This window comes from Phoca vitulina, unplaced genomic scaffold (assembly GCF_004348235.1).
Source record: "Phoca vitulina isolate PV1807 unplaced genomic scaffold, GSC_HSeal_1.0 scaffold13, whole genome shotgun sequence".
Lineage (NCBI taxonomy): Eukaryota > Metazoa > Chordata > Mammalia > Carnivora > Phocidae > Phoca > Phoca vitulina.
This window is the reverse complement of record NW_022589716.1, coordinates 28,830,052-28,902,140: the sequence shown is the minus strand read 5'-3', so window position 1 is coordinate 28,902,140 and position 72,089 is coordinate 28,830,052.

The following is a 72,089-nucleotide window of genomic DNA, read 5'->3' as shown; positions in this document are numbered from 1 at the left end:
ATAAATATATAAAAATCTTTTAAAGAAAATTTTTAAAAACTATTGTGATCAATTGGATTATTGTCACTCTCCCTTTTCCATGCGATTTTCAATGCTTCCTGCCACAATAGACATATATGTTTCTGCCTGTTTGAAGTAGGCTTGGCCCGGTGACTTGCTTTGCTATGAGGCATGGTGCCATGAGAGGACTTCAATGGGCTTGCATCGTTGCCTTGGGCTCTTCTTCTGCCTTCTTCCAGGAGAACATGCCAGTGCCAGAATGATGTAGGCACAAGGAGTAGATCTGAACCCAATTGGCCTTGCATCTGGGTGAACTGCAACCAACCCACAGGCCCATGGGCAAGAAAAATAAATGTTTTCTACTGTGAGTGACTGATATTTTTGGATCGTTTAATATATGGTCTCACTGTGTATTAAACTGGCTAATTGAGTGTATTTGTTGGCGAGGGCTGCTGAAGCAAACCACAAGCTAGGTGCCACAAACTAGGTGGCTTAAATGACAGAAATTTACTGTCTCAACTGTTCTAGAGTCTATAAGTCCAAAATCAAGGGGCCAACAGGGATGGTTCCTTTTGAAGTCTGCGGGAGAAGGGTCTGTTCCAGGCCTCTCACCTTGGCCGATACACAGCTGTCCTCTCTCTTTATCTCTTCCCTCACTTCCCTCCCTGTATATTTCTATGTCCAAATCTCCCCTTTTGAGAAGGTTAACAGTCATATTGGATTAGAACCCACTCTGATGATCTCACTTCAACTTGATTACCTCTGTAAAAACCCTGTCTCCAACTAAGATCACATTCTGAGGTACTGGGGGTTAAGACCAATATATGAATTTTGAAGGGGCATAATTCAACTCGTAGCATTTCGGTACTATTTTTAATATCTAGTGTATAGACGTAGAAAATGAATTTCAGAACAAGCAACTTTCCCAAGATCACAGAACAAACAAATGATGAACTAAGCCTGAGCCTAGACTTCTGACAGGGCCTTAGCTATTAAACCTTCCACTTTACTGCCTATCTACCACTTTGCACAGAATGCTCAGAGTGAATTTTTTTAAACCGATGGGTTTATCAATGATGGCCAGGCAAACACATATACACACTACTTATATACATGCTTTCCCATTTCATTTTTTTTTACAGAAATACAGGGACTCTCCCCAAACACCTAAAATGGAAGAACTTCTAGAATGCAAACCACTTCATTCATTAAGTATTTCCAGAACACCAACTATGAGTCAGCTCCTCCAGTGTGCAACAATGAGCAAAAGCATCTCATTTCCTGCCCATAGGAGCTCACAGTCAAATGAGGGTGATCGATGGATCAAAACAATGCATACCTTACTCTGAAATCACAGCTGTGATCACTATTGCAATAGGAAGTTACGGGGTTCCATTAGAGTGTAAAAGTCAACAATTATGACCTAGTCCGAGATGCCAAGAGCGGCTAAGAAAACAAGAAATGAGCAGTGATCTCAAGCAAGGAGGAACCCCATAGGAAAAAGCATGGGAGAAAAACATTCTGAAGAGTGGGAAAAACAGCACATGCAGAGACGCAGTGGCAGAAGGTATCCCAGAACACCCAAAGTAAAAAGAAGTCCAGAGCATGCAGAGTAAGTTGCAAACGGGCGTGGTGGGAGATGCATCTGGCAAGGTAGATATTATCCATTGTGATCTGCTCAGCAATCCCAGACAGTAGCTACTATTATCAGCCTCATTTTCAGATCTTTTTCCAAGGCCAACCAGCTGATACATGGTCAAGTAGAGGATCAAACCCAAGCGTCTGGCCATTGAGGCCAAGCACTAACCACCACACTGCACTGTCTCTCAAAGCAAAAGAAAATGAAGACCACTATTCAGTGGAAAAGTTACTAGTCTTATCACCAATGCCTGGATTACAGAACTGCTTTTTCTGGCTTAAGTACATCTTGTGACTACTGATCTATTTGATGGTATTTACACTACCTTATTTTATAATTTCCTTGCGTAAAGTGTACCGAAACTTACAAAATTGCCATTTCTGTATGTTGAAAAATGGCCAACTCCTAGCCATTTCACATGTTAACTCATACGCTAATGCAAGTAAAAGATGAGAGCTGCTAAATAAATAATCATAAAATGAACAGGTATGGCATCGCCATCTAGATGAGGAGATGGAATATTCACAGTTGCCCTGGAAGACCTCCAAGTTTCCCTTCCCAATGTTGTGTGTCCAGGGACGTGCCGGGGGGTGAAGGAGATGGGAGTGCCCCCCTCCCCGAGCTGCAGACAGACAAGAAGGGGGCATTTCCTTTTCAAAACGACACACTTTAACTACACCAGGCACACTGCGCAGGTGTCTGATCTGACAGAGCAATTCTCAACTCAAGGACAGGAAGAGAGCCAGACAAAATATTTCAACAACTCCCACAGTGCTTAGCTCCCAGATCATTTAGAGCAATTTATCACAGCTTTTCCACAAGACAGTTCCGAGTCTTAATGAACTATAGGGAGGAACTGCTGACCACTGCCCTCCTTCCTCAGAGCAAACCCCAACTTCCAGCCCCACCAGCAGAGTGAATCGCCTCGTTGTCCATTGTCCCTGAGCCCATGACAGCCAAGCGGGGAGGCCCTGGATTAGCCTTTCCTGCAGTCACTAGTCTTTGTGCGGATGCACTTTCTCTGGGTCAGGTAGACTCTTGGCCATGGACCCAGCTTGACAGCCATGTACCCGATGGCTGAGCGTGGTTCTCAGCTAAGGCACACTGGAGGCTGCTTTCCAAGACAGCTCAAACACAATTAACTTTCCATTTGACGCAGCCTGCTTCTCTCTGCTCCTAATGTTCCCTTAGGACCTGAGATCCAATAAAGTCCAGCCTGTGACTAAGAAAGCCAGTCAGAGAAAGTGACCAAATATTGTTCAACGCTACATTACAAACCTATGGGAAAGGAGTTTAATTAAAGACCACAACAATTCTTTGGGGAAATGTTTCTTTTATTAACCATTCCTGCCGAACAAAGCAGCTTTAAACAAACCCTGACGGCTTGAAAATTGTGTATGCCTGAGATTTCTTTTTTTTTTTTTTTCTTAATCTGTTCTGCTTTTTGGTTATTTGATCATTAGGAAAATCAGAAGTGTCTTGGACCCAAGAAATCCAATTTAAGTGAGCTCATTCCACATTTATAAATATGAGCAGATGACATTTAAAAAACACAAACCAGTAGGGACAGTTCTAAGTGTGAAATTGTTGTTCAGCATAAAGTATTACCATAAATATATAGAGGAGCTATTTGTGGATCAACTAAGAAGTTCAAGGCATTTCAGTGAAATCTATGCACAGCCTGAATGTGGATACGACATTTATAAATGTAGAAGAAATGCAATTCTTTTATGCTCTGGTGTAATAAAACCACTAGTTAGTATCACTGATATGATAGCCCCAATTGCAAAAGAGTGAAAAAGCAGAAATCAAAATGGAAGAACCACATCTAATGGAACAATGAAATTAGATATTAAAGTATTATTGGAAAAGAGGAAATACCACTGAGGAGCGAAGACATGAGTGTATGAATTTTTTAAAACTCAAGGAAAGTCAGAGGACATCTACATTTAAACCTGACCCATGAGGACATATGAACATTCTAAGGCCACGCAATAAGTTGGAGGCACATCTTATGTGGAGACTTGCTCTTGAAGAAGATGTGTAGGACAAAGAGAACAACCCTTGAGAAAGTGAGTTCACTTTTCTCAACAATGCTGTGAAAATATACAACAAAACGAACATTCTGTAAACACGGAAGTTATTTAGCATGGGCTATAAAATTCTACCACCAACATTTTCATTCCCAATAAATGCATTTGTTTCTAAATTCTGCATATAATAGGACCCTCTACATAGGCATATATTCTCTGGGAGACCTTTCTTTTGCTTCCACCTGAGTGATACACATGTGGCAAATTTTGTTTTCCAAATATGGTTTCCCCAACATCCCTCATCCCACATGTACTTTTTGCAGTGAAACCATGCAATACCCTATCAGGTGGTGGAATCTATTTCTATGTCCCCTTGAATCTGGGCAAGCCCCAGGAATGCACAGACCAGCGTTATACAGCAGAAGTGACTCTTGGCCAAGTACCCACGTAGCCTTTAAGTGAGCCCATGGCTTCCGGTTCCTGCCTCTTAAAAGTTAGCTGCCATAAAAAAGTACAGTTACACGGACACCACCAGGCTGTGAGTAGCCAAGCCATATGGAAAGGCCTAGGAGGGTGTAGACAGAAAGGCCAAGGAGCATTTTTGGCAGCAGACGTATAATTAAAAAGGCCATCCTGGAAGTGGGTCCTCCATAGACGCAGCTGGTGGCCTGCAGGTCAGACTCCCACTGCCCCCACCAAGTCCTTCCCAAACTCCTGACCCCAAAAGTCAAAAGTCAAATAAAATGGTTCTTTTCAGCTACAAACTGGGTCATTTTCTACACAGTAGTAGGTCACGGGAACTTTAACTTTCCCTATGTAAACTTTACCCGAATTCCTAAGCTGAATTCTAAGGTTTTTACCCTTCTCTGAAATTTGGAGTCATGCAACTTTTCAGGACTTCAGAAATCAGATTGCTGCCAATAACTTGACCGTTCAGTGTTTTGTTCATGAATTAGGATAAAATAGCTGTGTTTCTCAAACTGCATTCTGAGGATGCACCTTTATCGAAACAACTGGGGTTGTTTGTTAAATATGCAGATTCCTGGGCCTCACCTCAAACACAGTGAATACTGATCTCTGAGGGGAGAGCCTAGAAACATGTATTTTTATTTTTTATTTTTTTAAAGATTTTATTTATTTATTTGTCAGAGAGAGAGGGAGACAGAGAGCAAGCACAAGCAGGAGCACCATCAGGCAGAGGGAGAAGCAGGCTCCCCGCGGAGCAAGGAGCCCGACGCGGGACTCAATCTCAGGACCCTGGGATCATGACCTGAGCAGAAGGTGGACACTTAACTGACTGAGCCACTCAGGCATCCCAAAACATGTATTTTTAAATATTCCCCTCATACGTCCATTCTGGTTTCATGACCCTCTCACGTTTTGAGCCTGATAATAAGCTTATTTCCAAGGCAACGTCCAAAATAACTTTAGAGGCATTTTGGCAGATGTCGTAGTAAGCCATCTTGGGCTGTGGATGCCATGGTCTTGTCTACTATGGCATACTCTCTGATATAATAGCACATGGCATAAAGAGTGTTCTTTGTATTCACCCTCTGCAGCTAAACAAGACCAATTTATCTGCAAAATAAACTTGCTGTATGAATAACAACAGCTTCTCACAAGTCCACTAGCCATTCTTTCTGGAGAAGGCAAATTAGTAGTAAAATTCAATTCAAACGAACTTTACTGGGTAATTACACAAAATACCTTGCTAGATGGTGCTGGTGATACCATCCAGAATTGGGGGGCTGGGGGCGCTGATCCCTGGCGACTCAGCCTGGTAAAGGAAACAATCGGTTCCCTGAACAAGGATTCCCATTATGCAGATGGTAACAGAGCACCACAAAGGCAGCCTTCTGCTCTACTTGGCACCTAAGACCTACAGATCTTGAGCAAGGGCTGTGTTTGCAAAGCAGATGTGAGAGGAGTCTTTTATTTTCAATCAGGAGAACTTCTTCCTCCAGGATAGAACTGTCACAGAACACAGTCAACCCCTTTCATAATACACTAGGGAGGAACAATGGTTAATTGAGATGCCCAGGGCCACACATCAGCAAAGCAAGCAGGTTGCTAACAAACTATTAATGATACGGGTTAATTGTTCAGTGACTTCTGTCAACATGACGGCATCCCAAACTTCTGTGTGGGAGTGTCAAATCCCAAGGAGGCAAGAGACAGTCCAGGGTCACACAAAAAAATAATAATAATAAGCAAATCAATGCGTCCGATGTCCCTGTAGTGATTCCGGGACTGTCTGGGGAGACTTTCAGGACTTGGAGTCGGAAGCAAGTCAAGGCCACAGGATCACGATTGTTTTTGCTGTACCCTTTGTGGTGCTTCGAATTCACTAAAGGCTGCCAACATTTTCCTCTGATCCATATTTGTGAGGTTGACTGAGCCAGTATTTTAGATTTTGAAAATTTGAGGTCACGGGAGGTCAAACAACTTGTCTAAGATCATACAACCATAGCAGCTTGAAGCCCAGAATTCCCAGATGCTCGAAGTCCACGGCTCTGCCCAGAGAACATTAGAAGTCAGTGGCTGTGCTGACAACAGAGGCGCATCGTCTATTTGAACAGGTCCTATTGGATGAACCTCTCTGCTGGCTCCAGCCAATGGAGAGGTGTCCAGACATGCGGGGCTTGGACTCACGGAACATAGGCCTCGCTCAGCTTCCTAACAGTGTGATTTTATCCAAACCCCTTCATCTCCCTAGGCCTTGGTTTCCTCATCTATAAAATCAACACGATACATCAGAATCCTCAACACACAAGGTTACTGAAGAGGGAACAGAGGGCAAGCTGAGGACAAAGCAGAAGCTGACACCCCACAAACCCTCCCCCCCCCATGGGATCTATGTGACATTCCCCAGGCACTCCTGGCTGCCCTAAAGAAAAAACAAATAGGTAACTTATAGAGATCACAGTCCTACAAGACATGAGTCTCCCTCAGTTTACTTACAAAAGCCTTAGCAATAGCTTCCAGAAGGGAATGTAAATACAATTAAATGTCTTTATAACCTGCAGCCCATCGACAGATTCTTGAAGTGGGCAGAGTGTAATGTTCCTCCAGGAAGTTCCCAACTATCTTAATCTTAATGCCTTAATAGAGGGAAAAACAACCTTAACCTGACAATGGCAAGGCCTCCGATATCCTGTGAGTCTTCTTTAGCATATGAAAGTTTTTTGGGAAACCTCCCTTTTTCCTTACCTCCCCCAACCCCATAGTATATAATCAGCCACCCCTCACAACCCCGGGACAGCAGCTCTCTCTGCCCACGGGTCCTGTCCCCGTGCCTTAATAAACCACCATTTTAAACCAAAGCTGTCCAAAGAATTCTTTCTTGGTCGTCAGCTCTGGACTCTACCCCCACTGAACCTCACCTATATTCCAAAACCCCATCAGTTATGTTTTTGCAAAATATATTTATAGGTTTCTTCCTCTCTGTCTTCCCCTCCTGGAAGCAGAAGCAGGCTGATATCCCCACCTTCCCTGGGTTGTAGAAAGGCCCACATTCATGAAAGCTAGAATCCTAGATGGGGCAGGGAAGGAAACAGCTTCAGAAAGAAAAGAAAGAAAGAAAGAGAAATTCCCCCAGACTGGAAAGGGGACAGGGTTGCTTTGGGTCCCGGGAATAGTCTTAGTGTAGACCCTGCTTCTTGATGGTGCCCTGGGACATTGGCCAGATCTCAGAAGGAATGGCTGTATCGAGCATGGGAGGACAAGAGACCACAGACCTCAGGACTCCTGGCTTGGTCAAAGATGCCACCCCTTCAGGGCGACTGGGTGCCTCAGACAGTTAAGTGTCTGACTCTTGATTTCATCTCAGGTCATCTCAGGTCACGATGAGATCCACATCGAGCCCATGCTGGGCATGGATCCTGCTTAAGATTCTCTCTCCCTCTCCCTCTACCCCTCCCGCTGAATCTCCTGCTCTTAAAAAAAAAAAAAAAAAAAAAAAAAAAAAAGGATGCCACCACCGCCTTAAATGGCAGGGAAGGAAACCAACAGAACCAAGAGTTCTAACAATGGACACACTAGGAAACAGGAAGAAATCAGGGTGGGCAAATGAAACGCCGCATCACTCCAGATAACTCCAGTTATGGTCAGTGCAGTTCAGGCGAGAGGGGGACACACCCTACGAATGACAAAGGCACTATGCGGCAGCTAAAGTGCCTTATGAATTCCTCCGCAGCCAGTGTTGACTCTGGCATGGAACATGTCACCCTCCGTTCTGTTGAGTCCAGAAGAAATACCTCACTGGCCTGAGGGACCATGGTCGCTGAAAGAAAAAACAACATCTCAGACCCACCAAGGGAAAAGCAAACCCCGCCCCCTCATCCCCAATCCCTCCAAGCATCTTCTCTTTGACTACAATGACAAAGTCGATCTCTCTGTGGTAAAGACCACCATTAAAACAACTTATCCCTGTGTTGTCTCCAACTCCAAAAGACAAGTGAGTTGAGTTGCTTTGATCTGGTTGCCCTTTGTTCCACCAGACCACAATCAATGTTAACCACCAAAAATCCTAATACAGCTTTCCTTTTTGCCTAACAAGGAAGGAGATTGGGTGTACAAAGCTGTTTCATTAGGACCACCAAAGAATTTTTATTAGCAGTTCCATCACATTTAACTAGCTCTTTTAGGAACATAAAGAAAATCTATGTCAGAGGTTTGTCAGGCTTTGATGGATGTTTTCATTCTTGGAGTGTTATTACTGCTCTCCTTATGTGGCCAGGCTGCAATGGGGAGTTGGGACTTATTAGACGCCATACTCCATCTGCCGCCATGCCCTGCAGCTAGGATACTGCCGTTCGAGCCCAAAGCCAGGCTTCACAATTACACAGTTTGGCTGAACAGAAAGGACTGGCTGTTGTTTCAAAGAGGTTTTTCTCTACCTCTTTGACTTAGAAAATCCTGAGCTTTTCACTTACTGCTGGTCTGTAATATCAAGAAGAATTCAGAAGAAATCAATTTGTTTGTCATTTGGCCGGCTCAATTACCAATGCCTCATTCTGTGTCGAAGGCACTTGATTCGGTCATAATCGGTGATTGGAGTGGCTAGGAGATTAGGGCAGACAAGCACACCACGTATTGGCCAAGGTTTTTGTGCTAAGATCCTATACAAAGTCCTTTTTATCACAGTCACTTCGTTGCATTTTTGGGGGGGATATTAAAGCTATGTATTCTCCTTGAAAACATCAGAAAGGTATGTATTTTTACAAGGCTAGCATGTAACCCATAGTCTCTGTGGCAGTTTATAGTTTCTAAAGATGGCTACACACACACACCATCCCTCAGGTTCCTCTTACACTGCAGTACTGACACTTCACAGGAAGAGTCCATGTTCCCTCCCCTTGAAACTTTGTGGATCTTTGTAACTGCACTGACCAATCAGAATTCAATGGAAGTGATGCTATGTGATTTCCAAGGACAGGTCATAAAAGGATATGTGGCTTCAGCTTCGTCCTCCCCCCTCCACCTGCCAACCCTGTCTTTCACCTTCTCTCTTTTCCGCTCACCTCCCCCCAATGCCCCAGCTCTTTCAACATGTGCTTTGGGAGCCCTGCATTAACATGAAGGAAGTGTCCATGTTGGAGAGATCACACAGAGAAACTAGAGGAGAGACACCTAAAAGTCCAGCTGTGCCAGCCCTCAGCTGTATGAGTCTCCCTAGGTCAGGAACCAGATATAGAGTGACCCTACAAATGATTCCAGACTTTTATCCACCCAACTAACACCAAGGAGAACGGAGATGGGCTTTGCCCCATCAAATCCTGACCAGATTACTTATTCATGAGTCAAATAAAAGGCTGTTGGGGGAGGTGGGGCATCTAATACTGCATTAGATAACCAGAACTACCTCATCAACTCCAGATAAACCACTGTTACCACGTTGGCATACAGTACTCTCAAATATTAATGGCCTTCTCACTTATTCTCAAGTAAAGAAAAAATTTGTTCAACCAAGCAGTTTTTGTTCCGGCTGACTGGTTTTATAAGTTATCAGTTCGGAAGGTAGAACCAATTTCCTCCAATGAAGCAAGTTATCTTGGTGGGCCAGACCACAGAACCCCACTCAATATCAGTCTCCCTACAGAGTGGATGGCCCTACAGCAGGAGCTCTACAGAACAGTGCTCCCACATGGGAAAAAGCTTTCTTCCTTCCTTCTAGTTTTGTTTTTTTTAAGATTTTATTTATTTATTTATTTGACACAGAGAGAGAACACAAGTAGGCAGAGTGAGAGGGAGAAGCAGGCTCCTCACTGGGCAAGGAGCCCAATGCGGGACTCGATCCCAGGACCCTGGAATCATGACCTGAGCGGAAGGCAGATGCTTAACCGACTGAGCCGCCCAGGCATCCCACCTTTTAGTTTTTTTTTAAGAATGAATTTAGCCTCAAGAATTTTTTCATGCCAGGAAGTCTCACTATCATCAACAATTTGATTAATTTCATGCAGTAAATGTTAAGGAATTCAATTCACAGGTCACTGTGAATTGTAGTTGTTGAGGTAAGTTTCATGGGAAATTTAAGGCTTGTGTTCACTGAGTAGAAGTGATGAAAAATGGGTTGACAGAAAGGGATCATGGCAGCCCTCTCTGGTTTCTTTCCCTGCCCGGCATCATTGCCCCTCGAGTAACCACATCCAAATGTTCCTTCAGACCTTGTTACTCAAGATGTGGTGCCCAGACCAGCTGCATCAGCATCAGCTGAGAGCTCATTAGAAATGCAGAGTCTCGGGTCCCACCCTGGAGCCTAGTGAATCTGAATCTACATTTATCAATATCCCCAGGTTATCGGTACGTACATTACAGTTGGAGAAGCATTGTCTATAGACATCCACCCTTCCTCCTTTCAGTCTGTGTGGCCTGTAGACCTGAGGGTGCTTTGTGACCCTCGGTGTGGCCAGTCAGGAAGAGACAGAGCTCAAGATTAGGCATGTGACTCAGGCCTAACACACGAGGGTCATATGGAAACTTCTGCTAACACAGTACAAAGAAAAGAAACTTTTCTTTGGGATTGCTAAACTCTTCAGATGAAAAACACAAATTGTGGTCACAGATGGGGTTTGGAGGTTGACATTTAAATACCAATCTTTCTCAACTCCTGTATACAAGCCTAATTAAGAGAGACTGACAGAGGAGTCAGAATGACAGAGAGAAACAATATCAGCTTTATGCTGGAGAGTGAAGCTTGACTTCAAGTCACAATTATACTCTCTAATGTAACCTCTGGGAACTGTGGACATCAGCCTCTCCTGGGTAGATCCTGTCCTAGTAAGCTTACCACACACATGACCAATAATAGGAGCATCCTGAAGACCCTCATACCAAAAAACAAAAGGTTGCTGGAGTTGCACGGGCCCAGTTCCTTCTTCCAAATATCAATGGATGTTTCTCCTTCTCCCCATGAAAAATGAGATGGGGGGTAGGAGTTCCCTGCCTCCATGAAGAAAAACTAGCTTCAGAGTGAAGGCCCCCTGAGAGAAGAGATGGAGAAATCCTTGACAAGATCATTTGAAGAACTGCAACCAGTTAAGCCAGAAGTTATGTGACCCAATAAATTCCCTTTCTAACGCAGACACGGCAACTCCAGTTGCACCAAAGGAGACGTTGCAAGGGACGTTTGAGGATTACAGAGAAGAGAGCTTCTCTCTTATTTTTGTTCCCTAACAGTTTAACAGCTTCGGCCCTGAAGTCAGAAAATTACTGTAAAAACTCTAAGGGAACTGATGACAATACTAATTACTAGTCACTAGTACAGTGATAGTGACTAAGACAAAGAGGAAAAGCCCAATATCTCCACAGATCTCATTAGGTATGGCTGGAGACAGGGTTGTGTGGTAAAGACCTAGTTGCTAAGCAGGAAGGTGGTTTTTAGAGAAAAGGTGTCAGGGTAAGCTCCACAGGCCTACTCCTCCCAAAGAGTGGTATCACCATGCTCCTTCAATCCCCTAACCCTAATTCCAAGCTTTCCAGTGACTCCTCATCATGGAGTCCAAATGGAATGGCTGGAAGGCTTAATCTTTCTGAGCAACCAGTGTGTACTGAAAACTCACACATATGTTTCTAAAGGTCTTACTTATAAAAACAGGCCAACATAGTATTAAAACATCACGCCTAATTTTTATTTTTTTCACATACACATCACATGGGAGAAATTACAGACTCTGAAGGGTGAGCTTGTTGCATACAAATAGTGACTGAGCCTCATCTCTGCACAGGCCTGGAGAAGGCAATGGAGAAGCAAGGTGCATGAGGGAGACCTGTTCTCATGGAGGGAGAGGCTAGCCAGGGAGGCAGCACCATGGCAGGAAGGCTGAGTTGGGGAAGGCCAAGCAACGGGGAGGTGAAACATGTACCAAGACCAAAGGGAAACGTGAATGTAGCATGTTTGAGAAACTGAGAGAGAAGTAGACAACAAACGGGGAGAATGTACATGGAGAGAGAGGAGGCTGGACAGGACAGCCGGGATCAGGAAGGAAGCTTAGGGCCACAAGGCAGGCTTGGGGGCCAGGCTGCGTGGGGCTGGGCCGAGACCAGTGCCCACAGAGGGAAAACAGGAATCTGCTGCTCGTAGGCAGCCCCTCGCTAGTTCTAGTATAGCCACTGTTGGTCCCTGGGCCTTGAAGTGAGAGGAGAAGGAGAGACAGAGTGTGAGGGTGCGTGTGCTCTGAGGAAACCAGGAGCTAAAGGCCATGGGAGCGTGGACAGAAGGCTCATCTCCAACAGTGGGGAGGCCAGTGCTTGTGGACCTTCAACCCAAAGCATCCTCCCCAAAGAGTGACCAGAAGTTGTCCACACACCGGCCTCGACATAACAAATGGTCATCTCCTTTTACTATTCTGAGAGAAAGCAACAAATATCCAACCAACAGACAAATGGCCTTAATCCATAGGATGCCCTTACCTTTATATAAAGGAGATATGAAAAAGAAAATAATTTATAATGAACTATGTATTTTGATATATCACCACTTAGTAGTACTGCTGTAGATCAGCAATCAGCACACTTTTTCTGTGAAGGATCATTTAGTCAATATTTTAGGCTTTGTGGGCCACAGAGGGTCTCTGTTGCATATTCTTTTTTACAACCCCAATATTGGTGAGGCTTGTTAGCAATATAGAAAGAGACCACAGGATAGATTTGGCCCTCGTTTGCTGATCCCTGCACTAAAGTAGATCTTAAAGCAGATGTGAGATGCCTGGACCTACTTATAATGAAGTTTGGACTTCGTATGTCAAAACGAGACCGAAATAAGTACAGTTGTGTATATGTGCACTGAACCACCCTGAATGCCACACCCAGTGTAGACACTACAGCCAGCGTGCTTCGGCAGGGGTCAAGGACCACCCACACTTTTGTCCTCATTGACAACATTCCAAAAATACTGAATAAATAGTTCACAGTCAAGTTCTGGATGAAACAAACTATAACCTTCTTTCTTTTGACTGCAGTTGCATTGCTGCATGATTCAGGGTATATTAAAATCGTGTAAAGGGGTGCCTGGGTGGCTCAGTCGGTGAAGCGTCTGCCTTCGGCTCAGGTCATGATCCCAGGGTCCCGGGATCGAGTCCTGCATCGGGCTCCCTGGTCAGTGGGGAGTCTGCTTCTCCCTCTGCCTGCCGCTCCCCCTGCTTGTGCGCATGCTCTCTTTCTCTGACAAATAAATAAATAAAATCTTTTTTAAAAAAATTAACCATGTAAAAAGTAGAGTGTACTTGTGTGGAAAATGACATTAAGTTCCTACCTTCCATGAATGGAAACCAGTTTTCACTACAAGAATGACTGGTTAGGTCATGTGAACGGCACGTGGGATGTCGTGTGGAATGCAAGAAAAGTACCTACGACTTGGGGCTGTCCGTGTGTGGCAGGAAATCTAGCTTCCTCAAGGAATGTCAACAAGGGCCAGCGTTGCCCCCCCACCCCGTTCCAACTATTATGACAACCATCAACACCGCCATCCCTTTCCAAACAGCACTCCCTAACAGCAGAGGTAGATCCAAAGGTGAAGTCGAACGTCATAAAATTTTGCATAAATATAATTTCAGCATTTCTCCAAGTCTTGAAGGTGGACCTATAAAGGAGGGTCCCTGTGGCTTCGGTAGGAGTGGCTTCCCAGGTGATGTGCCTCTGCCTTGCACAGGAGAGCTCCAGGCGTGAGAACCTCTACCCGCGACTGTAACCATGTGAGGCTCCAGACAGACCCGGGACAGAACAATCACACCCACCTGGCGCAGGGCCCTGTCATACTTGCTGAGTGAACCAATCCAGCCATCCAAACCAACTGCGGGTCCACCATCAGAACGGGGACCCAGTTCAGGATGAAAATGTGAGGACCCTTATTTGGAAATTATTAAGAATTTCAAGATGGCAACAATAAAACATTACACCAAGCACAGGGCCCTTCAGAGCTCAGGGCCCGGGTGGTTGCACAGATCACACTCCCATGACACTGGTCCTGCCACAAATCAAGCCAAACAGCAATTGTAACAAATTTGTGTTATTGATAAGTGTTTTCATGTCCGTTATTTGGTCTGGTTTCGCAACCGTGCCTTCTCCTAATCAAAGGGAAGCTCTGAGGGTACGTAAGGTCGCATCCAGGCAGGAGGGAGGGGAGTTAGAACCAGGTCTCCCAACTGTTTGCCTACCTCTGGATATCATTCTGCAGCCGTGAAGCCTTCGTCCCTTGTCCTGCTTGCCAGGCCCAGAACTAATGGAAGGGGACATAAATCAACACAGATAGCTTGGGGCCTCAACCCCACTAGAGATACTGTTAGCTTCACATAAACATGAATATTCACATCATTCACACACGTTGATGTGGTTCTTGTTTGTTTGTTGCCAAGCCCCTTTTCACTGGAATACCTGCATTTAATTTTAGGAAACCTCCAGTCACAAAATGGTACCAGTGATTTGCCATGAATTTTAAAATTCTGACCTGGCTGAAAAGGGAGACTTAGCTAATTCTTGCCCAAAGCCCTGTGGATATTGTTGTGGAAATGTGAGGCCAAGCAAATGGCTGACTAGCACAAAGGTACCAACCCTTGGTGATTTTTGGCTCCTGCAAATGACTTTGCCAAACCCCACTCCTATTTTTGCTTTGAAAGACAGGGCAGCGCCACGTTTAGAATGCACTACAAAGCAGGCAGGAGAAAACAGGAAGAAGGGAAGACTTTTGTGACCTGCCCTCCCCGAATGAAAAAGTGCTGAGTATGTCCTCTTAGGATTTGTGGAGCTTTCCAGACACTGAGCATTTAGACTTTGGACAGGTGGAAGGTAGGGACTGGGCATTTCTCTATCCCTGATGATCTAAGTCAACTTATTTAAGTTTCCCTGAATAGATTACAACCTCTACTCATCAATGAATTACCATGTTTGCAAAAAACACTAACAGAAATCCAAAAGAAAACTTGCTATAATAGTTCCCAAAAGCAGCCAAGTTTTATTTAGAGTTTCTATACCTTAGACTACACTCACACACACACACTTTAAAAGACGGTAAGGAATAAAGTTTATTCTGGGATGAAAACAAGAGCAGAAAGCAAACAAGGCAAAACCGATTGAGAGAAGGCAGCGGGCAGGAGCGGGGAGGGACCTGGAAAGAGAGCTGTCAGCATAGGTCGGCATGAATTACAGCTTACGGAACAAAGAGAGGAAGAAGGAAGCACCAGAGATATTTCATCATAATCTACATAGACCACTGAGTTTATTTGGTAGTTAAGGAGGTAATGACTTTCTTTCAAACTCATTTTAAAAGTTCTTTTTTTAATGATGGCAATAAATGTTTTTTAGTGCTGGGACTATATTCACTAGAGTGGCCACATGGCCACATTCAACCCTTGCAAAGGATGCTTAATGAGGTGACGCTAGTTTCGCTAAAATATTCCGTGCTCTTTCAACAAGCTTGGAGTTAAGAGAACTCTCAAGGTAGGAAGACAATATGGGGGAGAAAAGAGGTATTTTACCCTATATGTGAGGCCCTCCGAGGTTCGTCTCAAGTATGTTGCCGACTCTTTCTTCCCCAGGAGGTACGAAGTGGCAGGGATATTTAACAGGGGCATAAAAACAAATTAACAGAAGTAATGTATGAAATAAGCTTTTGCTGGTATCCATTATAACATCACATTATGCTAAAAGGTTGAGTGATGTATTTTAACACTGAATAGCATGGAGTTTAGGGGCTGTGTGTGTTACAGAGTCTTGTCCATCCATCAACCCCCAAATTTAAAACCAACCACTAAGATAAAAAGGAATTTGCCTGCTGTCTCTCTAGTTTGAGGGGAGCAGGTTGCCTCCCTGGGACTGCAAAATCAGCTCAAGTTTTCTTTATTAACCAATCATCTTATTAAGAAGTATCATTTTTTAAAAACTCCTTCTCATCAGATACCTACACTACCAAGTCAAGCTGTATTCAAAAATTCATTATAATTGTGCGTGAAGCGTGTCATATTTTTGAGGCCCCACAGCTCCTATGAGCATTTAGAAATCTGAGTTTTCAAGAAAAATAAAAAAGATGTATCAAGTGAAGGAAACGCCTGAAAATTCTACTTAAAAATCCCTGACTGCAATTGCAGCTCATCACATGGATACATATACGTATTTTAGGTTTTTATTTACCACAACTGAATCTTCATATATAGTCATATAACACAATAAACACAAAGACAATGCATGGAGGTGAAAAACAAAGTCAAGTCTTGAAAATCAAACTGTATCCAAAATTTAACAAATACACCTAACATTGAAGAAGTGGAAGTATGGCAGGTTGATGAATAATTAAACAACTCAAATCAAACCAAGGGGAGGGGGGGAAACAGGCTGTTTAAAAAAAAAAAAATACCACAGACTTAAAGGCATAAATCATGATTTATAACCCATCCCAACTTTGACCTCATAGAAAGCAAGAAAGATCAAAGGTGATGCTTCATTATGTATTTATTCCTCGACCAAACCATTATTCAACGGTCTTCATTTCGAAAGATATGTACAGAATATGTACAAATTCTCATAGATAGAACCATTACTGGGAAGTTTTTATGTGCAGAATTTATCATGAAATCTGCAGCTAATAGCACAATATGCCTAATTTGTAATTTGCCTGTCTCTTTCCAGATTTATAACATCACAGCTTTGCAGCCAAAAGACGCAAGCTGCAGTGCATCATGGGAAGATGGCTGACAGTTCAAATATAGTCACTGTAATTCTACAGAGACCTTATTATTTAGTTCTCTAATGAGGATACCATGAAACAGCCACCACTGCCACCACCATTAACACACACGCACACGCAAAACCCAGAAAATTCCACTCGGAAAGACTGCTGTGTTGTTCATTTCTAAAACAAGGTCAGGTATAAAAGATTTGAGGTGGGATTGTTTTTTTAATTGAGAATGTTTCCATTAAATTGTAGAATTCTCTTCTCTCTTGCCTTTGTTAGGAAAAGACTAAATAGCGTCAGGAGTTTGCCTCTAAACCCAGGATATAATAATCCACGAGTTAGTTAACTGAACACTGAAATTAGTACTGACCCCAAACACAGTTTTTAAAGACCTAGGAGATCTCTAGTTACTATAACTGGTGTCATAACAGTCCCAAATCTATTTAAATCCATGTTAATGTTTCTAGAAAGTGACATACCAAGGTGGTGTGCCTGTGTGTTTGGGGAGAAAAAGAAGGGGAAAGTCGCTCATAAACATAAGCTGTGTCTTGCAATGTGGGCAGGTCTGAAGAAGGTCCAGGATTCCTGGACTGGTACCAAAACTGCGTGGCATAGACCCCACCAGTGTGGTGTGGCACGCCTGGGCTACCAGCGTATTTTCCTCCGTCCCTCAAAGCAGCTACAGCCTCGGCCATGAGGCCACATCCTCATCAGTTTACCTAGATGGGCAGATAATAGGATAGTAAAAGTTCCCTAATTGATGTTTATCAGATGACCTGTTGTGATGGTTCATTTCATGTGTGAACTTGACTGGCCACAGAGTGTCCAGACTAGACGTTATTTTTGGGTGTGTCTGCAAGGGTGTTTCCAGATGAGATTAGCATTTGAATTAGTCAACTCAATAAAATCCAGTGTGAGTGGGCATCATCCCATCTGTTAAGGGCCTGACAGAACAAAAGGCAAGGAAGAAGGTATTCACTCCTTTTTCTTCTGGCCTACTAGAGCTGAGACATCTCCTATTATCTTCTCCTGCACCTGGACTGGGACCTACACTTCCGGCTCCCCAGTTCTCAGGCTTTGTGACTCATACTAGAATTACATCACTGACTTTCCTGAGTCTCCCGCTTAGAATAGGTATCCTATTGGGTCTGTTTTTCTGGAGAACCCTGCCTAATACAAATGTTAATGAGTATTCCATGTTCCGAGGTCAAATTAGGTGCATAAATTTTGAGTGAAACAAAGCCCAAAAGCTCTACAGGGCTTATTATTTTAGGGCTTTTCAGAGCCTTGAATACACTGTATACTGTGGGTTCCTGAAGGGAGATAATCCTACATAGCTTTTTCCAATCCAACCACAGGTTTTTTTGTTCATCTCTTTTTTGCTTCACAAGACCAGAGTTCTCAGTGAAACACCTCAGGGAGTGAGAAAATAAAGGAAAGTCTTTGGAACGGAATACAGCCCCTAATACTATTTCCCACCATGTATGTTCTTGAGCAAGTGACTTGGTGCCTGAATCAACCCAGACATAAGATGGTCCTCTGGGGAGGGTGAATGGTGAACAAAAGTAGCTCCTCTGGAAAAAGCCTTCCTGACATCATGGTTGCCATTCTAGGCCGTGGGGGCAGACACACCTGAATTAAAACCCAGCTGTGCTCCATTTCCAGGAATGTGACCTTTGACATTTACTTCAGCATCTTGGGCCACGGTTTTCTCATCTGTAAACTGACTTAAATGAGAAGATGCTCTTAAGTGAGTGTCAAAAAATAGTAGTTACTATCAGACCTTCACCAGAGAGGCTGGATTAGGAATGGTAACCAAGAAGAACTATGATTCATTGAACATGTGGTGAATATTTGTCACTCTGTGGCTGCCCAGCCTCCATATTCCCTTTCCAACAGTGACCCAATTCCCTCTAGGGAACCACCTCTTCTACACTGTGTGTGGTCTTAGCAGGGTGGTTACTGCAGAGACTCATATCCATTGCAAGTTGAAGTATAGAGCTCCTTCTTCCCCATTCCCATATCCTCTAATATAGGCAGAGGGAGCCACGTGACTTACACTTAGCCAATGGCATTTTCTCTGCCAGGATTCAAAATCTTGGACCTCATGAGGATGGAAGGTCAGGTTAGAAGTCAACCATGGTGGGGGCAATAAGAACATTTTTATGACCATGAAGGTGCCTGGCTTCCTACCTAATCCCAACCCTGAGGCTCCAGCATTCAGTCAATTTACTGAGCCCCCCAAATCCATCCAATCAATTAACCTTATATGTATGAAACCAGTATTCTTTTCCAATGATGTTCAGGTCAGCAGAGATACCAGTCTAGAACAATTTAGGTCTGGTCCTTAACAGAATCCCAGAAGGAAGACGGGAAGGACAAGAACATTAGTAAGTGAATAATAAACCAAACGTCTGCCTCATATATAGTTTTCATTGGGCCACTTCTAAAAACAGAAATATTCAGAATGTATCCTTCATAAGCCTATCAGAAAAAATGGAAACTTCTCTGTCACAAAAGCAGAGGGAACTTAAATCAGGCAATTGGTTACCTAAGGGAGGAAAGAGCTGAGAAGCCAATGTAGGACAGAGAGGCAGCCCCAGAGAGCTGCAACAGCAGGAAACTATTACCACCCTGAATAAACAGAGTCAAAAAGTGGCCTTGTCCCAGCCCAGGGGTTGGGGCCACCACCAAATCTAGAATCACTGCATGCCTGAGGCCACAGAGGAACCACAGCGACTGAGGGAGACATGATTCAAGACAAAAAGGTAGGGATGGGAGGAAGAATTACCTGGTTTGTCCCTCCCTCTGCCCTTTGACTCCCATCCACAAATCCCATTGGCCCAATCCAGCCAGGTGATTCAGAAACTTGAGAAGTTTCTGAATGAAGCAGCCCGCAGGGGCCAACCCTCCTGCCCCAGGGTGGATCCCAGACAATAGACCCAGGACTGGCAAACAAACCTTCATACATAATGTTATGCCTAACAGGCTTTGGTTTCCATGATTCATGTCTCCTTGGCCTCCTGGCCTAAACATGTTTCATCTTTCATATGAGACAAAATGCTTTCAGACCCCTACCTCCAGCAACCCAAGGCCCATTTGTTTCCCCCCCAAAAACCTGCAAAAACATTTTCTTTACCTCTCATCCAGATGTTCTATGGACTTATTAACAGAGGCTCCCAATGTTGCTCGTTTCAATAAGTATTTTACCTCACAATGAAAACCAAATGGAATACACTTGCTGTATTTATCATTTCTATAGTAAAAATAAAATCTCTAAGAAGTGAGCACTAGCAAGATAAGAATGAATGCATAGATCTTTCTGGTCTCATTGGGAGAGGGATATGTTTTAGAGAGGATGTATTGAATGGAATTAGGAGTCCCTCTGACAAATTTAATACTAGTTTTTTTCTCCAGGGGAATTTCTGATGAGATTGTCCCGGAAAGGGACCATCTCCTAATGGGATTAGCTGACCAAGATTACAGTGTGCTGTTAAGCAGCCACTTTAGAAGAAGATGCAACTGGGGAAGGGAATAAACACAGCTAGTAAGAACAACTTGCTGGCATAGCCTAGAGAGCTAGGTTGGCACTACTTCTGCCTCTGGTAGAAAGAGGGAGGGTTGGTATGTGGGAGCACCCCCTAAAGAACTCAAGTTAGAAAGAGATCCAAACTCTTTCCAATCCATTTACCAGGGTCACAAGGCGTTCTGACTGTGGTGAGACACCTGACCAGTGATTTCCCTGGGGACTGGGAGTGAGCATGCCAATGGCTGAGGCAAATTCACTCCCCCTGGGGAGTAACACCAAGCTCCTATTTTCATCACAGTGGGGCAGTGGGCTCATAGGCTCAGACTGGGGGTGTCCTTCATCAGGCTTCATTTCCAAAGAATCCCAACCCTCGCCCAGGTTGCCCTCCAGGATCCTTCATTTGAGAAATATATCAGAAATAGCTGAAAACACCTGAATCCAAAGCAATCCTTTAAGCAGGGATATGGCAAAGCCCAAAGGGAGGGGTGGGAGCGGGTGATCCTCCCCAAGTTCAGGCAATAAGAAAGTGCACTGACTGTAGAGAATTTTGAAAAAGGGGCACTTGGGAGGCTCAAGTCAGTTAAACATCTGACTCTTGGATTTTGGCTCAGGTCACAATCTCAGGGTCCTGAGATGGAGCCCCGCAACCTCGTCGGGCTCCCCGCTCAGTAGGAAGCCTGCTTGTCTCCCTCTCTCTCTGCCCTTCCCCCTGCATGTGCGTTCTTTCTCTCTCTAAAATAAATAAATCTTAAAAAAAAAAAAAAACAGTGGAACTGCCTAGTCTTCATTTTATTATCACCATAAGCTAGCACTTCTAAAGAATATCAAAGAAAAAAATACTCTTCCCTTAAAAACACTAACAAAAACATCACTTCCATTGGTCTAAGTTCTAAACAATTGCTAAACTAACGGGTTTACTAAACTGAACTGAGTAACCAGTTACTCAATTCACTTTTAGTAACATGTATGTAAGCTTCAAATTAGCATGATTTTGCTACTTATATTTTCATAATCATACTCTATGTGAAAGTAAACTCTGAGAATTAATTATACAGTCATTCCCAATAAACAGGAACTCGGGATTGCATGTGTTGGTTTCAAGATCAAGTTCCTAATGGTTTGAGCTTGTGCACAGTTTCTATTTCCAACCCCTTGTGGTGCAACAAAACTCTGTGTTTGAACAGGAGCTTCAAATTCAATAAAGACAACATAACAGATGCAAAGAACAAGAAAGAATTTGAGTTACTCCAACTGTCATTTGGTATGACCCCTTGGGTGTCTGTGTTTAAATTTTTTCAACTGCAAAAATATTTGAGAGCTACCAGAATCCAACCTGAATAAAAACAGACATGGGTGATGTTGTGACCTTCTGGAAGCTGTGATATAAAAATTGTATGGATCCCCGTGAAATTTAGCCTTATGTTTAAGATTTCTCCCAACTATTTGAGAATCTGTTGCTTCATGTGAAAGAAATGTTTTAAAATTAAAATAGAAAACATTCTCTGATCAACTGCGAATAAAGCTAGATTGGCAAAACTGGATCTACCATCTACTGACCCCAAAGCCATGAAGATCAACTTCATTAAAGTCATTGTCAAAGTTGTAGGAGCCTTGAAAACAAAAACTGTATTTATTGCTGCAAAGGAACATAAGGATTCTCTTTTTTTGTCAAAAAACACAATATGATTTAAAGTTTTAATCCATTGTTTTGTTTTGTTTTTTTCCTTTTTGATGCAGTAATATTTTGTTTTATTTTTCAAGGGCATCATTATACATTAAGTCAAAAAAGAACATTTGGGGCACCTGGGTGGCTCAGTTGGTTAAGCGTCTGACTCTTGATTTAGGCTCAGGTCAAGCTCTCAGAGTCATGATATGGAGCCCCATGTCAGGTTCTGTGCTGGGCATGGAGCCTGCTTAAGATTCTCTCCCTCTCCCCTTCCCTACTCCTCTCTCCCTCTCCCCTTCCCTACTCCTCTCTCCCTCTCTTAAAAAAAAAAGGAACATTTGGACTGTCTGCATCTCTTTTCTGTTACTATTACTTGTTTTATTTCATACTTGTTACTGAAAATCATTTTGTTGTATAGAGAAAGGACGTCTCAGATATAGCGGGTGGCTACTACATCTAAGTCTTTATTGAAAAGGAAAACTTTATTTCCCTCTACCATCAGTCTCAAAAAAAAAAAAAAGATCAAGAGCTTGGATTCTTGATTTCTTTTTCTCAAGAAACTATCTCCTAAATTTGCTTAAAAGCAAATTCAAGTTTCTTGGCATTTCGGGATTGCCTAATGGAGCTTATTCTGAGGTCCCATCGGTATCTACATCCTTTCTTCTAGGACAGACTTCCCAGACTCACACCAGATCTCCACCTTCCCTTTGCCTAAAGATTTACCATCTTTACATGAGAGAGACCAGATCTCATTTCACCAGCACTCATTCCATGACCCACCCCGGCTAAGCAAACAGAGTGTTTTCATAACCTACCATGTTTTGTCTGCTTTATGACTAACTCAGTTAGACAACAGTTCCTGGTAAGACTTCCTATGGATGTGACATGAAGCACATCACTGTCTGAGTCCTCCAAAGGCTTTGTTCAAAATGCCAAACTAGAGCCTTGGGCATTACCGAATGTAGACAGAGCCTCAGGAGTAAACCTCAAGTTTGGAATTCCCTGACTTGAGAGACTTGGTGAGTAGGACTTGAGAACAAGTCCATTAGAGCTTGGGCCTTGAGAGAGTTCACAGGATTCTTTTCATTTCCCTGAACTTCCTAGGGAAATAAACCTATTCTGTTCTATGAGGTCACTCATCTGGCAGACATCTTAATGCCATTCTATAAAGTTCCTTCAATTGTTGGGGGAACATTTGATTAATTCACTGACTTTAGCATCCAAGAAACTAGGATTGGAATCCCAGCTCCACCATTTATCATCTCTACCATGTTAAGGCAAATTCCTTAACCCTCTGAGCCTCACTGCCTCCTCACCTGTCAAATCATGATGCCACCATTGACCTCTAAGGGGTGTGCAAGGATTAGGTGAGTAAATATACTTAAAGCATTCACACCAAGCACCTGGCACACTGTAATGCTCAGTAACTGATGGATACATGGTACTGTTATTATTTGAACAAAGATTGTCGCTGAAAGACTGAAAGAAGATAAATGGACTGCATAGAATAAAGATTACTCATGTGACAAAGGATGTCAAATAAATGTCATTTAACTAAAAGAAACATGTGGTGGCTATTGGCATGGCAAATATCAAATTACAGCAGTCACAACTGAGAAAAATCTACATCTCTAGTGTGTCATGTGGGTATTGATTGGTAAGATCCCCATGGGAAGGCCTGTGTTTTTACCCATCAAGGGCCAGCTGAGGAAAGAAATGAGAAGGGCAGAAAGAGAGAGAGGAGGAGGAGGAAGAATGGGAAGGAAGGTAGGTAGAGGACAAGAAGGAAGGAAAAAGGAAGAAATTTCTTTCACTGGTCCCCAAATTGAATCTCACAAAATTTCTTAATGATTAGGAGGACAACAAGTTTGGAATGGAGCTGACAACAGAATTGCTACAAAGACTCTGAGGCGCCCCCAACAACCACACAGTGCTTTCTCCTCTTAGGAGCTGGTCCCAAAGGAAGACAAAATGTGGTCATATAAACTAGATATTCTTAATAACTTCCTAAGAGGAAGTACTGTAAAACTTTTTTAGCATAATCTAGATTTGGAAGATGGAAAGTCAACTGTGCCAAAATATTAACAAAATTATGTCAGAGTAGCAGAAATGAGCAATTTTCATTTTCTCCTTTGTACTAATCTAATCTTTCAAGAATTGAAAATATATTACTTTTTGAATCAAAACTTAAGCCTCAATTTTTAAACTGAGAAGTAAAATATAAGAAGTATGTAGGATAACAGGGAAGGTGGTTCAAGATGGCAGCATAGGAAGACCCTGAAATCACCTCCTCCCATAGACACACCACATCCATACTTACATAGAGAGCAATTCCTCCTGAAGAACTGAGGGCTGATTAAATAGCTTCTGCACAACAAAGGGCAGAGAGACCTCTCAGAAAAGGGTGGGACAGATGGAGACATGGAAATGATGAGAATCCCAACCCCCATAAGGCAACCCGTATTAAGGAGGGATATAACTAAGTAGTTCATGTGCAGACCCACCTGCCCTGGGGCAAAGCGAATAAAAAGTGGTTTAAAAGGCAACTAGACTATAAGTGAAGGAAATCCATTTACTAACCCTAGATCAACTGCCAAATGGACAGGGAACTGCTGGAACTCTCTCTGGGGTAAGAGGCACTGGTGAGTGCCATTTTTCCTGTTCCACCTCCACTACGATGGCATAAATGGAAGCAGGGTTCAGGCACCCTAGCCAGCCAGCCAGACTGGGGCCCATGCCTGCTTCAGTTCCAACAACCCCACCAAGGTGGCCCAGGTGAAATACACCCTGAGACCCCGGTCCACGCCCACTGCAACTCCAGCATCCAGCCAGGGTGGCCCTGACATGACAGGCCTTGGGACCTGCCTGGCCCAAATCTGTTCTAGCTCCAGCTGGTCTGCCAAAGCTGTCAGGAATATGCAGTCCACATCAGCTGCTCCTACACAAGGCCACTCCTTCAGGGAGAGGTAGATGTTCTACTGAATTCACAGACACAAACACAGAAAATCAAACAAAATTAGAGGACAGAAGAATATGTTTCACAAAAGAATAAGATAAAACTCCAGGGGAAAAAACTCTAATGAATTAGAAGTAATTGACGTGATAAAGAGTCCAAAGTATTGATCATAAAGATGCTCACCAAACTTGGGAGAAGAATGGAGGAACACAATGAGAGCTTCAACAAATTGTCAGAAAATCTAAGAAAAGAACAACTGAGAACTGAAGAATGCAATACGATGTCAAAAACATAAAACATGGGATGGAGGAGTACAAACATAGTACATTCAGAATGTATTCAAACTGAAGCAACTACCAGCTTGAAACAGATTGCCATATATATAGGTTGATTATATGAACCTCATGGTAATCACAAACCAAAAACCTAATAATACACACACAAAAATAATGAGAAAAGGAACCCAAACATAACACTAAGAGAACCATCAAACCAGGGTGCCTGGGTGGCTCAGTCAGTTAAGCATCTGCCTTCAGCTCAGGTCATGATCTTAGGGTCCTGGGATAGAGCCCCACATTGGGCTCCCCACTCAGCAGGGAGTCTGCTTCTCCTGCTCCCTCTCTCTCTCTCTCTCTCAAATAAATAAATAAAATTTTTAAAAAGAAAAGAAAACCAGGGCACCTGGGTGGCTCAGTCAGTTAAGCGTCTGCTTTCGGCTCAGGTCATGATATCAGGGTCCTGGGATTGAGCTCCATGTCAGGCTCCTTGCTCAGCAGGGAGTCTACTTCTCCCTCCACCCCCACTCATGCTCACTGTCTCTCTCTCTCTCTCTCTCTCTCAAATAAATAAAATCTTAAAAAAAAAAAAAAGAAGAAGAAGAAAAAGAAAACCATCAAACCACAAGACCAAGAGAAGAAGAAAGGAACAGAGAAGAACTATAAAAACAACCAGGAAACTATAAAATAGCAGTAAGTACACACCCATCAATGAGTACTTTATTTTTTTTTAAAGATTTATTTATTTATTTGACAGAGAGAGACACAGTGAGAGAGGGAACACAAGCAGGGGAGTGGGAGAGGGAGAAGCAGGCTTCCTGTGGAGCAGGGAGCCCGATGTGGGGCTCTATCCCAAGACCCTGGCCGAAGGCAAACGCTTAACGACTGAGACACCCAGGCACCCCCAATGAGTACTTTAAATGTAAATGGATTCATGCTCCAATCAAAAGACAGAGGGTTGCTGAATGGATGAAAAAACAAGACCCAACTACATGCTGCTTATAAAAGACTCATTTCAGATCTAAACACACACACACAGACTGAAAGTGAAAGGACAGAAAAAGATATTCCATGCAAATTGAAAAGAAAGCTGGTAGCAATACTCCTATCAGACAAATACACTCTGAAACAAAGACTATAACAGAAGACAAAGAAGGGCATTATATAATGATAAAGAGGTGAATCCAAGAAGAGGATATAACATTCATTAAATATTTATGACCCAACATAGAAACACCTAAATATATAAGGCAAATATTAAAAGATATAAAAGAAGAAACTGACAGCAATACAATAATAGCAAGTGACTTTAACACCCCACTGACATGAATGAATAGATCATCCTGACAGAAAATCATTAAGGAAACATTGGTCTTAAGCAACACATTAGACCAAATGGACTTAAAAGACATACAGAACTTCCCATCCAAAAACTACTGAATACACATTCTTCTCAAATATACCTGGAACATTCTCTGGGATAGGTGCTAAGCCACAAAACAGATCTCAATAAATTTAAGAAGACTGAAATCATATCATGCATCTTTTCCAACTACAACTGTATGAAACTAGAAATCAATTACAAGAAGAAAACTAGAAAAAAACCCACAAACACGTAGATTAAACAACCAATCAGTTAAAAAAGAAATCAGAGCGGAAAATAAAAAAACAAAACACCCTGAGGCAAATGAGAAGGGAAACACAACTTTCCAAAATCTACAGGATGCAGCAAAAGCAGTTTTAAGAGGGAGGTTCATAGCAATACAGGTCTACCTCAAGAAACAAGAAAAATCCCAAATAAACAATCTAACTTTATACCTAAAGGAACTATAAAAACAAAGCCCAAAGTTCATGGAAAGAAATAATAAAGATCAGAATGAATATAAATGAAAAAGAGACTAAAAAGTCAATGAAACTAAAAGCTGGTTCTTTAAAAAGATGAACAAAATCAATACACCTCTAGCCAGACTCATCAAGAAAAAGAGAGAAGGTCCAAATAAGTAAAATCATAAATGAAAGAGAAGTTACAACTGAAAGCACAGAAAGACAAAGGATCCTAAGAGATTACTATGAATAATCAGTCAACAGATTGGGAAACCTGCAAGAAATGGGTAAATTCCTAGAAACACACAATCTTCTGAGACTGGATCACAAAGGAAAAGAAAATCTGAATGTTTTCTAGGGCAATTACAAGTTATGAAATTCAATCAGTAACTTAAAAACTACCTCCCTCAAAAAAAAAAAAAAAAAAAAGTTCCAGGACAGATGGCTTCATAGTTGAATTCTACCAAATATTTAAAGAATTAGTACCTATCCTTCTCAAATTGTTCCAAAAAACTGAAGAGGGATTACTGCTTCTAAACTCATTTTATAAGGCCCTCATTACCCTGATACCAAAACCAAAGACACCACAAAAAGAAAAAAAATGACACTCCAATATCCCTGATGAATATGGATGCAAAAATATTCAACAAAATGTTATCAAATTGAATTCAACAATACATTAAAAAGGATCAAACACCACTATCAAGTGGGATTTATTACAGGGATGCAAGAATGATTCAACATCCATAAAACAATCAATGTGATACATCACATCAACAAAACAAAGTATAAAAATCATATGATCATCTCAATAGATGTAGAAAAAGCATCTCACAAAATTTAATGTCTATTTATGATTAAAAACTCTCAAAAAATAAAGGCCAGAATAAAAGGCTGTGACAAACCCACAGCTAACATCATAGTCAATGGTGAAAAGCTAAAAGTTTTTGTCTAAGATCAAGAACAAGGTAAGGATGCCCACTCTCACCACTTTTATTCCAACATAGTATTGGAAATCCTAGCCCTGGCAATCAGGTAAAAAAAAAAAAAAAAGTAGTAAATTATATCCTAAAAGGAAGATGTAAAACTGTCACTATGCACAGATGACATGATACTATATAGGAAAAACCCTAATGACTCCACCAAAACACTATTAGAACAAATGAATTCAGTAAAGTTGCAGGATACAAAATTAATATACAGAAATTGGTCATGCTTCTATACACAAATAACAAACTATTAGAAAGAGAAATTAAGAAAATATCCCATTTACAATTGCATTTAAAAGAATAAACCACCTGGAAATATATTTAACCAAGGAGGTAAACGATCTGTATCCTGCAAACTATAAGACAATGATGAAAGAAATTAAAAACACCACAAATAAATAGAAAGATATTCTGTGTTCATGGAATAAAAGAATACTGTTAAAATGTCCATACTATCCAAAGCTATCTACAGATTCAGTGCAATCCCCATTAAAATACCAATGGCATTTTTCAGAGAACTAAAACAAAGAATCCTAAAATTTGTGTGGAACCACAAAAGATCCTGAATAGCCAAAGCAACCTCGAGAAAGAACAAAGCCGGAGGCATCACACTCCATGATTTCAAACTATAACACAGAGCTAAAGTGATCAAAACAGTATGGTACTGGCATGAAAACAGACACATAGATCAATAGAATAGAAATAAACCCACACATACATAGTCCATCTATGGCAAAAGAGGCAAGAGTATACAATGGGGAAAAGACAGTCTTTTCAATAAATGGTGCTAGGAGAACAGGACAGCTACATGCAAAAGAATGAAACTAGACCACTCTCTTACACCATATACAAAAACAAATTCAAAATGAATTAAAGACGTGAATTTAAGACCTGAAACCCTAAATCTCCTGGAAGAAAAAATGAGTAGTAATCTCTTTGACATCAGTCTTAGGATCTTAGGAATATTTTTTTGAACCAGGCTCCACAGACAAGGGCAAGAAAAGCTAAAATAAACAAATGGGACTACATCCAAGTAAAAAGCTTTTGCACAGCAAAGGAAACCAACAAAATGAAAAAGCAACCCACTGAATGGGAAAAGATATTTGCAAATCATACATCTGGTAAGGGGTTAATATCCCAAAGATATAAAGAACTTAAACAATTTTATATAAAAAAATAAATAAACAATATGATTTTTTTTTAAATGGGTAGGAAACTTGAAAAGACTTTTTTCCAAGGAAGACATACAGATGGCCAACAGGCACATGAAAAGATGCTCAGGGGGCGCCTGGGTGGCTCAGTCGTTAAGCGTCTGCCTTCAGCTCAGGTCATGATCTCAGGGTCCTGGGATCGAGCCCCACATCAGGCTCCCTGCTCCGCAGGAGGCCTGCTTCTCCCTCTCCCACTCCCCCTGCTTGTGTTCCCTCTCTCGCTGTGTCTCTCTCTGTCAAATAAATAAATAAAATCTTTAAAACAAACAAACAAAAAAAGATGCTCAGCATCACTCATTGTCAGGGAAATGCAAATCAAAACTACAATGGGATATCGCCTCACACTTAGTAGTTGACTATTATCAAAAGGAAAAAAGTAACAAGTGTTGGCAAGAACACTGAGAAAAGGGAATCCTCATGCACTATTGGGAGGACTGTAAATTGGTGCAGCTACAATAAAAAAACAGTGTGGAGGTTCCCCCAAAAAATTCAAAACAGAACTACCATATGATCCAGCAATCTCACTTCTGGGTATTTATCCAAAGAAAACAAAAACAGCAATTCAAAGAGATGTGTACCTCTATGTTTATTACATCATTGTTTACAATAGCCAAGATAAGGAAGCAATGTAAATGTCCATCAATAGTTCAATGGATTAAAAAGATGTGGTAAATATACACACACATGCACGTACACATGCACAATGGAATATTATTCAGCCATGAAAAAAATGAGATCTTGCCATTTGCAACAATGTGGATGGGCCTCGAGGATATTATGCTAAGTGAAATAAGTCAGAAAAAGACAAATATTGTATGATTTCACTCATACGTGGAATCCAAAACAAAACAAAACAAAACAAAACAGAAACAAAGTCAGATACAGGAAATAAACAGTTGGTCAGCAGAGGGGAGGGAGGAATTGAGGGGATGGGAGAAATAGGTGAAGGGGATTAAGAAGTACAAACTTTCAATGATAAAAAATAAGTCATGGGGATGGAATGTACAGCATAAGGAACCTAGTCAATAATATTGTAATAACTTTGTATGGTGATAGATAGTAACTAGACTTACCTTGGAGATCATTTTGTAATAAATGAAAATATTGAGTCACTATGATGTACACTTGAAACTAATAGGATATTGTATGTCAATTATACTTTCATAAAATTAAGTAATTTTAGTTTAAAAAGAAAGAATTGCATAGGACCCCAGTAACCCTCTTGGATTAGAAATGGTGGACTCATTCTTTTGATAAGAAAAATGAGGCAGTTTCATAGATCCTTGAATTGAAGTAGAATAAGAAAATGTTTTAGTTTTATAACCAGATCATTCAAAAATAAAACATTATGGAATATTGAGAATATTGTTCCAAAGGGAAACAAAGTATAGGGCAAAGGAAATGCTTTATGCTATTGGAAATAAATGCTATATCTCAATCAAAGCAATAAATCTTTAATCAAATATCATTGTAGAGACAGATCCAACCAAGATCTCATTATAAGAAGTCTATAAAATATGTTTCTGGAGCTGGAGATACACTCTTTCTGCAGATTTAGACTCTGGATTCTCCAGGGCCCTACCTTTATTCAAACCAGAGCTATACAGAAAGGTAGAGATAGAGTTATGTAATCATGTGCCACTTTTTGAAAATAATTGCCATTTTCTAGAATGATCTCTGTATATAAGTGGAGATCATCTCTCTTCTGTGTATGAGCAGGCTTTAAGATTTTTAACTTGAAATTTGGGCCCATTTGATTAGGAGTGAGTAAAATTAAATACTCTAAATGTAATGGGGGAAGAAAATAAAAGTAAAAGGAACAATTTCAAGGGACATGTTTAAACTACCCAAAGAAACTAACGTTTTCAAAACGTGGGCTGTACATGTAGTCCTTTTCAATAAAAAAGTCTCTGGACTCTAGACAAACCTGCTGAATCACTGTCTTGGAATACAGCCCCCAGATCTTCATTTGATCTAGTTTCCTAGATGGTTCTTGGAGACAGTCTGGTTTGAAACCCTCTGATTAGGAAATTAAGAGTGTGATAATTCAGTAGTTCATTCAAGACCTACTCAACAGCTCTTCATTTTCTTACTTGAAGTACTGAAACTACTACCTCTCTGAAATTGTTTTCTGATTGGCCTTTTGCTCAACTGGCAAAGGCCAATCTGTATTAGCAATCTGTGAGTTTCTAAAACCAACTGAATATCTTAAAGCCACACACACATTATGAGACTCCAGACCACTCTTCCTGGTACATTACAGTCCACTTGCATAGAGTCATACATACATTTCTCTCTGGGCAACGTCCTAAATTCAAGGACCTTTTATGATGAGGAATTAAATGTCTCCAGCATACAGAGAGGAATTAATTAGTGCTCACCAAATGAACAACGATTTCATTGCCTGCATGAATATATATTTTGCTTTTGTCACAGCCCAAAAAACACAGAGAAAATCTCTGTAAAAATTAGTTATGCTCTATGGTTTCTGGTGGAGCTGCAGTGTCTACCCCTTGGGCTGTTATTTGCAGTATTTACATTTTTTTTTTACTGAATTATCAAGTGAAAATCCAATTGTTCCTAATGGTGCTCACTCTGTGTGTTTCCCCATTCTCACATATGAGAAAGGGTTTATTATCCATTTGTAGTAATTAAGACACTGATGTTATATAGACCCATAAAAATCCTTCATTAAGCCAGTAAAGGGCTTTTCATCAAAATCACTGTAGCTAAATATTTATTTAAAAATAAAAACTAAATTAAAGAATTCCCCGAGCACCCCTCCTCCCCCCGCCAAATGCTTTTAAAGTTTTGAAAGTGGTGTTGGGCATCCTTAACAGTTTCAGAGCACGCAACTATATTTTCTTACAGAGTGGAAACCACACTAACCAGCAATCCATCATGGCTAGCTATAAAGAAATAAAGTAATTAACCACAAGGAAATAATTCAGCAAGATGCTAACAGTTTAATAACATTTAAGTGTTTGCATTTAAGCATTATTGTTTTTAAATGGTTTCATAATTGTTTTAGATTTGCAAAAGGTGCTAACACATGAACAAAATAAAGAGCAACACAAGATTCTGTGATTGATATGGTCAGCCGGAGAGGTTATTAGGTACAGAAATAAGGTTTGCATTTTCCAGGCAGAATTTAGAATACAAGCCCTCCGCAAAGCTGGGCTGCACCGCACACTATTCAATAGCCCTCAGAAGCCGGCACACTTCCCCAGCCAGGGGAAAAAGGAGGAAATCCAACAAATCTCTTCCATGAAGAGAAAAACCTCAAGTTGCGATCCTCATGTCACAGGGGAATTTCATTTAGAAAGCCAGAGCTGAGAAAGCAAAACATGTTGATTGGAAAGTATGAGAACCTCCCACTGTGTAGCTTGGGGATAAGGTTTTATTAGAAAGGCCTTTCTTTATCTTTGAGGCATCACAGAAAGAGCCAAGGAGAAAGCTGTGTGTCTGTTCACAAAACCTTCTGCCCTCAGTGGAAGCTTCCTGCATTTCCATCATCAAGGAAGGATTTGAGGTCTATTCGAAATTTCCATCCAATACCAGAAGAGCGTCGCCTCACAGGACAGCAAGGATAGATTGTCAAGGTCCCATGAGTTCTCTGTGAAACATTTTATTTCAGTCTCCTGCCTTAATCTCTATGAAATCCTTAAAAATAACTGAAGGACCAGGGCACCTGGGTGGCACAGTCAGTTAAGTGTCTGACTATTGGTTCTGGCTCCGGTCATGATCTGGGGTCATGACCTTGGGTGGTGAGGTTAAGCCCCACGACTGGCTCCCTGCTCAGTATGGAGTCTGCTTGGGACTCTCTCTCTCCCTCTCCCTCTGTCCCTCCTCCTCCATGCTAGCTCACACACTCTCTCCTTCTCAAATAAATAAATAAATCTTTAAAAAAGTGTATCTGAAGGACTGAGTATTGCTATAGGGTTCTCCTTTGCAAATATGTTCATGAACATACTGTCAGCAATTAGCAAAGCATCAGTTGACACAGGTTTATGAGAGAAATAATAATGGTAGACTTCAGATGAAAATTATACTGGTGCCAAACAAAAGCCAACAAGACCCCAATGTGTGCCCTAAGAGCAAAGGTCCCCTAGTAGCCTGAGAGGAGAGACATACTGAGGGGAGGGAGTTATGGGCTTAGGCGCCCAGACGCACCCCCATACAGGACCTAGGCAGTCGGGACCACATCATATTTTGAGCAGCAGTTCATTTCAGCTAAACAACTGCATCCTTAACTTTCAATTAACGTTGTTAATTAAAATTTCATTGGTTCTATAGTCTTCATATGTGGTTTATGAATTTGTGTTGCATTTATAGTTGTAGAGCAGACACGAGCATTACCCCAGGGAGCAGCATCTCCCAGCCTCACCACTGCTGATATCTGGGACCTGCTAAGTCTGTTGTGAGGCTGTCCTGGGCATTGCAGGCCATTTGGTGGCCTCCCTGGCCTCTACCCGCTAATACCAATAGCAACCCCTCCCCCAATTTGTGACAACCAGAAAGGTCTCCACACATTCCCAAATGTCCCCTGAGAGACAAAAAAAATAGTCCCCAGATGAGAACCACTGGCCCAAAGTATGAGTCAGGGTCCAGGCAGGAAAGAGATGAGATGATGAGTAATGAATGTCAAGAGAACTGAACATGCAAACTGTTCTCAAAGGTGTGGGGAGGGGTAGAGGAAGGCCATTACCAAAGGCCTAACGGGGCAAAGTAGGGGAGGAGCACACTGTGGGGTCAGCCGGGGAGAGACAGGGAGAGGGAGAGAGACAGGGGGTGCACAAAGCCTGCAGAGAGGGTGCCCTGTTAGAAGCTGAGAGCCGCAGGTACAAGGCACAGTCAGAAGTAAGGAGCCTGACATTCCTGCCAGCGCTCCTCATGGGCTGAACCCAACCAGAAGCCATAAGTAAGGAGACCACTGCTGTGGCTCAAATAGGTCCCACGGGATACAGACAGGGCGGAGAGAAGGAATGCAGTATATGCACACAGGGAAGATCCACCACACCTAGTTCTCTAATGCCAAGAATTTAAAAACATAATAAAAATGTTAAATCAACTCCAGAAGTCCGTAAGTTACCTTTCATTTAAAAGGCGCTACCAACCTGGATGAACCTGGAAGACATTATGCTAGGTGACATAAGACAGACACAGGAAGAAAAAAACCGGCATGATCTCCTAGAGGTAGAATCTATAAAAGTCGAATCCACAGAAGCAGGGAGTAGAATGGTAGTCACCCAGGGCTGAGGGATGGGGACGCGGGGGCAAATGGAGAGATGTTGGTCAAAGGTACAAAGTTGGAGTTATGTAGGATAGATAAATCTAGAGATGTCATGTACAGCATGATGAGTACACTTCATACTCTACTCCATACTAGACATTTGCTAGGAGAGATTGTAGGTGCACTCATCATGCACAAAAAAATATGTGAGAAGATATGTTAATTGGCTTGACTACAGTAATCATTTTACTATGTGTGTGTCTCTATCAAATCATCATGTTATACACCTTAAATATGCTTAATTTTACTTTATAAATAATTAAACATGTAAGGACCTTGCCTATCAGTACATTATTAAAGTTTGAAAATGATGCACTGGAACCTTCCAAATGTTCATGCCAGACCTACCACAGTGACCCTGGGCTCCTATTGCTGAACTCCGTAACTCAACAAATACTGTGGTTGACAACAAATACAGTACAGAGCACTGTCCTGGTGTTAAGTGGCTGAAGAAAGGGCAGTTCATAAGAAATAGGACATGAACCTCATGTCTGCTTAGGGAGACAACTAATGCACATGGATAAAATAAGGCTCTCGCCAACCATCACCAGCTTGAGAATGGTGTCCCAATAATAACATCAACGTCAGTGGGTGATGGCCACACTGTTCATACAGGACCCCATCACTCTTTCTGTAGTGGTGTCTGGGATTAGCAGGAGTCATCTTCAATACCTGGGTTGGGATATCCCTTTCTCCATATTTATTTCCACAAGAAGACTTCTCCCTTGTTCCCTGAAAGGGACAATAGTAGAGTAAGCTTTGTAGCCCTCTCTAGCTCCTGGCCTTGGAATGAGGAGTCATGAATATGATTGGTGAGATGGGGCCAGCTGACACCCAGGGGGCCACCTGTGCCTTGGGGTAGGGCACTGAACAAGGACAGAGAGAGCCACAGTCTTTTGAAAGCATGATTGCTTGTGTCACTCGCTCCTTCCAGTAAGCTGATGAAGCAGGGTCAGATGCTGGCCAGCCTAGCCAGGTTTGCAATTTCTTAGTCCTTTAGCCTGCAACTAAATAGGCAAACCAAAGTCACATGAATCCCAGGGTCCTTGTTTAGAGAGGGAGAGAAAAAGTTCATGGGGCAAACAAACCTAAGCCCATTTAGCCATTCAACACGGACAGACATGGGGGAGCCAGTATTGGCCACAGCCAACAGTTAGAGGTAGGTGGGAGCTATGCAGCTCTTCCAAGGTTCACTGCTGCATAGCATGTTATAACAAAAGTAAGCCTTGGACCAAATTTTTCATTTGTATAATCACTTCTTTTTTTTTTATTTGAATTCAATTAGCCAACCTATAGTACATCATTAGTTTTTGGTGTAGTGTTCAATGACTCATTAGTTGCATATAACACCCAGTGCTCATCACATCATGTCCCCTCCTTAATGTCTATCACCAAGTTACCCCATCTTCCCACCCACCTGCCTTTCCACAACCCTCAGTTTTTTTTCCCCAGAGTCAAGTGTCTCTCATGGTTTGGCTCTCTCTCTGATTTCTTCCCATTCGGTTTTCCCTCCCTTCCCCTGTGATCCTCTGTGCTACTTCTTATATTCCACATATGAGTGAAACCATATGATAATTGTCTTTCTCTGATTGACTTATTTTACTTAGCATAATATCCTCCAGTTCCAACCATGTTGATGTAAATGGTAGGTATTCATCCTTTCTGATGGCTGAATAATATTCCATTGTATATATGTACCACATCTTCTTTATCCATTCATCTGTTGAAGGACATCTCGGTTCCTTCCACAGTTCGGCTATTGTGGGTATTGCTGCTATGAACATCAGGGTGCAGGTGCCCCTTCTTTTCATTACATCTGTATCTTTGGGGTAAAAACCCAGTAGTGCAATTGCTGGGTCATAGGGTAGCTCTATTTTTAACTTCCTGAGGAACCTCCATACTGTTTTCCAGAGTGGCTGTACCAGCTTGCATTCCCACCGACAGTGCAAGAGGGTTCCCCTCTCCAGATCCTCACCAACACTTGTTTCCTGTCTTGTTAATTTTAGCCATTCTAACTTGTGTAAGGTGGTATCTCATTGTGGTTTTGATTTGTATTTCCCTGATGGCAAGTGATATGGAGCATTTTTTCATGTGTCTGTTGGCCATTTGTATGTCTTCTTTGGAGAAGTGTCTGTTCATATCTTCTGCCCATTTCTTGACTGGATTATTGGCTTTTTGGGTGTTGAGTTTGAGAAGTTCTTTACAGATCTTGGATACCAGCCCTTTACCTGTTATGTCATTTCCAAATCTCCTTTCCCATTCTGTAGGTTGCCTTTTAGTTTTGCTGACTGTTTCCCTTGCCATGCAGAAGCTTTTGCTCTTGAGGAGGTCCTAATAGTTCATTTTTGCTTTTGTTTCCCTTGCTTTTAGAGGTGTGTCTTGCAAGAAGTTGCTGCGGCCAAGGTCGAAACACTTCTTAAAGTAGGCTGGCTCAAAGTAATCATACAACCTATCCTGTGAGCTCAGGCACATTTGGTTCACTACCCTTGAGCTTTACAACAAGCAGCTCAACAGAGAATTTCATTCCCTTGTAATCCCTCTGTTTAGATCAAGCAACAGGTGCTCTGATAAGTGGGGGACACAGGGATAAATAACTTTCCAGACCAAGAGCAGGTACTGTCATATTAGGCCTGTCAGGTTTTTAAATCTTCTTGGCTCAAAGAGTATGGTGCCTGTAGAGTGTTTCTACCCAACAAATATCTTTAACACCACTCATTCAACCAATGAGAAATTGTGACTTCTACACAACTAACCAACCCCAGAGTGAGAATTTCAGATGAGAACTGTGATGAATTAAAGATGACTGGACATTTTCTTGGATGCCCCTCCCATTGTGATTTTAAGCCCCCTGCCTCTGAAACTGGTACACCCTTAGTCAAGGGTGAAAAGGAAAAGTAAAGAGAAACAGAGCTACAGAGCTTTCAGGGAACTGGCTCAAAATTTTCATTTTTTTCTTTCTTTCTGTCATGACTGGCCAATCCATAATCTGCAAGGTAGACCATCAGGCTGGATACCCAGGGAAGAGCTGATGGTGGATGAGTCCAAAGACCATTTGCTAGCAGAATTCCCTCTTCTTCAGAGGAGGTCAGTCTTTTTCTAGTAAGACCTTCAACTTCATGTCTATCATGAGGCCCCCCACATTGGGAAGGGCACTCTGCTTTCCTCAAAGTCTACTGATTTAAATGTTACAATCATCTAAAAAATACCTTCATAGAAACATCCAAAATACTAGTTGAGCAAATATCTGGTTACCAAGGTCTAGCTACGTTGACACTTAAAAGTAACCATCCCAGGTGGCCTTGGTGACAGGAGAAGTGATGGAGCGTGGCTTCCCAGGCTAAATGGTAAGAACCCTTGCAGCCTCACCATGCTCTCTGGGAAGTCTGGCTGCCCTGAGACTGCCATGCTGTAAGGAAGCCCCAGCTAGCCAGGTGGAGAGACCACATCGAGTCGGAGATGCCCAGCGAGACCCCAGCTGTGACAGCCATCCCAGCCCAAGTGCCAGCCACATGAGGAAAGACACCGCCCTGGACATCCAGCCCCACTGAGGACTCAGATGCCTGCAGTCCCAGCTGTCATCAGGCTGCAACCCTATCAAAGACTCCAAGTAGGAACTGCCAGCTAAGCCATCCAACCACAGAACCAGGGGAGATAGCAATATGTCACTTTCTAACCCACTACATTGTGGGGTGAGTTATTGCAGCAACAGGTAACCAGACTAAGAATTCTTGAAATGTTGGCCAACAGCTCCTAGGGTATATATTAGATTTAACACACACATGCACAGACACCACTATCTACACTCAAATATTTGGAGAACATTACAAGCAATGTAACTACCCTGCCATGCTCTCAGTTTCTGGATTTGAACCCATTTGGCTCCTTATGTCTGTTTGCAACAGTTTAAGGACCCGGAAGGGGGTGGGAGTGATTAGCTAGGACCCCAAACTGCCAAGATGGGCCCACATGTCTTCTCCTGCAGAGCACTAAAGGGTCTGCAGGTCCCTGCCAATAAACTACAGGTGTGTGAATAGAGGAGAAAGTGCCCTGGGGAAGAAATGGGAGAATGTCTCTTTGTCCCCTTTCTGTGCTATCTCTGTTAGGGGGATACCCAAGAGTCTGGAGAGAAACACTGTTGCATCTTTTTACTTGTTGCTCTGCTCTCTCTAAGACTCCAGAGAGGAGCCAGTGAAGGTTAGATGCAGAGAGAAATCGGGATGTCAGACTTCATGCCATTATCTGACAAGTGAGTTCCTCTAACAAGGTCAGGTTCCAGTACCTGGCTTCTCATTTCATCAGGATGAATTGTCCTCCAGGAGGGGCCTCCGCCTTCATGCAAATTGGCTTCCCAGGGCCCCCACTCCATCAGTATAGACATGGCCAGACGTTCTGAATCCCTCTTAGATTTCATCTCGAAGCTCTGCTCCCAATAAATGAAATAGCAGAGGATCCTGACAATCTAACAGATTAATCCCTGTAACAGAGTGACCCTGGAGTCAGAATTTAAATTTGTTTTTTAGCAAGAAGCTGACAGCTGCTTCTCTCCCGAGCAGGGTTAGCAACTCAAATGGCTCTAGGCAAGGGTGAGAGTCGAAATATTTAACACCTGGTCCCAGCTGGGCACCGGTAGGTTCTGCGCAGTCCCCACCAGTACTGCCCACACAGACCAGGCAGGTGAGGGAAGCAGTGGGCACGCAGGAGCAGTGAGAGATGAAAGCTAGTGCTTCGTGTCTGGCGGGAGCTGCTAGCCTCTCTGCCGATAGCAGATGTGGGAATGTAAACCCAGTGTTTCCGATACATTGGTTTTTCCCAGAGAGCCTGAATTTGGACTTGTTTGGGAAATTTCCTGATTTAAATGTTGGCAACTAGTTTGAAATTTAAAAAATAATAATAATCATTTGTGCAGGCCAAACCAAATAAGGACATAAATATATGTGGCCTTTATGCTTGAATTCTTCACTGCTAGTCCAACAGCCAACCCAGAAAGAAAGACCCGTGGAGCACCTATCACTGCTCCGTAGAGGGGCACCTACGCAGCCTCTTCATATGCACCCAAGGGGGTCTCTACGCTTTCACACTCTGAAGGCAGGAATTTATTGTTCCTTTAGGTTAGCAAAGCGGTCCCACCCCCTTACCATGTAGACCTCTGGGATGAGAAAAGGAAAATTAGCGTCAAGATCTAGGAACTTCCAGGGTGCAAATATTAGGGACATCTACTCCCCCAAAACTGAAAGTTGTAGAAACCCATCAGGGTAGATTGGGACAGGCTAGGTGAGTTCTGCCAACTAAGTCCTGAAAGGGAGCTTCAAAAAGGTAGGAGAAACCTGGGCTGGCATGCCACACTCTCCCAAGAGCTGGCTACCCTCCCATCATGTTTGTGCTATAGGGATGGTAACGAATCGCGTAATGGTTGTAATGGGAACTCTAGGAATAGGAACATGGCAGCCTGGGCAGGGACTCGACCAGCAAGGCCATCACACAGTAGTGGACGAGCAGCGCCCCTGAATCATGCAGCCCGACCTTCAACTATGACACCATTGGCCACCCAAAGCAATGATCGTGGTGAGCTCATCAGATTCTTCTCTCCCAGCCTGGTATTTAGAGGAGTCTTTTAGCTTGAATACATCTATGGACAGAGCCTGCTACATGGGCATGTGATGTGTGCCATCACAGAAGGCCCCATATACTTGGTTTGATACTCATCTTGGAATCTTACATTTTGTTTTGGGTTGTTTTTTTTTTTTAAGATTTTATTTATTTGACAAAGACAGAGAGAGCACAAGCAGGGGGAGTGGCAGGCAAAGGGAGAGGGAGAAGCAGGCTCCCTACTGAGCAAGGAGCCAACACAGGGCTCGATCCCAGGACCCCAGGATCATGACCTGAGCCAAAGGCAGACGCTTAACCGACTGAGCCACCCAGGTGCCCCGGAAATCTTACATCTTGAACAAGAGGTCCTGCATTTTCATTTTGCACTGAGCCCCACAAATTATGTAGCTGGTCCTGGCCCTGAGGTTCTTAAATAATTGCAAAGGAACATTATCAAAAAGGGGGCCTCAAGAAGGAGATACAGTCATTTCTGATTATTTGTGGTAGTATGTTCTATAAACAGAATATGGAGTTAGTGAATACCAAACCATTGCTCCTATGAGAAATACAAAGTTATATTCCTGTTAGATATGGTCAACCCATCAATGCAGCTAACAGAATCGCTACCCCGAATCTCACAGAAGCATAAGACTGACAGCCCAACCTGGCTAAGGAGACAGCCAGGGCTTTGTCCAAAAACACCATGGATGAGGAAAACAATCCTCTTCGCAGTTACGAGTGGTGCTGATGGAATCCCAAATCTCACCGCCAGTTTGGAAAAATCCTCTAATAACAAGATAAAGGTGATTTTGTCAATGTGTGGAAAGGACAAAGTTTCAAATTACTTTCCTATGACAATTTTTGAGGCGTCTAATTTACAAGGTTGGTGAGACTTAGCTCTCTTGCTATTTTAAGCTCCTCAGGCACACTCAAAAAAAATTGTCTGGGACTGGTTATACATAATTCATTCTCTGGAGCAGAAATAAACTGAAGAAACTAAGGGATGGAGCTTAGTTTCCTGAAATAAAGGCTAATTGAAGGGGAGAAAACTTGAATTTGAAGTAAATGAGGAAGGCAACTGAGGACCTTCCCAGCAGACTGAATGAAAACAGTGGGTCCTTCCTTCAGGATGTGTTTACTGAGGGCCCACTATGTGACCATGAGGTAGTTTTAAAGCATGGCCACGGATTTTCCTGACACTTGTCTTATGTATTCAAGCTATGATAACAACATGCCACAGGCTGCACGCCTTAGAAATTTATGTCTCCCAGTTCTGGAGACTGGAAGTCCCAGGTCAAAGTGACATCATGGTCACACACATTCTGGGCAGAGCCCACTTCCTGGTTCATAGCTGACCCCTCTGTGTCCTCACATGATGGAAGTGGGAAGGGAACCCTGCAGGTCTCTGTTATGACAGCACTGATCCCATTCATGAGAGCCCCCCAGCCTCGTGACCTAAGCAACTCCCAGAGGCCTCACCTACTATTACCATTATCTGGGGGTTAGGACTTCAACATATGAATTAGGGTTTACCCAAATGTTCAGAACCTAGGAACATCTCTTTCTTTAAAAGGCGGTAAAATCTAATTCTTGTGAATGTGTGCCACACTTGGTGAGGAACTTATAACACATAGAATTCCACAGAAGTGACTTTCAGGGCTAAGTCATAAAAGACATTATCCTTCCGTCTTACTCCCCCTTGGATCACTGGCATCACCGCCATGTTGTGAGGCCACATGGAGAAGAGCTGAGACTTCTCACAAAGACTTCCCACCAACTTTCCAGCTGTAAGGAACCTTGGACGCAGATCCTTCAGGCCGAGGCAAGCCTTCAGATGACTGGAGCGCCAACTGACATCTTGACCGTGACCTCATAAATGACTCCGAGCCAGAACTACCCAGCCAAATGGCCCCCAAATTCCTGACCTGCAGAACCATGAGGATTAAAAATGTTTATTGTTGTTCTAAGCCACTACTTTTTGAGGTAATTTGTTATGCAGCAATAGGTAAGTACTGTAACTTGTTTCTTTGCAAAGTTGTGGCAAGACAGGAGCAAAAACAACTCAGTCTACCAGGAAGAAGCCCACAGCCTACGGAGGAGATTCAGTTGGGTAAAACCAACAATAACAATACCACAGGATAAATGTTAGAATAGAGGGGTCATTCAGTCAGTCTGAGCATGGCCATGCTGTAGTAACCAACAACCTACACATTTCAGAGACTTAGAACCCCACAGCTTATGTTTTGTTCATGTTACATACATACATACTGACAAAGAGCTCTGCTTCTTGTCATCCTTCTTCCAGGACCTAGGGTCAGAGCAGCTACTGTCCACCTTGCTCCTGGCTGCCACAGCAGAAAGAAAGAGAAATTGGCAGAACGTGACTACCTCTTAAAGCTTCCACCTGGAATTTAGGCAAATCAATTCTGCTCATACTTCATTGGCCAAAGCAAGTCATTTGACTGTGCTTAATGTAAGGAGAGGCAGAGAAATAGAATCCTACCATATTCCCCGAGAAGAAATCATGTATTTATGACATCCCCGGTGATACCAGAGGTCTGCTGGGTGCTGTGGAACACAGGGGACAGAACAGCTAACTCTCCCTCTGAGCAGAAATGGTCAGAGATGGCTTTGCGGAACAGTGAATGCTCCAAAGGAAGATTTTAACTAGTCAAGGATAGAACAGCATTCCAGATAGAGGAAACAACAGATAAAGGTTCATTTGCATGAGAGGTTATCACGTGCTGGAGAAGAGCAGGATGCAGAAGTAGAGGGGGTGTGTGTTTCACTGAAAACACAGTCAGCGTGACACCGGTGTGATGAGGTACCACACGCAGTGCTGAAGTTTGTGCTTTGATGACCAACAGTGTAATGAGGACATTTGGCTTTGGACAATTCTCTTTGTGTGGAACAGTCCTATGCAATGCAGGACAGTAGCACCCAGAGGAGTCAGGACATTCCCAACTCTCATTCCCATTCCAAACGTCCTCAGGGCTGGAAAGAATACTGTCCCCTGTTGAGAACCACTGGTAAATAGGATCATCTCTTTTTCTTCTAAAACACTCGAAGTCTAATCAGATTTTGACAGAACTCAAGAAATAGCAAGAAGAAATAAATCACTGCAATAAACAGCAATTGCCACAAAACGTAAACTGTCCAACAGTAGCAATTGGTTCCTACGGTACAGAGACATTAGACTGTGGATTACATGGAATTGGTATCATACCCCTCTAACCACCCCTCAGGAAAGTACTGTTTTATCTCCTTTCAAGAAGAACGCAAGTGATTGAAAGTAAAGGATCAGAGATAACTTTGAATCTGCTCTAATGTATTTTTTAAAGGAGACATCACTAACAAATAACCAAATTAAAAAATGAGAAGACATGAACAGACATTTTTCCAAAGAAGACAGATGGTCAACAGACACATGAAAAGATGCTCAACATCACTCGGCAGCAGGGAAATGCAAATCAAAACCACAGTGAGATACCACTTCATACCTGCCAGGATGGCTAACACCAAAAACAAGAAATAACAAGGATGTGGAACCCTTGTGCACTGCTGGTGGGAATGCAAGCTGGTGTAGTCATTATGGAAAAGAGTATGGACATTCCTCACAAAATTAAAAATAGAATTACCATATGATCCAGTAATTCTACTACTGGGTATTTACCCAAAAAAATCCAAAAACATTAATTTGAAAGGATATATACACCCCTATGTTTATAACAGCATTAATTACAATAGCCAAATTATGGAAGCCACCCAAGTATCCCTCTATAGATGGATGGATAGAGAAGAAATGGTATATATATACAGTGGAACATTACTCAGCCATTAAAACAATAAAATCTTGCCATTTCCAATAACATAGATGGATCTAGAAGGTATAATATTAAGTGAAATAAGTCAAAGGAAAATACCATACAATTTCACTCATGTGGAATTTAAGAAACAAAGCAAGCGAACAAAGAAAAATGACCACTGACACATGAACAGATAAACAAAATGTGGTCTGTACACACAATGGAATATTATTCAGCCATAAAAAGGAAATACTGATGCAGGCCATGATATGGACCAACTGGAGACATTATACCAAGTGAAATAAGACAGTAACAAAAAGACAAATCCTATATAATTCCACTTATATGAGGTAGCTAGAATAATCAAATTCACAGAGACAGTAAGTGAAATGGTGATTGCCAAGATTTGGGAGTAAGGGAGAGATAGGAAAGTATTTAGTATTTATGGGCATAGAATTTCAGTTCTGCAAGACCATTCTGAAGACTGGCTACATGACAACTTGAATATACTTAAAATGACCACACTGTACACTTAAAATGCTTACTATGGTAAATTCTATGTTGTGTCTATTTTACCACAGTTAAAAACAAACAGTGGTTAAAATGGTTACTTTTATGCTATGTACATATACACACACAATACAGGTTATATAGAAAGAGAGAAAAAAAAGGTTTTCATTGTTGTAATCCACGCAGGACGAATGCAGAGAGGCCAGCTTCCAGGGTCAAGATGAACTGAAAACCATGTGGTAGGCCAGGTCAGCTCGCTTTGGAAATTTCATCTCAGTGACAGCTATGAACTGACTTAAGCCCACTGGGTCACTGACGATCACCGTGTTCTTTCTGGCAAACAGTGGCAGTCTCGGATTAAAAGGAGGAGAAGGCTATGGGAATCCTCACCATTTCCCTGCCATGACATGGTGTGTTACAAGGACCAACAGCCATTACCACCATCCTACAATGGCTATTTTACTTGGTATAATGTCTCCAGTTGGTCCATATCATGGCCTGCATCAGTATTTCCTTTTTATGGCTGAATAATATTCCATTGTGTGTACAGACCACATTTTGTTTATCTGTTCATGTGTCAGTGGTCATTTTTCTTTGTTTGTTTGTTTTGTTTCTTAAATTCCACATGAGTGAAATTGTATGGTATTTTTCTTTGACTTATTTCACTTAACATTATACTTTCTAGATCCATCTATGTTACTAGAAATGGCAAGATTTTATTGTTTTAATGGCTGAGTAATATTCTACTGCATATATACACCATTTCTTCTCTACCTATCCATCAGACAGATACTTGGGTTGCCCAGTGAGGTCCCAGCTCTCTGTCCTCACACAGAAGTTACCCCCTAGGAAAATCCAACAATGTTCTAGCAGCTCTCCTTCAAGGTGTCTGAGATCCGGACAGAATCCCCTGCTTAAGGCAATGCACAGGGATAGAAGAATCAGGGGCCTCCATTGTTCCAGAAGAAACAAGATCCTGAACTTGCTAGATTCTTACACACATAACTAAAAGGTTATTACAACAAAGCCATTTAGATATATGGTCTGTGGTGACTTTCATGCCACCATAGCTGAGCTGAATAGTTGGAATATCAACTATATGGCCTTAAAATCCTAAAACATTTTTATCTGACCCTTTGCATAAAAAGTTTGTGACCCTGTCATGTGAAGCAGGAGTGCCTACGGAATATTCCTAACCCATCTGTATTTCTCAAACATCACTCATTTCACCAATGAAAAATAGGTGCTGTTGGAACTAATTTACCAATGGAGAAATGAGTTACAGGTCAATTAGATGATTGGCTAGAAATATTTTTATGGGGTCTCAACCTTGATGAGAATGAGAAGAATATCATAGGTACAGCAGCCTAACAGCTTGGAGTCACTCTTAGGGTCTAAAACCACAGGTTCCTGTGCCTCCCCCAAAACACACTTAATGGGTGCTCTGTTGCCCGACCAAACTATAAGCTTGGCTGGTCTCGCCCTTGGATTATCACTACATTGACCTCAGAGCCAGCCAGGAAAGGGTTCATTGGAGTGCCCAAGTGTAGCTGGTACACTTTACCCAGTGTATAGGAATGGGGTTGTGACCACCCACTTTTGTGCCTTCTTACTCTCATGTGTTAGATTTCAGGGTAACATATCATCTTGGGTGAGACTGGGAGGAAGAGACATGTAACACCTACCTACCTATGATCCCTAGGGGCTCCAATATTTGTCAGAAGAGCCATCATCAGTCAAGCTGACTTAGGTCAGGTCACAAGTCCAGGTTTTTCTTCCCAGAAACTAACAGACCCCCGAAAAAAACAGGACTGGTACGTTTATGCAGTAACTATATAGGCACTGTGATCTTTTCACTGGGGACTTCAGGAAATAAGGTAGAACCTAAGAGTGGTTTTCTCGGTAGAGCTCAGTCATAGAGTCTCAATCATGTGGTGAAATGAGCAGGAGCCTGCTGAGACCCCTTCAGTTTGAACCCTAGGTGAATAGTTGACTACTTTGGAATTCTGGTTGATTTGTGTCTCCAGATCCACCCTAGGATGGTCCTCATTGTACAGGTACGAACCCAGAGCCAGAGGGGTTATAGTTGCACCAGTTGGCTTAGCAAGTAAAATGTAAATATGGGATTCGCACCAGTCACCTTCCCTAGGGTGACTGCCCTGGGGAAAAAAAAAAAAAGCCTCCTGTGGTTCTGAAGACAACCAGCTGACCCTGGGCTGACACCTTCACACTCACCAGCACACTGATAGCCGTCTTGTAGCAGGTCCCACTACAACCCAAGGCCATGACTTTAGAGGTGGAAGGAACTGACTTGGGTCAGCGGGGAAAGATGTCTACAGGAATGCCTCCCACAAGCCTCTCGGTCACCCTGCAGCAGACAAGCTCAGAAATGAAAGAATTACATAAATCTTAGTCTTTCTACTACCACCACTTGCAATTTAACGACCAAGACTCAGTGCTTTGATTTGGAATCCCTTGCTTAAATCTCACCGCTTTGTCCAAAAGGAGAATGTCACACAATGATTTACTTTTCCATGCATGACTCTTAAAACGAGGAATGGGGTGGACAGAAATGTCTTGAAAGTTGCTATGAACAGAAGTAGATCCTCGCTCCCGGAGGAAGTCCACCTTTGCTTAACCACCACAGGGAGGAAGCAGTTGACATTATATTCTTAGTCCCTACAGCACATCTTTTATTAAAAAGCTCTGGATCAGGGCACCTGGGTGGCTCAGTTGGTTAAACGACTGCCCTCAGCTCAGGTCATGATCCCAGGGTCCTGGGATTGAGTCCCACATTAAGCTCCCTGCTCGGCGGGAAGCCTGCTTCTCCGTCTCCCACTCCCCCTGCTTGTGTTACCTCTCTCACTGTCTCTCTCTCTCTCTCTGTCAATTAAATAAATAAAATCTTAAATAAATAAATAAATAAAGCAAGCAAGCAAGCAAGCAAGCAAGCAAGCTCTGGATCAGAGAGCTGCCTGTATGCTGTTGGTTTTTATCATCAAGGCAAAGATAGAAAAAATGAAAAACATACCTTCTGAATTTGCCATCTTATTGATTTTAAGTATTCGTCTCATTGCCTTATTTTAACTTATACATTCGATCTTTATTTTTATAAAATCCTACTCTTTAAACACTCTAATTTGCATTAAAACAGTTTAGACACATGATTAAAAAAAAGTCATAGTACAGAAGGGCATCTAATAAAAGGAATACTTTTATGTCACATCTCCTTTACTCCCAAAGCAACCATTTGAAACCATTTTATTTCTAGTTCTTCTAGTGATTACTACCACATAATTTGCTAATTTTTCTTCATTCCCTTTATACAGCCATTTTTTTCCTCATCTTGAGGCATAAAAAGAAATCCACATATTCGAACAGAACATGTCCTTAAATTTTTTTAAGAATACCATTTCTGGAATATGAGTAAAATTCTCTCAGCACTTAAAATTTAAAGGCACACATGAAAGTACCTTAGTTATCCTTTCTTGTGATTTTTAAAGTAAAATATTTAAAAGGCAGCATTTAGGCACTCAAAACATATTTTCCTATGTTTCCTGTGGCAGAGTAAGTACCTGTCCAATATCCATTCTCCCCTCCTTCCTTCGATCATTTTAGCTCACCATATGGCCACCTGCCCCAAGACTATTATTTCCCAGCATCTCTTGCAGTTTTATGTAGTCATGTGACTTTCTGTCAAATGTGAAGGGAAATTATGTATGCCAATGCAAATCAGATTTTTAAAATACGTGAATGAAGCTTTCATAGTTATTTCCTTCTTCCTGTTGGTTAGGATGCCAATGAGATGGCAGGAACAAGAGCAGCCGTTCTGAATCATAGACGGAAGAGTATATTAAGTGTGATGGAGCCTCCCTACTTGCCTTGAGACATCCAGAGACTGCCCCTTGAAAGACAAACTTTATCCTGGTTAGGCCTCTTTGATACAATAACTTAAGCACAGCCTAGTAGACATTCTCAAATTAAAACCAAAATAAAAGCGCTCAGATCCTCTTCATTCATTCAGCAGGTGTCTACTATGGTGTCTACTATGGGTCAAACCTTGTTCTAGGTAGTTGGGAGCAGAGAGAAAGAGAAAGAGGCAGCAGGCTGTGGGGAGAGGGAGAGAATAGGAATCCTTGCCCCAAGATAGGAAATAGTTTGCCGGGTAGGGTGGGCTTAAGTCAGCCAGGGCCGCCATAACAAACACCACAGACTGGGATGCTTAAACAACAGAAAATTCCCACAGTCCCGAAGGCTGGAATTCAAGATCAAAGTGTCAGCCACGCTGATTTCTTTGGAAGCCTCTCTCATTGGTTTGCAGATAGACACCTTCTCACTGTGCCCTCCCACCACCACCACTGGGTCTGTGCAGCATCTCATCTTCTCTTAAGGGTCTCACTCATCAGGGATGAAGCCCACCCTAATGACCTCATTTTACTTGAATTATCTCTTTGTTTTTTTAAGATTTTACTTATTTATTTGACAGAGAGAGACACAGCAAGAGGGAACACAGCAGGGGGAGTGGGAGAGGGAGAAGCAGGCTTCCCGCGGAGCAGGGAGCCCGACACAGGGCTCAATCCCAGGACCCTGGGATCATGACCTGAGCCGAAGGCAGACACTTAACAACTGAGCCACCTAGGCACCCCTGAATTATCTCTTTAAAAGCCCTCTCTCCAAATACAACCACATTCTGAGGTCCTGGGGGTTCGGGCTTCCACAAAGGAATTGGGGGTCCACACAATTCAGCCCATAACGGGACAAGGGGGAGGGGCAGTTAGACAAATGGACAGTGCCAATTTAAAATAGAGAAAAGTCAAAAACTAATGATGTAATGTATGGTGACTAACATAATAAAATAAAATTTAAAAAAAATAATAAATAAAATAAAATAGAGAAAAGTTGCACTCTGATAAATATACTAAAGTTCCCGGTGGAAAATCAGTAAGCCTCAGTATGATAAGAAACCATAAAAACAAAACCAGGATTAAAAGGCAAAAACTGGCTCAGAAAGCAACGCTTGCAAGCTCTGTGATCAACAAAATCTGCGCTCTTTCATGTGGTGAGAGCCTTTGAAACCAATTAAAAGGCCAAATGACCTTGTAAGAAAATGCTAAAAGATATGAACAGGCAAACCCAGAAGAACACAAAAGACAAATATAATAGTGCATAATTATGATTATTAAAGAAAAACGAATTCATACAAAGTATTTTACTTCTCAGACTGACATGTATTAAAGACTGGTCTGTATGGCGGGATTATGGACGATATGCAGAAAACACAGATGATCACATAACTTGGTTCAAACAGATGAATCTGTTTTGAGTCAATGAATTACCCATTGTTAAATGTATATAATCTATTAGCCAGCAATTCCACGTCTGGTGTACATATAAATTCATTGCAGAATTGCTTATAGTTACCCCAAATTTGAAACAACTTAAATATTTTTTGTTATGGACTAAATTGTGTCCTCCCCCCATAAGTTAACATGCTGGAACTTAACCCCCCATGTGACTATTTAGAGACAGAGCCTCTCCCCCTCTCCCACGGGTTTTTGTTTTTGTTTGTTTGTGGATATTGATTTAGTTCCTGTCAAATGTAGTTTACAAAGGGAAAGTACAAGTACCTTTGTATAGACATCACACCTGGGGGCCCAGGGAGGGGTGGAGGAGGAGATGCATTTCCATGGGAACAGGGGCTCTAATCTCAGGAATGGTGGCAGAAGGCTGGGCAGCCAGAAGTACCTCATCCAGAGCCAGCCTCAAGCCCTGTTTTAGCTAAGTTCCCATTTCCTGTTCCTCCTCCTTCTCCCAGCTCCTTATACAGAGCCCCAGGAGTTAGGAATGTGCTGAGGACCATGTCCCTTGAGACATGTGCTCCATATCTGGGAAAACAAATATACACCATTGAACACCAAGCCCATGAAAGAGAGAGAGGCAGGCACCCCAAGGGGTGGATGAGCCGAGCCCCCAGCCAGCCCTAAGGAGGCACTGCTTCCCAGTGTTCTTTTAAGAAGGAGAAAGCCATACAACCAAAGTGGAGGAGATAAGATGGAGGCCAAGGATTTGTCGCATTTATACACCAAAAGGTAATAAAGTTTAAGTGAGGTCAAAAAGTGGTCATAAGAGGTCAATCCTACAGGCTGGGGTCCTTAGAGGGAGATAAAGAGACACCAGAGATCTCTCCCTCCACCTAAGCACAGAGGGAAGGCCACCAGAGGACCCCAAGAAGGCAGTCGTTCACAAGCCAGGAGGAGAACCCTCACCAGAAACTCAATCTGGTGGTCCCTTGATCTTGGGCTTCCAGAACTCTGAGAAAATAAATGTCTGTTGTTTAACCACCCAGTCCATGGTATTTTGTTGGATAGCCCCAGCAGTTAATACCTGGCTAACTAAAACACCAATAAAAACTTGGTTTCATAAATTATAGCATATTCACCCAAATGGAGTACCACACAGCCTTTAAGGAGACACAGAAGCCAGTTTTTCAAGGATGCAGCCTTGAGAAAGCAATGTGCTGTCGAGACCATCCAAACAGTCTACGTGGGGACTAAACCCAGTTAAAGAAGTGATCACTGGGGAGGAGCAAGATGGCGGAGGAGTAGGAGACCTAAATTTCGTCTGGTCCCAGGAATTCAGCTAGATAGGGATCAAACCATTCTGAACACCTACAAACTCAACAGGAGATCAAAGAAAAGAACAAAAGCAAGTCTCTGAACAGAAAAGCGACCACTCTCTGGAAGCAGGGACCCAAAAAGCAGCAGATCCGGGAGACTCCCCTTCCTCCCCCAGGAGGAGGGGCATGGGGTGCACACCTCAGGGATCTGCTGGGTTTGGAGATTCCACACAGGGTCGGGTGCCAGAGATAGAAACACCTGAGTCACAGGTTGCGTGAGCATGGAGTGCCGCCAGAGACCGGGGAGATGGGAGTGACTGACTGCTTTTCTCTGGGGGTTCACTGAGGAGTGGGGCCCCAAGTTCTCGGCTCCTCCAGGGCAGAGATTGGGAGGCCGCCATTTTCGCTCTCATCCTCCAAAGCTGTACGGAAAGCTTGCAGGGAACAAAAGCTCCCGAGAGCAAACCTGAGCAGATTACTTAGACCGGACTGGCAAGGGCGGGGCAATTCTGCCTCCGGCAAAGACATTTGGGAACCACGGCAGCAGGCCCCTCCCCCAGAAGATCAGCGAGAACAGCCAGCCAAGACCAAGTTTACTGATCAATGAGAACGGCAGAACTCCAGCGCTAGGGGAATACTGCACATAGATTTCATGGTTTTACCATGATTCTTTCGTCTTTCAAAGTTAATTTTTTTTTCTATTTTTTTTATTTTTCTTTTTCCCTTTTTCAACCAACATCTTAGCAATCCCTTTTTTAAAACTCTTTTTTATTTTTCATTTTTAGAGTCATATTCTATCCCTTCATTGTAGTTAACCTTATTTTTTGTATATATATAAGTTGTACTCTCTTTAAAATTTTGGGATACAGTTTCTTCTAACAGACCAAAATATACCCTAAATCTCTAGTGTATGGCTTTGTTCTAGTCTCCTGCCTGATCACATTCTCTCCCCTTTTTTTTTTTAAATCCTCTTCTGTCTTTTTTCAACTTCTTATCTTATCAATTCCTTTTTTTTTTTTTAAAGATTTTATTTATTTATTTGAGAGAGAGAATGAGATACAGAGAGCATGAGAGGGGGGAGGGTCAGAGGGAGAAGCAGACTCCCCGCTGAGCAGGGAGCCCGATGCGGGACTCGATCCCGGGACTCCAGGATCATGACCTGAGCCGAAGGCAGTCGCTTAACCAACTGAGCCACCCAGGCGCCCTTATCAATTCCTTTTATAAAATCTTTTATAATTTTCATCTTTACAGTCATATTCCATCCCTTCATCGTATTTACCCTTATTTTTGTACATATATAAGTTTTTCTTTCTTTAAAATTTTGGGAGGCAGTTTCTTCTAACAGACCAAAATACACCCAAAATCTAGTGTGTGGCACTGATCTATTCACCTGCCTGATCATATTTGATCATATTCTTTTTTTTTTCTTTTCTTTTTTTTTTTCTCTTTTCTTTTTTTCCATTTCTTTTCCCCCAGTTTCAGGTCGCTTCTGATTTGTTTAGTGTATATTTTTCTGCGGTCATTGTTACCCTTTTAGCATTTTGTTCTCTCATTCATCTATTCTCCTCTGGACAAAATGACAAGATGGAAAAACTCACCTCAAAAAAAAAAGAACAAGAGGCAGTACTGACTGACCTAATCAATACAGACATTAGTAAGATGTCAGAACTAGAGTTCACAATGATGATTATAAAGATACCAGCTGGGCTTAAAAAAAAGCATGGAAGATACTAGAGAAACTCTTTCTGGAGAAATAAAAGAACTAAAATCTAATCAAGTCGAAATCAAAAAGGCTATTAATGAGGTGCAATCAAAACTGGAGGCTCTAACTGCTAGGATAAATGAGGCAGAAGAGAGAATTAGTGATATGGAAGACCAAATGATGGAAAATAAAGAAGCTGAGAAAAAGAGAGATAAACAACTACTGGATCACAAGGGCGGAATTCGAGAGATAAGTGATACAATAAGATGAAACAATATTAGAATAAGTAGGATCCCAGAAGAAGAAGAGAGAGAGAGGCAGAAGGTATATTGGAGCAAACTATAGCAGAGAACTTCCCTAACTGGGGGAAGGAAACAGGCATCAAAATCCAGGAGGCACAGAGAACCCCCCTCAAAATCAATAAAAATAGGTCAACACCCTGACATCTAATAGTAAAATTTACAATTCTCAGAGACAAAGAGAAAATCCTGAAAGCAACTCGGGACAAGTGGTCTGTAACCTACAATGTTAGAAACATTAGATTGGCAACAGACCTATCCACAGAGACCTAGGAGGCCAGAAGGACTGGCATGATATATTCAGAGCACTAAACAAGAAAAATATGCAGCCAAGAATACTATATCCAGCTAGGCTGTCATTGAAAATAGAAGGAGAGATTAAAAATCTTCCAGGACAAATGAAAACTAAAAGAATTTGCAAACACGAAACCAGCCCTACAAGAAATACTGAAAGGGGTCCTCTAAGCAAAGAGAGAGCCTAAAAGTAACACAGACCAGAAAGGAACAGAGACAATATACAGTAACAGTCACCTTACAGGCAATACAATGGCACTAAATTCCTATCTTTCAATCATTACCCTGAATGTAAATGGGCTAAATGCCCCAATCAAAAGACACAGTCTATCAGATTGGATAAAAAAAACAAGACCTATCGATATGCTGTCTGCAAGAGATTCATTTTAGACCCAAAGACACCCCCAGATTGAAAGTGAGGGGATGGAAAACCATTTACCATGCTAATGGACATCAAAAGAAATTTGGGGTGGCAATCCTTATATCAGACAAATTAGATTTTAAACCAAAGACTAGAATAAGAGATGAGGAAGGACACTATATCCTACTTAAAGGGTCTATCCAACAAAAGGATCTAACAATTGTAAATATCTATGCCCCTAACATGGGAGCAGCCAATTATATAAGCCAGTTAATAACAAAATCAAAGAAACACATTGACAACAATACAATAATAGTAGGGGACTTTAACACCCCCCTCACTGAAATGGACAGATCATCTAAGCAAAAGATCAACAAGGAAATAAAGACTTTAAATGACACACTGGACCAAATGGACTTCACAGATATACTCAGAACATTCCATCCCAAAGCAACAGAATACACATTCTCCTCTAGTGCCCATGGAACATTCTCCAGAATAGATCACATCCTAGGTTACAAATCAGGTCTCAACTGGTACCAAAAGATTGGGATCATTCCCTGAATATTTAGGACCACAATGCTTTGAAACTAGAACTCAATCACAAGAGGAAAGTTGGAAAGAACTCAAATACATGGAGGCTAAAGAGCATCCTACTAAAGAATGAACGGGTCAACCAGGAAATTAAAGAAGAATTTTAAAAATTCATGGAAACAAATGAAAATGAAAACACAACTGTTCAAAATCTTTGGGATGCAGCAAAGGCGGTCCCAAGAGGAAAGTATATAGCAATACCAGTCCTTCTCAAGAAACAAGAAAGGTCTCAAATACACAACCTATCCCTACACCTAAAGGAGCTAGAGAAAGAACAGCAAATAAAGCCTAAACCCAGCACGAGAAGAGAAATAGTAAAGATCAGAGCAGAAATCAATGAAATAGAAACTAAAAGAACAGTAGAACAGATCAACGAAACTAGTAGTTGGTTCTTTGAAAGAATTAATAAGATTGATAAACCCCTGACCAGACTTACCAAAAAGAAAAGAGAAATAACCCAAATAAATAAAATCATGAATGAAAGAGGAGAGATCACAACCAACACCAAAGAAATACAATTATAAGAACATATTATGAGTAACTCTATGCCAGCAAATTAGATAATCTGGAAGAAATGGATGCATTCCTAGAGACGTATCAACCACCAAAACTGAACCAGGAGGAAATAGAAAACCTGAACAGACCTATAACCACTAAGGAAATTGAAGCAGTCATCAAAAATCTCCCAACAAACAAGAGCCCAGGGCCAGATGACTTCCCAGGGGAATTCTACCAAACATTTAAAGAAGAATTAATACCTATTCTTCTGAAACTGTTCCAAAAAAATAGAAATGGAAGGAAAACTTCCAAACTCATTTTATGAGGCCAGCATTACCTTGATCCCAAAACCAGACAAAGACCCCATCAAAAAGGAGAATTACAGACCAATATCCCTGATGAACATGGATGCAACAATTCTCACCAAAATACTAGCCAATAGGATCCAACAGTACATTAAAAGGATTATTCACCACGACCAAGTGGGATTTATTCCTGGGCTGCAAAGTTGGTTCAACATCCGCAAATCAATCAATGTGATAGAATACATTAATAAAAGAAAGAACAAGAACCTCTAATGATCCTCTCAATAGATGCAGAAAAAGCATTTGACAAAGTACAGCATCCTTTCTTGATTATAACTCTTCAGAGTATAGGGATGGAGGGTACATACCTCAATATCATAAAAGCCATCTCTGAAAAGCCCACAGCGAATATCATTCTCAATGGGGAAAAAATGAGAGCTTTCCCACTAAGGTCAGAAACGCGGCAGGGATGTCCACTATCACCACTGCTATTCAACATAGTACTAGAAGTCCTAGCCACAGCAATCAGACAACAAAAAGAAATAAAAGGCATCCAAATTGGCAAAGAAGAAGTCAAACTCTCACTCTTTGCAGATGATATGATACTTTATGTGGAAAACCCAAAAGACTCCACCCCAAAACTGCTAGAACTCATACAGGAATTCAGTCAAGTGGCAGGATATAAAATCAATGCACAGAAATCAGTGGCATTCCTATACACCAACAACAAGACAGAAGAAAGAGAAATTAAGGAGTTGATCCCATTTACAGTTGCACCCAAAACCATAAAATACCTAGGAATAAATCTAACCAAAGAGGCAAAGAATCTGTACTTAGAAAACTATAAAATACTCATGAAAGAAATTGAGGAAGACACAAAGAAATGGAAAAACATTCCATGCTCATGGATTGGAAGAACAAATATTGTGAAGATATCAATGCTACCTAGAGCAATCTACACATTCAATGCAATCCCTATCAAAATACCATCCACTTTTTTCAAAGAAATGGAACAAATAATCCTAAAATTTGTATGGAACCAGAAAAGACCCCAAATAGCCAGAGGAATGTTGAAAAAGAAAAGAAAAGCTGGTGGCATCACAATTCCGGACTTCAAGCTCTATTACAAAGCTTTAATCATCAAGACCATATGGTATGGGCACAAAAACAGACACACAGATCAATGGAACAGAATAGAGAGCCCAGAAATGGACCCTCAACTCTATGGTCAACTAATCTTCGACAAAGCAGGAAAGAATGTCCAATGGAAAAAAGACAGTCTCTTCAACAAATGGTGTTGGGAAAATTGGACAGCCACATGCAGAAGAATGAAACTGGACCATTTCCTTACACCACACACAAAAATAGACTCAAAATGGATTAAAGACCTAAATGTGAGACAGGAGTCTATCAAAATCCTAGAGAACACAGGCAGCAACCTCTTCGACCTCAGCCGCAGCAACTTCTTCCTAGAAACATCACCAAAGGCAAGGGAAGCAAGGGCAAAAATGAACTATTGGGACTTCATCAAGATAAAAAGCTCTTGCACAGTGAAAGAAACAGTCAACAAAACCAAAAGACAACCGACAGAATGGGAGAAGATATTTGCAAATGACATATCAGATAAAGGGCTCGTATCTAAAATCTATAAAGAACTTATCAAACTCAACACCCAAAGAACAAATGATCCAATCAAGAAATGGGCAGAAGACATGAACAGACATTTTTCCAAAGAAGACATCCAAATGGCCAACAGACACATGAAAAAGTGCTCAACATCGCTCGGCATCAGGGAAATCCAAATCAAAACCTCAATGAGATACCACCTCACACCAGTCAGAATGGCTAAAATTAACAAGTCAGGAAACTACAGATGTTGGCAAGGATGTGGAGAAAGGGGAACCCTCCTACACTGTTGGTGGGAATGCAAGCTGGTGCAGCCACTCTGGAAAACAGTATGGAGGTTCCTCAAAAAGTTGAAAATAGAGCTACCATATGACCCAGCAATTGCACTACTGGGTATTTACCCAAAGATACAAATGTAGTGATCCAAAAGGGTACGTGTACCCCAATGTTTATAGCAGCAATGTCCACAATAGCCGAACTATGGAAAGAGGCAAGATGGCCATCAACAGATGAATGGATAAAGAAGAAGTGGTATATATATACAATGGAATATTATGCAGCCATCAAAAAAAAATGAAATCTTGTCATTTGCAACGACGTGGTTGGAACTACAGGGTATTATGCTAAGCGAAATAAGTCAATCAGAGAAAGACATGTATCATATGACCTCACTGATATGAGGAATTCTTAATCTCAGGAAACAAACTGAGGGTTGCTGGAGTGGTGGGGGGTCGGAGGGATGGGGTGGCTGGGTGATAGACACTGGGGAGGGTATGTGCTATGGTGAATGCTGTGAATTGTGTAAGACTGATGAATCACAGACCTGTACCTCTGAAACAAATAATACATTATATGTTAAAAAAAGAAAAAAAAGAAGAAGATAGTAGGAAGGGAAAAATGAAGGGGGGGAAATCGGAGGGGGAGATGAACCATGAGAGACCATGGACTCTGAGAAACAAATTGGGGGTTCTAGAGGGGAGGGGGTGGGGGGATGGGTTGGCCTGGTGATTGGTATTAAAGAGGGCACATATTGAATGGAGCACTGGGTGTTATACACAAACAATGAATCATGGAACACTACATCAAAAACTAATGATGTAATGTATGGTGATTAACATAATAAAATAAAATTTAAAAAAAAGAAGAAGACACAGAAGCCATTCCACAAGTAACAGCATGGAAAGATGCCCCACCTCACCTTTATTGTGCCGAGGCAATAAACAACCCAAGTTTGCCTATAAGTCAGGACTTTTGTGCTAAAAATTATTTTATTCCTAGAGACTCAGCTTCATCTGAGTAAGAATCCTACATGATAGAATCCTCTCCTTTTCCCCTCCTATATGTATATTTCCCCTCCTATAATATAGTATAATAAAATTATATTTTATTATAAAAATTTTCATACATGCACAGAAGTTGAATTTTACAGGGAATTTCTACATGCCCACCATGAAGAATCTACAATTAATATTGTACTATCTTGCTTTATCATGTATCTATCCACTGTTCCAGCCATCCATCGATCCACCTTATTTTATGTATTTCAGAGTAAGTTGCAGATATGAGTACATTTTCCCCTAAATATTTCCATATGCATAGCATGTAGACTGCTTTTGGATACATAAATAAATATATAAATATATTAAAAATTTTACATGCCAGAAGAGCCCACAGACCACACAATGTTAGACCATCAAAGGGAGGAGCTTGGAAACAAATAGCGCAGCGGAGGGGGTGGGGGAACCTACTTCAAAAGAGCTAATTAGATTTTGTTTGCTACCCTGGTCCAGCTTTCACTGAGAAAGAGCAGAGGAGCACCCACCCCCACAAGCCAAACATCAATATGTCATTAATCAAAACTGCACTTAAAAAAAAAAAAATCAAAGGGAAAATAAGGGTCTGGATATATTTGTTGCTGTGTGCATTTTCCAAGAGGAGCTGGTGTCTCAGACTAGGAGGTTCTGCCTTGGTTGGCTCTAAGCCTTTAGCTTCTGGGAAGACACCACCAGCCAAGCATCCTTTCAAGTCCTTGAAGATATGGTCTGTTGCTATTTCCCTACAAATATTTGCATGTTGGTATCACTGAATGTTCTCCATTTTTTCAAGGGTTGTTTTCACTACAGAAACATCAAACTCCACACAGCCCAAGACGACTTTCATGTAACATACAGTGTATCAACTTTTCCACCCTGACCTCAGAGGTTTACTTATTCATTTTCAAGGTAGTTCCAGGTCTCTTTAATTTCTAATTAGCAAGCAATCCGGTAAGATTAAAAAGCCACATGAACCACCATCCCTTTGATAGATGGGTCTTCCCCCACCAGCCTCGTTTCCAGGAAAGCAAAGCAAACAATTGTTTTTTTTCCTAAACCAGAGATAACATTTCCTCGTACTTTGATGAAGGTGATCAGCATGGCATTGCCCGTAAACATCTTAGGAACATCCCTGTACTCATACATAACACAATTCAGATTCTTTGCTAGAGCGGTGCCATGCCGTCATTCTCACCAGAGTTGGAATTGCCGGATGCCCCAGTCCCCACTCGGGAGCGTGACATTTATGTGAAACTGCACAGATCTTCTTGCCCAGCAGGAGATGCCTCCTGTCATAATGAAAACACCTAAAATTCCAAAGTTTAAGCATGCCCCAAAAAAATTCTGGGATAAAGTACTATTTAGCAGAATAAAAACACCACTGGAGCATCTGCCAGGGAGATTAGAAAATCATTAGATTTAATGTTTCCCCTACTGTGGATGGTACACAGAAGCGCAGGATTCTTGGGTGCCGTATGGCACGCTCCAGCGACAGAGAGGAGAACCAACGGGCGAAAAGCTGCTGATGTGTTTTTTTAAACATATCCGTTCTAACTTACACTCTCGGTTTTTTTTTTCCTATTTAAGAATTCAAGAATAGATTAAAAAGCTAAATCCACTAAGATTTTCAATGGCCTTCACAGAGAGGAATAAATGGTATTACATTTATCCGTTGAGAACATCAACTGAAAACTAATTTGAAAAAGAAAAGACTAATTAATAAAAGCAGAAATGATTACTTCATTTCCTTTGATCTTAGAAATTATTAAATAGTAAAATAAGCACTGCGTTTTATTAGGCCCAATAAAATGGAGAAGGCAAAGGAGAGGGAGCAAATAAAGGTACTGACCGTTAAACACAGGGGCAAGTTCTCTGCCGTAGGAAATCCACCCCACTGAGGTTTCTGAGTAGAACTCAGGGCCCTTGGTGCAGCTGAATGACTTTGGAGCAGCCCATTTCCAGGTCTCTCACTCAATAAGGAGGGACGGAAGTCATGTGCTTTGAGAATCCCAGCTGGCCCCAGGAATCAGTCCAGCTGTGAAGGGATTGCACATAAAACACTGGCCTAAGACCTGTGTGCAGATCCTACAAGTAGCCATAGTCCCTGATCTCCAATTCCTTACAATCAGGTGGAAAGACGAAATACACTCACATGTAAACCAAAGAAGAACTCTTGGAATACCGGAGTGCAGGACAGAGGGAAGCAGTGAGAAAGACAGAAAGTGTAGAACTCTAGGGAAGAGGGAATCTTTGTCTCTGGACTCTCAGAAGACTGACAAATTCAGGGTCCAGGTCAAACTCAGAGGGCCAAGGATCGTGCAGTCAACATCTGGATTGGCACATACAATGGCCCCACTAACTTGGAATCAGTTTACCTATCCTTATATAAATGAGACCAAACAAAAGAATCACAGTCAGAATATCCACATTTCTACCCCCAAAGGACATGTTATTTGCATATCATACAATCGCTTTGTAAAGAGAAGGGCACGCATCCAATTGCTTTACATTCTGTAATGGTGCAATTATGTCTTAACCATTTGTTGTTGTTTGGTTTTTGTACCCAGATCTTAAGAAAATGCCTGGTACTTGGTGTCAAATTAAGAAGGCCTAAATGAATTGCCATTTAGATGGTAAAAGCTGTCTATAATTGACTTACTATCACAGAAAGGAACTAACAATTTTATATGCTTTAACTAGTTATATTTTTATGATTATTTCACTTTGATTTAAAAAGAAAAAAAAAGAAAAACTGTACAAGAGAGATATTTTACTGAACTGAAATTGCTTTGGTCCTTAGAGAATTAGCTATATGGAGTTTCCATAATTCAAAGTAACAAGGGGAGGAACAGTGGGAATCATAATTAGCCCCATTTTACAGACAGGGAGATGGAAGCTTAAAACCTTAAGGAGACTGTCTAAAAACTCATGGCAACTCAGACCCAACACACTTCCAAGCCCATGCTTTTAATGCTCACACTATATTACCCAAAACCTTTTCCCATACAAACCCTCACCTGTAACTTGAACTGAAGCATGTTTTCCAAGATTGGCCTTGAAAAGTTCCTTTCTGAGAATTATAATTCTCCTATTCTTGTATTAGGTGGGATTCTGTTTAGCTGAGAGATCAAATCCAAAATAACAGTGGCTAATTCACATAAATGAAGTCCAGAGGTGAGCAGTACAGGGCTGGTAAAGCAGCTTTAGAAAAGTACTCAGGGTCCCTCTTCTTGCTGTGCTACCATTTTCACAGCCTAAGATGGCTGTTGAACTCCAGTCATCACATCCATAGTCCCTCAGCAGGAAGACAGTAATACGATAGTTCCTGGGAATCACAAGTGCCTCCATTTGCATCCATCATACGATCATGCCTAGATGCAAGGGAAACTGGGAAATGTAGCCTTTATTATAGGTTGCCATGTGTCCATGTAAAAACTGGAGACTCTACTGCTAAGTGATAAGGGAAGAAACACTTCAGAGAAATATCTAGCATTTTCGGTCACGGGCATATGATCAACTTAGTGGATGTGAGGACAATGGGGCTAACAAAACTTGGTACTCCATCCATCAACTGAATTGAAACAAATATGCAGGATTGTCATTTTGGTCTTGATAGCTTATTCTGCTGGTAAAAGTAGAAAATTCTTTGTGAAGCCAATCAATAGGTGTTTTAAAGTTTCATCTTCCTTTATCTTTGGAGCAATGCCCATTAAAATTATATAAAAAGCATGTGTCTGCTAGTAGCATGCACATCCATCCAAATATGTGTTGAGTGCTCCTAAAGTACCAGGCACAGGCCCAGCACTGGGCACGACTAGGAACCACAAGAGACCTAGGCCTGCCCTTCCCCAAGCTTCTATCTCAACGTTACGCAGGGATGAACATGCTACAAAGGTCAGCACGGGGGCCCTAAGAGCAGAGACAAGTGGCCCAGACTCACTCCTCCAGAGTGGCCTGAGAGGGATTCCCCAAGGTGAGGTATCCAGGTCAAGCTCTGGATAATAAAGAGGCTTCACTAGGCCCAGAGTCACCAAGCAAGTTCATCTGGAAAGTCTCCTCAAACTGGATTCCAGTGCAACAAAGTGCATACATATGCTCATTTCTCCCTCCACCGATGGTCTTTACACTTGCAAGAACTCTGAGGTCCATTCCCGTCAAAAGGTCTCTGACAAAATGGACGTCACCTCCATTTCCCAGGCTGAGGAAATGAAGGAGGAAGAGCTCCATAATCAGACATGAGTGCATAGCCAAGGAAGCACATCCCTGCTTCAGGCCAACTGGATCTGGATCCCCAGTAAGCTTCATACTGGGAGAAGTTAAAACATTTGCATAAAGCCACTGAGACATCTTCAAAGTGGGTGGCTTGATTCACAGGCGACTCACTGACGTAAATTCAAAAGGCAGGACCCATAAGCAACATTTTAGGACGGACTCTTTTCCCCTTAATTACAAAATAAAGCATAGGTGGTCTCTGCTCTCCTGAGGCTCCCCCTGAATTGTGGGAAGTTGGCTGTTTCCCACTCAATACAAACCCCACTGCACCAGATCAATAGGCCCTTTGGCTAGTGATGTAATTGGCTGCCTTCCCCACCACAGAGCTGGGCCTTGCTCCCAGGGGTTTCAGGCTTCCTTCACCTACAAAAATAAAATCAAATCAGAGGAATCCTGAGTCAGTATTATGACACTCAGCCTTGGGCAGGCAGATCCATGTGACAGACCTTAGCTCTACTGACATATAGAGGCAGAGATCAACCTGCCTAATAGAGCTACTCAAAGTGTGGTCCCTGGACCAGCAGGGTCAGCATCATCTGGCGGCCATGGAGAGTCTCAGGCCCCGCCCCAGACCCACTGAATCAGAATCTGCATTTTAACAAGATGCCTAAGGGATTCATAAGCACACTGAAGTTTGAGGAATATTGTGCTAGAAGATGGGTCACAAAGAAAAAGTCTCACAAACTGAGGGTTGTTGGACAGGAGGTAGGTGGGGGGATGGAGTGGCTGGGTGCTGGACAGTAAGGAGGACACATGATATAACGAGCACTGGGTATTATATAAGACTGATGACCTCTACCTCAGAAACCAATAATACATTATATGTTAATTAATTGAATTTAAATTTAAAAAATGAAGAAAAAATAAAGAAAAAAGAAAAAGTTTCAGCAGCAACAAGTTCCATCCTTAGAAATGACTACTGATCTGGTTTGGAAGAAGTCCTTGATTAAAATAGAAAACTCCTCCATTCACTGGCTTATCACAGTTAAACAGGGTCAAATGTGGATAAGCCATCAGTGAGACGTTGGTGTTGGCGCTGTGATTATCACCTTGAGGAACGTATTAAAAGTCGGATTCCATGGCCTTGCGACCAGACACTCGAAAACCTGCATGTTTTAACAAGCTCACCGGGTGATTCTGATGCAGATGGTTGGTCCCAAAATACACTGTAATACACACTGCACAGTTTAACCATCATGCCATGAAATCAAGGAAAATAATGCTGACATTAGAAATTCTGGTCCTGGGATGCCTGGGTGGCTCAGTCAGTTAGGCGACCCACTCTTGGTTTCAGCTCAGGTCATGATCTCAGGGTTGTGAGACTGAGCCTTGTACTGGGCTCCATGCAGAGTCTGCTTGAGATTCTTTCCCCCTCCGTCTCCCTCTGCTCCTCCCTCTGCTCGCGCAATCTCTATCTCAAATAAATACATACATACATAAATCCTTTAAAAAAAAAAAAAAAAAGGAAATGCTGGTCCCTATCAGCTGGAAGAAGGAACATCAGTACTATCAGGAAGAAAGTGGACAAGAAGTAAACCTTGTCTGCTCCTAAGTACATTACACATACGCACACGCACACGTAGGTATGTGTTAAGTTGTACAGCAAGCTGTAAGCAGTGTGGGATTCCCAGGTCGGGGAGGGGGTTAATAAGGTGCCTCATTCAGAATATACCTGTTCCTAATGAGAACAAGAGGGGTGTCTGAATCACAGCTGGTGTACTTAATTGGCGGGAAAGTTTGGGGCTCTCTGGTTCATGGTTTCGGGAGTTCTGTGTAATCTAAGATGACATTTTATCTGTTGTAGATTCAGCCTGAAGGTGGGTAGTCAAATCTATGTTAACTCTTAGCGGTCAAGGTAAGACAGCTCTTAGAGACATTGATGAAACAATTTCAATTTCCAGTTGGCAAGACTTCAGAAAGCCTCTGGTCCATGCACGGACTGCCAGTGTCAGACTCACCTGAAGGCTTGTTAACCATGCACTTTCCTAGACGACCCCTCCTCCCCAAAGCAGGACTACTAGAGTTCATGGCTTTTTTAGAAGCCCAATGTAGTTCTGGTGATCATTGGGTTTGAGAACCACAAAGTTTCATCTTCTAGATGAGAAAAAGTGACATGCCCACAGTCCCCAGCCCAGATCCCCAGAGGAGCGCTCAACTGGCAGACGCGTTAACCACTCAGGAAACCGCCTCTGCCCCTGGGCCTTGCTGAAAACCAGAAAAGCAGAAGCACCAGCTTGAGGGGACTTTGCACCAATCACGAATCAAATCCCACTCCTTTGTTTTATTCTTTATAACCTCCAACTGAGTTTTTGGATACTTAAAATGCAGCTTCACAGGTATGTTTTTTACAAATTAGAGGTGTGTGACAACCCTGCATTAAGCAAGTTTACTGGCGCCATTTTTCCAAAAGCATTTGCTTACATGGGTCTCTGTGTCACATTTTGGTCATTTTCACCTCATGTCAGACCTTTTCATTATTATTACATCTGTGATGGTGATCTGTGATCTTTGACGTTACTATTATAATTGTTTGGGGCACCACAAACCATGCCCTTATATGACAGTGACTTAATCAATAAAGGTTGAGTGTGTGTGTGTGTGTGTGTGTGTGTGTGTATTCTGATTGCTCTCCACCAGCCAGCCTTTCTTACCTCTGTCTCCTTCTCCTCAGGCCTCCCTACTCCCTGAGATGCAATGACATCGGAATTAGGCCAGTTACTAACCCTACAATGGCCTCTAAGTGTTCAAGTGAAAAGCAGAGTCAATAAATAAGGCAAACTTCACTGTTGTCCCATTTTTTTAAATTGCCACAGCCACCCTAACTTCCTGCAGTCACCACCGTGATCCGTCAGTGCTACCACCACCAAGGCAAAACCCTCCACCTGCAAAAGATTAGGACTCACTGAAAGCTCAGAAGATGGTTCGCATTTTTTAGTAATAAAGTATTTTTTAATTAAGGTACATACATTGTCCTTTTGGACTTAATACTATTGCACACTTAATAGTCTACTCTCTAGCGTAAATATAAGTTTTATATGCACTGGGAAACCAAAAAATTCATTTGACTCACTTTATGGCAATATTCACTTCATTGTGGTGGTCTGGAACCAACCCACAGCCTCTCTGAGGTGCGCCCATACCAGCCGGTCAATGTCTCTGGCCTCACCCCAGAGCGTGGCTCCAAATCCTAAGACTCAGCCCTCGGGAAACCCACTGACATCTGTTTAGGATTACACACAGTGTTCAAGTATAAGAGAAGAAGCAATAAAATTTATACACACCGTATCACATTCCCTTTCTAAATTCTGCTCCAGAGAAGAATACAAACGTAAATGTTAAAACTTCCAAAAAAACCATGTGCTTCGTACACCACCAACTGTGTTAAAATTAAAAGGATAATGACATATACATACATATCTCCTTCCCTTTCCATAAGATTTCTCCCAAGTTCGTCGAGTAACTAGAGGCCTGATAGGAGAGGGCTTTCCCTGGAGTCGTTTATGCTTTTCCAGTTGTAAGCCATGCAATGGTATCGCCCACCTAAAATACTCAATTCACTTTTAAGAAAAGATTACATTGAGTGTTGCGAAGTCTGCCGTCAGTGTGTAGCAAAGGCTGGTCTCAGCCCCGCGGGAACCTGTGACTCAGCAAGGCCAGCCCAGCCCTCCTGTGGGTCCCCCTTTCGGGCACCACCAGGGAGGTAGGGCGGGTCATGTGATCCGCTCTCCCCGCTGGGCATGGCAGAAATCCCTCCATCCCAAGCATGCACCTGCCCCTACTCACCATCCACCAGCTTCAGCTGCACGGGATTTAGTTTTCCTAAATACCTTCAGAACTACAGCCAAATCAAAACACCCGCACAGTAAGGAAAAGGGCCGATCAGAACACCACAGCCCGCACACCTGGCCCCACTTACCTGGCATCTCTCACAACCAGATACCAGCCAAAAGCCACCAACTAATCACAAAACCCTCAGCTCAGAGGCTGCATAAACCCTGGAGGACCATAAAAATGTCTTGCACAGGGGCGCCTGGGTGGCTCAGTCAGTTAAGCGTCTGCCTTCGGCTCAGATCATGATCTCAGGGTGCTGGGATCGAGCCCCGCATCGGGCTCCCTGCTTGGCGGGGAGTCTGCTTCTCCCTCTCCCTCTGTCCCTGTCTCTCTCTCAAAATAAATAAATAAAATCTTTAAAAAAAAAAAAAAGGTCTTGCACAGGAACCACATGATACCTGGGCATTTCTCTGTTTAATTCTTCTTCCAGGTGAAAATGTTTACCCACCCCTACATAAATATGTATACACACACACTATATATATATATGGCCATAAAATCCAGACACCTTCAGCCAAATATGTATGTATGTGTATGTGTATATATTATATAAATATATATTTATTGTTCTGAGAAGATTCTAAAGGACATTTCTGACCCCCCAAAATTAAAGCATCACTGTTCTGGAGTATGTATTTCAATGTGCGGTCCTAAGGCCTCCCATATTAGGACCACCAGGAACACTTTTTAAAAACGCCTATTTCTAAAGTCTGCCAGCCTCTTGCATCAGAATGTCTGCAGTCATGCCTAGGAAGCTACTGCTGGAACAGACATGACTCAAGCTTGCTCCCATTTGAGAGTCAATGATATAAGAAATCTTCCCATCCTTATGTGGGCTATTGTGAAGAATGCTGCAATGAACTTGGGAGGAAAACAACCCTAAGTGTTTGGCACCAGATGAAGGGATAAAGAAAATGTGATATATACATACAATGGAATAGTATTTGATTTTTTAAAAGGAGGTGGTTCGACCACTTGAGACAAGGATGAAGCTTGAGGACATTATGCTAAGTGAAAGAAGCCAGACACAGAAAGATAAATACTGTATGATCTTGTTTATATGTGGAATATGAAATAAGCCCAACTGATAGATGCAGAGAGTAGAACGGTGCCTGCCGGGGGCCGAGACCAGGGTGGGGGTGGGGGGTGGGGGTGGGGGGTGGGTGGAGAAATGAGGATCAAAGTGCACAAAGGTTTGGTTATTCGGGATGATAAGGTTCTGGAAATCTAATGTACAGGACAGTGACTAAATACTCTATTCCATGCTTGAAACTGGCTAAGAGAGTAAAGCTTAACTGTTACCACCACACACATAAAAACAGTAACTTGGTGAGTGAAAGCTGTGTTAATCATGATTGTGGTATTCATTGCATGATGTATATGGCCATCAAACCATCACACTGCACACCTTAAATATATACAAATTTTACAATTTTACTTCTCAAGTACACCTCAATAATGCTATTAAAAAATAAAATTAGGGGCGCCAGAGTGGCTCAGTCGTTAAGCGTCTGCCTTCGGCTCAGATCATGATCCCAGAGTCCTGGGATCGAGCCCCGCATCGGGCTCCCTGCTCCACGGGAAGCCTGCTTCTCCCTCTCCCACTCCCCCTGCTTGTGTTCCCTCTCTCACTGTGTCTCTCTGTCAAATAAATAAATAAAATCTTAAAAAATAAAATAAAAAAATGAAATGAAATGAAATGAAAAAAAGCCACAGCATTTCCTGCAGGTAAAGAATTTATATTCTCTCGGGGCACCTGGGTGGCTCTGTCGTTAAGCGTCTGCCTTTGGCTCACGTCATGATCCCAGAGTTCTCGGATCGAGCCTCACGTCGGGCCCCCTGCTTGGCGGGGAGTCGGCTTCTCCCTCTCCCACTCCCCCTGCTTGTGTTCCCTCTCTCGCTGTGTCTCTCTCTGTCAAATAAATAAATAAAATCTTTAAAAAAAAAATTATATTCTCTCTCTAGAGAACTCTGCAGGATCGGGTAGGAGCGAATGAAACAAAAACTCCCCAAGAAGGAAAAATTAGCTATTTGTTTGACTCTTTTTTCCCTGAAAAATCAGTATGTGAGAGTCAAATTCAGGTAACACCACAACTGTAATAGCTTTTTAAATGCTGTATTCAAAGGGCTGACTCTCCAACTTTATTAAAACTTCTTCAAAAAACATGCCTTAGAGATGAAAAGAAAGTCTGACTTGTTTATTTGATCATTCACTTAATCACCAAATACAACACTTTGCATTCTCAATGTGTGATTTATTAAGTCTGTAAGCCTAATATTAACTCATGCCCAACCTGATACAATGACCGCCTAATACTTGGAATTCCAAACATGCTACTCTGATTTTACAGCCTTCTGAGGTTTAATGCCATCATATCTCTTGATTGAAAACCTCCCCATCTGATCCAGAGGGCTTTTCCCCCCACGTTCTCTTCTTAGGAGTCAAGATCTAGCCATGTAAAATTTCTTTTATGTCGGTATTTTAATTGAACACTAAAAAATAATAGTTCATGGAATACAAGATTTAGTGTAGTGCATAAAACATAAAATGACAATAATAAAAAAATATCTATCTCACTCACATAAATTAACACAAAGCCCTAAAAACTCAACCTATGAATATCATATATTCTGCCGTTGATTTTCCATTTTCACCCCCAAAATGCAATAAATCACAAAGTATTAGCATGCAGCAGGGCACCTTGGGTGCTCATCAGACACATAATTCTCTCCTAAAACATCTCGGCCGTTTTTCCCCCGTATTTGTCTTTCCAAATCTTTATTAACTCCGCCAAAAGAGCTTATTGAAGGCGTACCTTCATTTTGACCTCAGGGGCTTTCAAGCCAGTAAAAACAAAACAAATTAGAACTCTGATATTCACATGCATGGGGGGAAATCATTAGTTTTAATTTTCACATGGAGGCCTACAATTTTCAACCCACGGCCTCAGCAGGTTTTAATGGACACAAACAATTTACTTTTACTGTTTTAATTGTTTTTCGTCAATCGTGTTTTATTGCCCCTCTATATCTGACTAAACAAATTAATTGAGCTGTATTCATAAATGATGACTCGGTAAAACGGCCGGTTATGTATATTTTACTATTTGAGTCTCCATCACAGGCGGTCCTGGGAAATAGTGAGCCAAAAGGTAGCCTTGGTCATTAAAGCAGAAAACGGAGCAAGCCCAGAGGAAAATGACAGAACGGTGACCCTGTGTGGCTTAGGGTGTCCCAGGGCAGCTCCCTGTCTCCTGTGTGAATGCCAAGTGGCTAGCCAGTGGTCCCTGGGGAGGAGAAGTGGCAGGGTTTCGGGTGACTGGGATGGCAAAGGCCTTGAGAGCCTGAAGGCAGGTAAAGGTTGTTTGTGTCAAGTTAATCAGGAGACTCCGCTACCGCTCGGGCAAGCGTGCATGGAGTCAGATAGGCAGACTGCTGTGGACACCACCCACTTTCTTTGGAATCACAAAAACTTTCTCCACTTTGCAAAAGCCTGTGATCTCCTGGAGCAGCAAGCTCTCCCCTCTGAACAGTTTCTTTTGGGCACCTTTACATCTAATAGATAGCAAGCATGGAGGAAAACCTCCTTGTCAATGAAAAAGCTTCAACACAATGCGATGTTTCCAAAAGATAATGTCCCTAAAAGTTGATCACGAGAGCCTTACCAAAGACAAAGAAAGGTCTATACAACCAATACACTGTTACTTAACTCTTCCATCCACTTTGATCACATGGTCCAGCCCTGGGCTTCATGGAATCATTAGTGAAAGGTAATCAATCCCAGCTGTCATCATGGTTTATAGGACAGAATTTTCCAGAACTGCCACCCAAGCGCTTTCTAACTCTGAGAAGTCACAGCTTTTTGGTATCTCACCAGAGTACGGCTGTATCATGGTAGGTTTGATTTTTGCAAATTCAGTCACATGCCCAGGCCAGGGGAGGGTGGGGGGAAGGAACGGGGGAAAGGGAAATAATTGAAATAGTGCAAATGACTCTGCCCTCCACGCACTTGCTGAGCACGTGTCCTACAGAGAACGGAGATGGGAAATATGACTCAGCTGTCCCCACAGCTGAGTGACTCTCAGCCCAAACTCACTCCGAACCACATCTGGGGCTCAACTGAAGAAACCATGAAGAACTCCCACTTGAGCGGGGGCGGGGGAGCGTTAACTATGTTGAACTTACTGACAGATGGGATCTTGGTTTCCAGAAAGGGGCCTCTCCACAAGATTCTCAAGAAATATTTGGCTGCCCTCCACATGCTCCTGATGCCCTGCCTTTAAAACCATTCCTGGTGTAGGAATCCACTGTGCTGAGCGCCTACCGGCTTCCCCACTGGAAAACCGTGGTGCAGTGCCAAACGGAAACCCAAGAAGACGCTTCTCTAGCTTGATTTATGCACGTGTTACAGCCGTCAAACCCTCGAAATCTCTGACACGACCCAAAGGGCAAATAATTATTCCTTTTAATTGTGATAAATCACTCTGGAGTAGGTAAATATTTGATTCTCAATTAATTTCTTCGGCACTCCCAACAGGGGCGGAGTAGCCGCTCCGGGACTCCTTCCCCTAACCTATGAGGACTGCCTACAGAGCTGACTGAACGGACACGTGGCTGACAGTGACTGATAGGGGACAGCCTGTGCTCTCAGACTATGTGATAAAAGCCTTGTGCTGAAAGCAAAAAATATGAGGAAATTAATATGCGGCTCTAAATTGGCATTAAGATATATCCGATAAATCAGAGGCCAGGCTCTGATACAGCCAAACCACTAGAGAAGACAAAATGTTGAGCATAGGATCTGCCTGAGTCCCCAGTGCCAATCAGAGAAGTCCAATGCCTGTTCTATTCTCCTCTCCAAAGACCATGGTTCTGCGGAGCAGCAGGGAATGACGGGGGTATTTTGCAGGCTGCATGACTCACGAGCAATGAGCCAGTATTCAAGTTACTTAAATTCTCTGTGCCTCAACAGTAAGCTGGGAAGGGTCACAGCACCACTTCTTAGGGCGGTTATTAGGATGCTATAAGGTTATATAAATATTTGTTGCATGAATGAGTAAGTAAATATAAGTTGACATTAGTATTACGCATATCCATATTATCTTCATCACTAGGAAAATTTAACATGCGGGGAATAAAATAATAAAAGACACTAATACATGCTGTGTTTCTATGTGCCTGGCCCAAATACATGGTATAATGTCCTCCATCTACATTCTCTTTCCATAGACACAGCCCACTTTAGGAGGGTCACTGTGTATTGGGAGACTGTATCATGGTCCTCTTCTGTCTTCCTTCTATGCTCTGCCGAGAGAGAGCTGTAAAAACTCTAAGGTACTGGGGAGATGGCACAGAGTCAACTCTCATAGCCTTCTTCGGTCTGGGTCCAAATGAACTCAGAGAAATGGAGAGCTCCAGGTGTACCAGCCCAGCTTCTCACACTCAGAAGGCTCTTTCCACACTTCTCAGCACTGAGGTTTGGGGTCTGCGGTAGCCATCTTAACAGAAGGTTCAAGGGCTGCTTACAACTCACTCAACCATAATATGTAGTATAAAAACATAAATCCAGATCACAATTACTTCATGGTCACTGAAATAGGGCTGCATGGGATATCTGGCTCCAAGTGAGGGCTTGGAGACCCCCAACCAGAAAGCTATGGTGAAGAAGACCAAATCTACATCACGGTGACTATGTGTCCTAAAAGTGATGATAGAAGCCCCCCTGCCGATGCTGTTCAATTCAACACATTCAACACATTTTGATGAATTGTCTTCCCTGGACATTGAAGACATAGCAACTAACTGGGGGCACATGGTCCCAACCCCCATGAGACTCAAAACCCAGAGACAGACTGACTCACCCCTCCCTTTGACACTAGGCTCAACTGTGTGATTTGCT